Raw genomic sequence first — 66,569 nt, forward strand, 5'->3', positions numbered from 1 at the left:
GGATATAGGGAGCTGGGGCTGGGCTGGAAGGGGAGGGAGCAGTTGTGGGATGGGATGGGGCAGCAGAAGAGCCCTGAGGAGGATGGCAGCCCCAGACCCCCATCCCCATGCCTTTTTGAGGCTCCTGAGGTGGCTCTGAATGGCGCAGCATTGTCCCAAGCAAAGCGTGCTTCTTACCTTCCTTGGGCTTTTGGAGGTGATTTGGGGATATCAGCACCTGCAGTGGGATGGGTGGTTTCCAGTGGTTTCCATCTTTGCTCCCGTGGCCATCTTTGTGCCCTACTATATGAGTCAGACACCATTCCCGCTATGTCTCCATCCTTTGTCACGCTCGTGGCCAAGCACAAAACCAACTCTGTGCCCACACCTTCATCCTCTAAGCTGTGGGAAAAAGGGATCTGGATAACGGGGAACCCCTGGGGGTGGGAATTCCCAGGGCAGAGAGCTCTGCTCAACCCCATCACGACCCCAAGGGCAGCGCTTCCTCCTGATGGCCGCAAGGAACCGGTTAATGGAGCACATGGAGCTCACTGGACGTCATCGCTGGAGCTCGCCTCGCTTCCCTGGAGTATATAAAGGGATGAAGGGAGTCCACATGTTTACCGAGAGAGACCATGGGAGAAACGAAAGACATTGTTTTTCCAAAGGATTTCTTGGCTGTAAAAGGCCTCCACCACCCTGCGGCTTCCCTGATGAAGGCCCAGCGTTAATTTGTTAAATCCACATCAAGTGCCCGGAGAACCAGTTGTTTATTTTTGCTAATTCAGCCGGCCGAGATCAAATTGGGGTTTTATTTGTTAAGGATAAACCTTAATTAATAAAAGCTATTTATTTGGTTAGAGCCGGCTGCAGCCTGAGGGTCAGATATGCCATGATCATTATTTCAAGTAAAACAAACCCAAAACGTCTCTCAACAGTTTGAAAAACGTAGAAACTTAGAGGGCTGAATTTATTTGTCTTAGGAAGAATTTACAGCTAATTCCCTCCAGGCTATTTCAACCCTTAAATTATACCCGAGAAGAAGAAAGAAGGAAGGGGGGGGGGGGGAACCAACACAAAAATGCCATTCCAGGAGGAGCAGGAAAGTAAATGGTACAGCAGATTGGATCATCTGGGTGGGGGGGTCGGAATTTCAGGCTTAAAGGTCTTTGGCAAACAAATGGAACGTGCAAAATAATGCAACAGCAAAAAGCTGTGGCTGGTGTGGAGCTCCACACCATTGGGAATGGAAGATGTGAGCATCTCAGTGAGCTGGGGGTGGCACGGCATCACTGGGTGCTTGCTGGAGGAGGCTGGAAGTCAAAGCAGAGCTGGGGTGGAAATCCTGTGTGAGTCACTGTGCTGCAGTGCACATCACCCGCTTACAGCCCTCACTGGTGGCTGGTTTGGGGCTCTTGACACATCATTCCTATGGAAAACACAGGGAAAGAGGGCAAGAGCTGGAAAAGTGAGCTTGCTCCATGCTCAGCTAAATCAACACGCCCTGACCCAGCAGCACTGGGGCCATTGGTTTTGCAAATGGTGCATGACCACGCGCTCCCTGCTCCCCTGTGCGGGGCTGTTCTCTGTGGTCCTGGTGTCCTGAGGGCTGGAACCATGGGACAAGTCCCACCATGATCCATGGGGCTGCTGAGCCCCCCTCATCCTTCCATCCCTGATGTCGTCCTTCATTATTCAGTAACGTTATCCCTCCCATTTCCCCCCTTCTCCTGCTTTCTTTTTTCCCCTTTGGCGGAAATTGTAATCAGTGGAAAGTAAATACACCGAAGGGAAAGCAGGGGTTGCTGAGACGTCCCCTCTGACCTCTGCTTGGACAATCAAGCCAATGCCTCCACCACACTGCCATCAACCCCCCCAAAATTAGAGCTGACAAATGCAAGGGTTTGGATTTCACCAATATCACCCCCCCCAGCCACCCCAAGTATTGCTTTTTGGGGTCGAAAATGACACATTGTTGAGCTCTTATTGACTTTGGGCAATTACAGCTCTCGGAAGCCCATCGGGACACAGATATGTTACTCCCCCATGAAGGTTATGGTGAAGCTGGTTGTGGTGAATTTTGCTCCCCTGGTGAGTACTGCAGGGCAGTTTGTGATGCTCATCTCTGTAAAGCTGCCCTGCTTTATCCTTTATAGAAGTGATGACTGCCCCCAGTGAGGGCAGCATTTATCTGGTCCTGCAGTTCTGTGGCTGAGAAAGGCTCCATGGTGGGGTTAATGGGGACAAGATGTGCGCTCATCACTGAGTCTCATCTCCAAGCTCAGCAGAGGACACGGGCATTTAAGGAGAGGAAACTTAAGAAATCCTATTTTCTTTTGGACAATTTAGGGCGGGCAAGAGAAGCCATCACTTATGGAAAAGTCACATAATCACAGAGTCATTCAGGTTGGAAAAGCCCAAAATCCCCATCCCCAACCTCCCCCCCATCCCCACACACACTGATGTGTCACTCAGTGCCACATCTCCACTGGAACACCTCCATGGACAGTGACCCCCCACCCCTGTGCAGTCTGTGCCACTACATCATCACTTTTCCTAGGCACAATTTTTTCCCTGCTATCCAATCTGAGCTTCAGGTCCAACAGCCAGAATTTAAACCAGGATGAAAATCAAATGGGGTTAATAAATTTCATTTATGCATTTCATCAGATTCTGTTGAGGACCATTGGCTTCTGACCCCAGGTTTTGACCCAAGCCTTGGTTCCAGAGATGGCACCAGCTCAGTCCCAGCCCCAGGAAACTCCGGGTCGACCACGGCTGGACTCTGTGTATTTTAATCCAGCAGCTCGTTAGCTCTCTGAGGAAAAACAGGACCAAAAAAGGAGTTTAACTAAAAGGGGCAACTGGAAAGCGGAGACTGGCAGAGCATTTGGAGCAGCAGAAACGAGAGCTGGAGGGAATCTGGGGAATTTTAGTAGTGAGCCTTTATGTGGACTGCAGCAAAGAGCAGCCTGCATTCTCCTGGCTGGGAAAGAGGCCCCAAACCCGTGTGTATCTCAGGCACCAGCCCTGGTACCCTCACCCTACCAAGAAGTTCATGTCCTATCTATGGCCGCATGGGCCATTCCCAGTGCAAAGATAATGGAGGATCTCTTGGAAACCTAACGGCAGAGGTTTAGTGGTTATTCAGAATTACAGGCCAAGACAATCTTGAAACTTCTACTTTCTTCCTGCTTCATATTGCCTCAAAGCAGGGGAGCTAATATCCCTTCCAGCAGATTTTGTTCCTCACTCAAGAATCACCCCCAAATGCTGCACATCTATTTAATAAGTACCAAGATAGTTTATTAGCAAGTATTTATTTCCTCTGCACGCTCAGGGAGCAGTAATTCCTGCCATCGCGGCCTCTGCACTGATACAGAACAGAAAACCCCAATATAACCCTGCTATGAATCAGAGCGATGCCATAAAGCTATTAACATCTCAAATAATTCCAAAATACTTTCCCACCAGTAGGTACAGATTGGATCCAGATGCTTTATTAATGGGAAAAAAATAATTACCCAGTACCTCCACCAGGAATACCGACAGCAAGATGTCTTTCCCATGAAGGCAGGGATTGGGTATCCATTATTTTTTCCCCACAAATTTGCTTAAACTTGATCTTAGTGGCAAAAAACAGGTTTATCTCAGCCTGGAAGGAAGCCCAAGGTTGATGTGGTGAAACCAATCAAACCACTTGGTGATTCTGAGGGCAAGGAAAGGCAGAAATTAGCATGGAGGAAGCTGAACTCCAAGGGCTGTGGTTGTGTTTGCTCATGGTGTGTGGATGAGGTCCGGTGGTACCATGAGTATGGGCTGTGGCTCCACTCGTTGTTGGGGATGGGGGTTCTCTGAGGTGTTTTGGGGTTTAATTTGTTGCTTTCTATGAAGACTGAAGCTTTAGGAAGGTGGCTGCTGTGGAGTCTCATGGGGCTTTTGCTGTGATTTCCCCCAGGTGAGAGCCTGAGCCCGAGCCGTGGGGTGGCCAAGAGGAAGAAGAAGCAGAGGAGGAACCGCACCACATTCAACAGCAGCCAACTGCAGGCTCTGGAGAGGGTCTTTGAGAGGACTCATTACCCTGATGCCTTCGTGCGGGAGGAGCTGGCCAGGAGGGTGAACCTCAGCGAGGCGAGAGTCCAGGTGGGACAGACCCCTCCATCTCCATCCTCACACTACACCAGGGTCTGGGTGGTGGGATGGACACAGGGACATCCCCGCTCAACCCAGGTCTCATTAACATCTCCCCTTCCCCACTCAGGTTTGGTTTCAGAACCGGAGGGCCAAGTTTCGCCGTAATGAGAGGGCAATGTTGGCCAACAGATCAGCGTCACTCCTCAAGTCCTACAGCCAGGAGGCAGCCATTGAGCAGCCCATGGCACCACGGCCCACCGCGCTCAGCCCCGAGTACCTCTCATGGAGCAGCTCCTCCCCATACAGGTGGGTGCAGGATGTGGGACCAAACCCACCTCCCTGGGAGCCCTGTGCTGCTGGTGGGGATGCAAGGAGATTTGCGGGGTTAAAGGAGTGAGAGGTGGGATGTAACTGGGGGTCACCTTGGGAGCTCCTGCCAGTCCCCACCATGTGTTTTGTGGGTGGGAGGAGGCCTGGTTCTCATGAGGGACCCTCCTGGCCTGCACTGACCCTTCCCACATGCCAGTGTAGGAGGAGAAGCGAGACCCTTCAGCTCCCAGCTCTCCTAATGTGAAGGGCATGGCTTCCTGGCACATACTTTGTGGGGTTCCCACATGCATCTAGCCACATAAAAGTGCTAAAGATGGGAGATGTCCAAGAGGGAGCCACCAATGCAGCCTGGGAAGCCAGAGGGATGTGGGGGCTCCCCATGGGCTGTGCCTTACCCCTCTCCGCTCCCCCTGCAGCACTGTGCCATCCTACAGCTCCAGCGGGACCGCGACGCCCACCCAAGGGGTGAACATGGCCAACAGCATCGCCAGCCTGCGCCTCAAAGCCAAAGAGTTCAGCCTGCATCAGAACCAGGTGCCAACTGTGAACTGACCGGGGAAGATCCCCATGGCCTCATCCAGGACTCGACGTGGGGATCCTGTACTGATTGGCACCAACCCGCTGCCCGCCCCACGCAGTGCTCATCTGATGTCCCAGCACCTCTCCTCTCCTCTTCCCTCTTGAAGGTAGAGTCAAGTCCCAGCCAGAAGTGGCACATCGCTATAGCCACATATGGAGCAAACTTGGTTAGAAACTCGCTTTTCTGCACACCCTTATAATAAAGGCTATATATACACACACATACCCCCCACGCGCTCTTCAAGGACAAACAGACTTACCAAGCGATCAAGAATTTGCTTCCAAACATGGAAGGATCTTGGACTTTTGGATTTGACCAATTTGGGTATCTTGCCTGGAGAGCCAAAGTGTTATTGGGTCTTCTCCTCCCACAGGGACGGCACGCAGCGCTGGGACGATCGCGATGCTGCACGATGCCAATTTTTAGAGCCCCCCTTTATGCTGGGCCTTCACCTCCTCATGCACTGCCAGCTGTGGGGCTCAGTGGGACCATTGCAAGCCTACAGCTGGGTCCCCAATGCCTGTAAACTGTAGAAGGGGGGTGGGGAGGGAAACACATCACTGCACCCCATCCAGGCACAACCGCCCCACATCTGCGGGTTTGCCAGCAGTTCTGCAAAGCCCCGGGTCATTGAACCAGCCCAGGGAAAGAGAAAATTGGAAAAAGCTGTTGGTTTCAGCTGAGTAGGCGGCTCCCTGTGCTTCGTGCCAAGGGCAGAGCAGGCTTCATCTTCCGGAGGCACAGCATCCCCAGCGGCCGCTCTGCAGATGGGCCACAGAGCGCAGGCCTGGAGGCTCCATGGGGTGTTTTCTGTGTCTCTGAATAAAGGAAGCAGTACTCCCAACCACAACACACAGCCCAGCAAGGGGGCTCTTGGTTGCGAGGTGGGAAGAAAACTTCCAATGGTGGCACTGCAGCAATGTGGGATGAGCCGGCGTTGGGGTAATGGGGGACTGACTCCATGGACAAACCCAATGGAGCACTATTCCATCACCCACTGCAAGGAGCAGCATCCGAGCAGCTAACCAACCCTGTTCTTCTAGGAGTGCTTTGTCTATCCAGCACAGTGGGGCTGATAACAAGTGAATGTAGCATTGGACCCAAGGATGACCACAACAGCCATCGAGATCAACACCCATCAGTATGAGATGCCGAGGCCAAAAGCTCCCAAACCACTTTGTATACCCACCCAAGAGCCCCCCACATCCTGCCCACAGGAGCTTCCTCTCCCTTTCCCACCAGGGAAAGCCACATCTGGTCCTCGGTGACCACGGTGTCCCCTGTGTGTGCCAGGTGGGGAGGGCAGATCTCCCCAGAGTGAGGCTTCATGGGGATCCCACAATGCTGAGCACTGCCATGCAGAGCAAACCCCCACCCCAAGGAACAGCGCTGGGCCGGGGGGTCCCATTCCCATGGAAAGCACAGGGCTCCTTTTTTTTTCCCCCCCCTTCAGTTATACAAGATGAAACCACAGGGATATAAATGTCGCTGCCTCTTTGAGAGCATTAATGAAAATAAACCCATGTAATAGTTTGCAGATGCTGTTTCTGTAAACCTAAAAGAAATTAAAAAAAAAAAATAGCAGGGAATAAATATTTCTTCACTAAATATCTATATGTATATATATATATATTGGAAAACATGCCTTTCTCATCTTTGGGTCCCTCCCTTGCCACGCTCTTGGCTTAAGGTGGAGCATCCCTCAGCATCACAGCCTCAACAAGAGGGACATCAGGATGGAGGGATGGTGGTCTGTCATCCCAGCTCCCTCCCTTTGCCATTTGTACATTTCAATTGCTTCTAACAAGATGGATTTTTGATTTTTTTTTAAATAATAATAATAATTATTAATAATTTTTTTTGCATGTTTGTGTTTTTTGGAGATTTTTGTAAGGTTTTGGTTTTGGTTTTGGTTTTTGTAAAAACAACTCTTGTGAAATAACGGAGGAATAAATATTTTACTGAGTAAGGACGTGTCTGTGTGTGTGCAGAGCAGTGCTCACACCACTGGGGGGGGTGGAGGTAAAACATTGGGGTCCCATGAGGGCAGGGAACCTTGATCCCACATCCCAGTCCTACTGCTGGGCAGAGGGGCTGGAAGTGCTGACCCCCCCCCACAGCCAGGAGATCCCCCCCCAAAGCAGTACTGGGCATCCACGCTGTCAGAGCAACATCTCCCCCAGCAGTGCAGCAATGGGCTGAGGAGGGATGGGGATGGGGATGGGGATGGGGATGGGGATGGGGATGGGGATGGGGATGGGGATGGGGGCAGAGCTCCTCCTTGCTGAGCTGTCAGGTCCCATCCCACAGCACAAATATGGGTGAAAGCCTTTAAGAGCTCAGTAGTGCTCCACAGACGTCATGGGCAAGGAGTCCTGCTGGGATGTGCAATCATCTGCAGTCACAGCAGAGAGCAGCATGTGGCCCAGCCTTGAGAACCAGACAAGAAATACATAAAGGAGATGTAGACCTGCTTTGGGACAGGAGGAGGTGGTCTCTCACAGCACACGCTTCTCTCAGTGCTTAGTGATGGCTGAGCATCAGCAGTGCCAGGAGCCCACATCAGCACCAAGTGCAGCTCTTCCAGGCTCCATCCTGTGCACCGAGGTGGGCAGCACCACAGTGAATCAGGTCCTACAGCCTGCAAGCTAACATGGATCAGAAGGGCAGGAACATAGGAGTGAGCCTCATAGGAATGAGTTGTAGGACCTGAGCTATATTGTGGCAGGCAAAATGCAAGAGGTGCACGTGGAAACTGTGCAGATTCTCCATTGATTCATGACTATTTGCTGCTGGAAATACGTCATTAATTACTTGCCTGTGCTGCCCCAGCTTCACTTCAGCTCCTGGTAGAACAGGAGGTCCCAAGCCATGGTCTGAGGGCTCCAGGGAGACAGGAGCAGGGAGAGCCACAACCCACCTGGCTGGGGCTGCACACGGGATTGTTTGAGTTGGAGGGAACCCTCAAAGATCATCTATTGCAGCTCCCTGCAGTGAGACACCCAACGTCAAAGCTGGACGGGGCTCTGAGCACCTGATGGAGCTGTGGGTGTCCCTGTTCACTGCAGGGAGCTGAACCAGGTGGCCTTAAAGTGTCCCTTCTGACTCAGTACATCACAGAGGTGGATTTGCCACAGCACAGAGGGACTTTCCTCCACCGTCTGCTTTCTGGTCCCTGTCCACAGACCACTGCTTTGGTAGGAAGGCTTCAAGAACGTTGGTTGCAGATTACATTTCCTCCCTTGCATCAGCTGCTTTGCAGCCAGCTGACTCCCAGATGAGCTCTCAGCTGATGGAAGGACCTCTCTCCCTTTGTCCCCTATCCCGCAGCCCGTTACTGTGGTTTCCCTACTGATAAAAAAGCCGGGTATTCCGGTTACCCACAGCTTCTTTCCGAACCCCAACCAAAGCCACCTTAGGGGCTCCCCATCCCCAGGTCGGAGCCGTCCAGACCCCAAATCCCCGGCACAGCGCTGTCCCCCGGCTGTGCGTCCCACGGCCACATGGGGGCGATGCGGCTCCGCGTTGCGCAGCGCTGTCCCCACGCGGGACATGGGGTTGGGGACTCGGGTGCTGCATCCGTGGGGCGTTCAACTCTCGGTCTGCCTGCAAGACTCAAATGGGGTTTCGCCATGTAAAACCCCACCGTGAGAGATGTGAAGCTCCACGCCTGCCGGGAGTATAATGTAATGTAAGCCGGTATGAGAAACAAACATCAAGCACTGGTGGGTACAGTCAGCATCGCTGCAGGGGACACCGGTGACACCGTCCTGCTTTGTGAGCCAGCAGCTTGACGTGCCCTTGGGAATAAAGCAGGGCATGAGGCTGCTCCTCGTGTCGATGCACCGCAGTGGTGCAGCCCCAGCCCCAGTCCTGGCTGTGCAGGGACAAGTTGGGCTCCATCCATTCTCCCACTGGCTCCCAGCGTTTCCAAACCAGCTTCGATGGCTGAGCTGCTTTGAAATTTGCCTCGTGGGCCTTTTCTGTTTGTTTTTTTGGAGGCAGGAGAGTTCACATTCCCAAGCTTTTCCCCCTGCAGCCAGTACAGCAGGGTTTATTTTTTTTTAATAAAGAAAGAAACAAGCAGAGCTCTGCACATAACCTCGGCTTCCCTGAGCAGGGCATCACCCCCAGGCACTGGACAGAGGTTAGAGGGTGCTCTCAGTGCTTCCTTCCCACCCCAAAGCCCCAATCTCAGCTATGCCCACAGCAGCATGTACGGGGTGGAGTCCATCTCATAAAGCCACAGCCTTTCTTATTTGAAAACAAGAAGTGGTGGGGGAAAGTAAAATCTGTCATGTGGGACCATTTTGTCCAGCTCAGCCATTAATGTGGCTGCAGACACAGAAGGGCAGCACCTCCCAAACACCAACAGCTGAAGAAAATAGGAGGAAACCAAAGAAGCGAGGTGTTGGCTTCCTAGAGAAGGAAGGGACTGCTGAGCATGGAAAACAATGGCAGCTCCTTTGGAAGTTGTTAAGCACAGAAAGGAGCAACCACGGCTTTGTTGAACACCTCCAGGATTTAAGCATCTCCATTGGGAAGAAATGCAAGTGAAATACAGAGAGAGTTTGCTTGGAAAAAGCATCTTATAGCAAAAACCTGCTTGGAGGAGAGCTGGGCGCACACCAAACGTTGGGCTGCTTGGGGCAGGAAAGCCAAGCATGGCTGCACTACAAGCCCCAGCTCCTCTGGTTTTAAAGGACTGGCCCCGATAATGCCAAGAGCTGCAGGCAGGTGAAGGGTGCTCAGCTCCCAAGGAGCCCCAGGACACTCCTGGCCCCATGGGGCTCAGGGCTCCCTGCAGCTGGACCCAGCCCCAGCTGCATCGGCAGCTCCCGAAGGAAGGATGTAGCAGAGCACAATGATTTGTTTTTATTGGGAATACTTGCTTCCTGCCACCAGGATGCATAAGCAGCAGCAGAGAAACGTGCAGGGGTTTGGAGACCTTGTGCACCGTGTGAGGCAGCATGGGCTCACTGAAAGGAGTATTATGAAGATATCTGCTGAGCTGGGACAGTGAGCAAACTGTGGGACCTGCAGCCCTCCTTCTGCACCCAGGAGAGCAGAGTGCTGTGCTCCAAACCTCCCAAAGAACTCAGCCCAAGGCCAAGGCCACAGCTGGGCTGGGAGCCCTCATTGAGCTGGATGAGGCTCTGAGCAGCTGCCCAAGCTGCTCTTCTTCCCACTGATACTCAGTGGGGTCTTGGTGAGAGGATCCCAGAGGAGAGCACAGCAAAGGGATAGAGCTTTAGTGCTTAGGACAGGTGGAAAGGGAGCTCATCTTCTGCTCATCCTCCTTTCTCACTGCAATCTTAGCAAAGCTCTGCATTGTCCTCAGAGCCTTCCTCCTGCCCTGTCCTCCATGGGGCTGCCCCAGAGCCATCCCTAAGGTTGGCCATCCTCATGCAGCACAGCAGAACCCCCCTGTCAGGGCACATTGAAAGCATCCGAGCACTTCCAGGCAGCAGCAGCACATGGCTGCAGGCACACAGCTCTGCAGGGCAGAGATTTCTGCAGGCTGCTCTGGCCATTCCCTGCTGCATCCCATGCTGAAGCTGGGACCAGATCAAAAGCTTTTCTCCCTCACTGCAAGCACCCACATCCACCAACCAAGAGTTCTTGCAGAGCTGTGGGACCACGGTGGCTTCTCCCTCCTGATTTGGTGCTGCTGACCAAGGGCAACATTCCCCATCCCACGTTGGGTCACTGATGCAGAAAACCTCTTTTCCTCCATTGACTCCCCTTCCTCAAGGACAGGAATGAGGGAAAGCTGCTCAGCATCCCCTGCCTGTTCCCTCTATCCTAATTTCAACAGCAGACCCAGAGACCTCACCAAGGCCATCCCACGCATCCCTGCAGCACCCACACACCCCCCCACCAGAAACATCTCAGTGCTGGCACAGCCGCAGAGAGCAGGACAGGGTGGGTTGGCTGCTTTGTTCAGTTGGGTGCTACCAATAAGGGGCAGCTGCCAGGAGGATCTGCAGGGCCATGGAGAAGCAGGGCAGCTGTGCCACACTGTATGCCACGGAGCGTGTGGGAGCCCTCAGCTTCAGCAGGTAGGCTATGGTGTGCACGATGCGTCCCACGCAGAAGATGAAGAAGTGGATCCTGGCCACTGCAGGACTGGGATCCAGCAGAGAATACACAGCTCCGAGGAAGAGGAAGGGGAAGATGTTCTCCATGTCGTTGCGATGAGCCCTGTGAAGAGAGGCAGGTTGCTCCTTCCCACCTGGCTCCCAACCTGCTGATGGGGTGAGTGCAGCCCCCAAAGGGCTCAGAGTCCCCCTGCATGCAAGTGGGGCCAGACTTGGAGAGTGGAAGAGGAGCTGTGCTTTGAGACCCCTCTCCTCCTTCTGTGCAAGGCCCCATAGCTCTCAGCCCCCTGATACACCCCATTCAGGCCAGACCCTGGGGGTAATTTGCCCTCTCCAGGGCTGCAAACACATTGGCAAGGTCTGACCTGGCATGTTCTCATTGCACAAACCCCAGAGTTCTGCACACCACCGCTGCTGCGGCTCCGGTTATTTATTTTTATGGAAGCTTGTCCTTTCTGACTAATCAAAAGAGGATCATCATTATTGCCACTACTATTTTCCTTCTTGTAGCAAAGAACAGCTCATCTATCTCCTCCTCCTCCCCCGGCAGCCTGGGGCTTGGTGCTATGGGATGTTTGGTGGAGCAGAGCTGGCAGCAGGGCTCGGCATGGCTCCAGCCTCCCTTCCTGTTCAGAACCAGCCCACACAGTGCCTGGGCCAGTGCCCGGCCACCTCCTCCAGGGGACTAAATGCAAGCACAGAGCGGGGTCACCCCAAATTCACCACTGAGAACTGAGTCTCATTACGCCCATTGACCCCCAAACCCTGATTCTCCAACACACAGCACTCTCCCATTAATGATTGAGCTGCCCTGGTTCACAGGGTCTTGCCTCGGACCTCAGGGCATTCCACCTAGCTATGCAATTAGCTAATTAATGAGCCTTCCAGCTTCCTGCTGCTCTGCTGGGGCGGGATGCTGGCTCCATACTCGCCTGCGGCAGCGCTCCACATCAGGGTCCTCCCGGTAGTACTGCAGCCCCCCATTGCGCAGTGCATCCTCTGGGTTAGCAAACGCCTGCAAGAGAGTGTCCCCATGCAGAGCTGTCAGGGGATGCAGCTCCTGATCCCTCTGGGAGGCTTTGGGTGTTATTTTCATGCAGTTTTCATAAGGGGAGGTTAAAAGAAATGAATGGAGCAGGAAAAAAGTGAATGGAGAACACCAGGTATCCCCCGGGTGCCTTTGGCGTGGGCATTTCTCTCCATGAAATCCAATGGGAGACTTTGCCAACAGAGCTTGCAGACACCGAAGGCAGCAGCCAAAAGATAACAGTGAATGATGGATGGCTTTGCCCTACTGAGGCAGAAAATCCCCTGGCTGCCTCTTTGACACTACTGTTTTTACTGGGATCCACCGTCAGCATCCTCCCGGAGAATGATGGACACACACGCTGCTCTGCAGGGATCTCAGGAGACAGCTTCACCTTGCAGCCATGTTACAACACGGGCAGTGCCAGGGCTGCAGCATCACTCAGAAACACAAAGCAAAAAGCACGTCCCCAGCTCCAGCGATGCCACAGCACAGGAGAACCCGCTTCTGCCTTTGAACCATCTCCCTCCCTTTCTGCTGGTGCAGTCGGAAACGCCTCGAATACTTTAGAGCTGTGCCTCAATCCCCGCCAATGTCCCCACGTCCAAGAGCCATTTCCTCCAGCTATTGTTTCTGCAGTGCTCAGCACAGAAGCCTGCTGCCACATTGCAAGCTTTATTTTTTTACTGGCATTTCAACCACTTGTCCTTCAACTTTTCTCTCTCTTTCCTCCCTGACAAGGCAAATGAATGTAAACAGAGCAGCAGCTCACCTGCATGGTATTTTACATCTGAAATCGCTATTTAGATTAGGATTCAGAAATGATAAACATCAAGCTGCAGATGGTGGAAGCAAACAAAAAGAGCCAAAGAGAAGCGAGATGGCTATCTGCCGCAGCTAGGAAACCTGTTTCGCTTTCAACTGGAGTCAAAGAAAACTCAGCTTGCTTCTGCAAAACCCAGTTGGTTTTGCAGGATGAAAAGAAGAAAAGGTTTGTACTAAATCCAAACAGAAACCCCAGCAAAAGGCAAGAGGGGTGAGGGAGGGAAAGGAAACTGGGACGTACCTTCTTCCTGAGCCTCACTTGTCCCGTGATGATGGCAACGACGTACATCTTTAGAATCAGGATCGTGCTGTAGAAGGCGAATGACAGGAACACGGTGTTCCCCATCATGGTGGGGGTTGCGGAGCTCCTGCCTTGGCCCTACAGACAGGGACAGGAAGGCAGCACTTCAGCTGTCAGCCCCGAGCCCCAGTGTCCCCATGGGGTCAGCCACAAGCAAAACAGTGCAGCTGAATGGCTGGAAGTGGTACCCGGACCCCACCGTGAGCTTCTGCTCCTTGGATGCTCCGAGCTGGGACCCAACTCCCTCAGCACAGCACCAGCTCGCCCTACAACACCCCACAGACCTCCCCTCCCGAGCTGCACAGAGCATCCCTTGCCCATTGGCAGCCCTGGGGAGGAGGAGGGAGGAGAAAGAAGGTACCTACTTCTGCTGCACCCAGTCCAGCTCTGCCCCGATCCCACATCCCACAGCCCTGCGTGGCAGCGTCCCAGTGCTCCCAGTCCCGCCCCACAAGGACTGAGCACTTTGCACAGGCAGCCGGCCCTCCCCTGGGCACCACCTGCCAAGGGAACAGGGACAGAGCTGTTCCAGCCACACACATTGCCCACCAGACAGGATTGCCTCTGGGAGGGTCCCAAAGCCAAGAAGGATCCCAAAACCCAACAGAAGGACCCCAAAGCCCCCAAGCCTGCAGAGGGAAATACAAACCAACCCGTCCCTGGGGCAGCTCCGCTTGCTTTTCTCCCAGAAGATGAATCAGAAGAGCCCAATGCAGGCTGATCCTAGCCTAGAAAGGGACATCTGATTATGGAGCCAGCTTTCCCAGCCATCAGGAGGGAAGAGTGAGAGGATCTAAGCCTGCAAGCAGGGTCAGATCTTGGCTGCTCCTACACTGCAAACCTTTAACTCCTCCTTCCCTTGCGCGGCCCCAGTGCTGGCAGGGAGCTCTCTGAGCTTACAAGGGCTGGACTGGGGACTCAATTCCTTTACGCACACAAAAAAGGTCTATTTCAAGCAAATGGATATTTTCAGAGATTGTCTGGAAAATGAACGTTCTGGGTATGTGAGTAGTTCCTTCTGGTTTGGACTAAAATTGTTGTTTCCAGCCATAAAATAAGCCCATGAGCTGAGTAGGATGGTTTGCTCTTTGCAAAAGAATCCATCAAAGCATTGCAACCTGTAGGACTGACTCTGTCCTGCAGTGCTTTTTAACTACCAAATGAGCACGATTTGATCCGAAAGGAACCAGAGCAATGAGCAGAAATGCTACAGCCCAGGAGCAGGCTCAGGTCCTGCTGCACAAGGATGCAATGGTACAGAGCAGACAGCAGCAGCCTTCTCTCTGTATCTGCCTCTGCACCTCCCCAGGGATGAGCACACCTTGCTGAGCAGCAGGACTACACACGAGCTCAGTACCACCTGCCAACAAGCCAGGACTCCTCTTGTTCACTCCAGCAGCAAACGTGGAGATGGAGAACTATTTGAAGTCCAGATGTGAGCCCAGCAGCAGCCCCAGATCTACATGCATAGGATGTGCTGGGTGTACAGCCCTGCAGAGGGGTGGGCACAGAGCCCACATGGGATGAGGATGAGGGGCAGAGCAGCTCAGAGGGCAGACGTGGTGCTGCTGGGGTGCCTCACATTGAGGGACCTCGTGCTGTTGGACACGTCCATGGCAGGGAGGCACCTCCTGGCCTGCGGCAATGCAGCTGCCAGGACCTTGTTCAGCCGCCCCGTTAATTGGGGTGGAAGGCAGCTGATCCTCCTACACGGAGCACATCCTGCTAGGATGGAGCTATTGCCTGAACAAGAGCAGGTCCTGAGGGCAACACAACGCAGCTGTGCCACAGAGCCTTGAGCACACGAGGTCGCAGCCCAAGAAGCTGCCCAGTGCCAATGCTGCTGGTGAAAAGCACTGTGTTGTGCAGGTGAATGGTTAACGGGAGTCAGGGTTGGGATATGAAAGGGGTGAAGATGCACCAGTCAGGTTAGAATGACCCCCAGGAGCTGTGGGAAGAGGGTGGAGGGTTTTGATGGAGGAGGAACAAGGAGCAGGAAGAAGGAAAGAAAAATTCATGGGAAGTGCCTGAGAGAAGTGCTTAAAAATAGAAGGTTCTAATAACAACCCTTCTTTAGAAGGGATAAAAGCTGCTCTCATTTCCCACACAGGGAACTGTTTATTTGAGCAGCTGAGTTACACCACAGCATTATAACTGTGTTTTTCCAGCGCTGCTGTGCTGGGTCATTTCCTGGTGGCACCTAAAAGTGAGAGGGCTGCTTGTGTCAGGAATCCTTCCCAATGGGACACAGATGTGTGCGTCCCGATGGCACGGTCAGTGTTACAGAGGGCATTTCCCATTGCCCAAATGGGCAATTCCCCATTTTCCCTAAGGCTGCAGCTCAGCCCATGGCTGCAGGAGCTCCCCAGCTGCATTCCCAGCCCATTTGGTGCCCTCCTTCCCCACCACCTCCTGTATCTTTCAGCACGCAGCCTGCAGACGTGCCCTGCCCCAGCCATCACTCGCCCTTTGCTGTGCCCAGCCCTGGGAAATGCAGCAGCCCATGGCAGATTGCTCCTGCTCCAATGCAACCACAGCTTCAAATAAAGGCATGACTCAGCTTAGATACTCCTTAATTAAAGAGAAAGGTGCTCCACCTGCCTTTTTCCCTCTGCCTGCACAAAAGGTTGCACCTAAAACAAACAGGCAAGCTCCAAACTCTTCAAACTGCAGGAGGTTTTTGTCTGTGTTGTGCTGCAAAGCATCTTCCCTGCAGCTGTACTGGCAGGAGCTACACACATTCCTTGTGTCTGAGGCCTCTCAACGGGACTCTCCCAAAGACCAGATGCTGGCGCAGCAGCAGAGAGGCCTGGGGAAGGGGTGCAGCATCTCCTGGTCTGGGACACAGCAGGAGCAAAAGATGCTGCTGTTCCTTGGCCAGCCCCAGCTCCATCCATCAGCCCTTGTCAGGCTGCTGCCCTTCTCCCAGCCACCCCAACTGTGTGGCTGTCACTGTCCCTTGCTGGTGGGACAGGAGTGGAAAAGCAGCAGTGAGGCTGTGAGCACGTGGGAGGCAGGTCATATTTTCTTGTTCTGAGCTTCACATGGATTCATGCCTGAGCTGCCTCTTAGGGCAAAGAATTCCTTGGCAAGGCTGCAGGGATACAGCTCAGCTGGGAGGGATGCTCTGCTCCACTCCATTCCACCCAACACTCCAAACAGGCTCCAGGCAGACCTGCACCTGCAGCTGCCATGAGGCCGTGGTGGGAGCTGGGGACAGGGCGTGTGGGAAACCAACATCTCTCACTTCATCCCACTGCAGCAACTTGCATTGGATTCTCTTCCCTTGAATCAGATGCCAATAAACAACATGCAAACACCACTTCTATCATTGGCCAAAAGGAGGGGGTTTCCCAGACGGGCCTGGGGGGGAGGAAGAGAAATAAGTCCTGCTGCCAAACATTCCAAACTTGGGAAAGCATTTCCTAAACTTGCATCGAGCATTTGCAAACATACAAAGTAACTACAGCTGCCCTGCTGGGATCCTCTTGAACAAGAGCAAAGGTGATCAGTTCTGCACAGTCCTGCCTCCACACGCTGCATTACAAAGGAAGGGGAATTGGGGCACGCTTCCTCTCCCCACAGTGCTCTCCAAAAATGCAAACCTCATTTTCAAAGCCCTGAGTTCTTTGCCCCCTCCATCACTCCTAGACTAAACAGCACTAGTCCCTCCCACCTCTCCCCTGTAGGTCATGTTTTCTAAATCTCTTTATCACCGATGCTGATCTCAATTCTCAGAGTAAAGCACTGGGCAGCCCTTTTGCAGCAACCCTGAGCAAAGCACCCAACATTTGAGCTCCTAGCTTCTCAACTCTGACCTCCATCAGTCTTTCAGTTTGCTTGCTATGAACCCAGGGTGCCTGACTCAGACCAGTAAGAACTTCTTGGTGGTTTGAGGTTTTCTTTCCGCAGTTTGGATGAAGTCAGCCTGTGAGCAATGTTCCCGATACATTTTGAAACTTTCCCTTTCTTTTCCTGTGCTGGTGGCGCAACGTGTCATTCAGTCTCATGTTGGCAGCACTGTTTGCATTTCAGCAGCCAGGAAAAAAGGTGATCCAGGTCCCAAATGCTGACATTTATTAATAAACACCTCCCACGTGTAACGCAAGGAGCATCCTCCCTGCAGTCAGCCTGGAAAGCAGGGAGTCCTTTAGCTGTGTTGTTTACAGCCCTCACTGGCTGGGAGCTCTTCTTATGTACTCACAGCTCACTACCAGGGCTGGAGTCACATCATAAGTGCTGGAGCAGGAGATAAGGAGAAAGGAATGCAGCTCTCAGGGTGATTTCTGGACACTGCAGTAGGGATTGCACGCCCTATGCAGCACAGCACGTGGATTTTATGAAGCAATTAAAAGTCACAGTGAGGAAAGAGAAAGGGATGTGGGACCACACAACAGTCCAGACCAATATTCCATCTTTAGCAAGAGCAGAATGTGGTGTGAATGGTGCAATGAAGCAGAGAAACCCCTGCAAGTGACTCCTTGATCATGGAGTCCAGCACTTGGACTTACTGTCCTAGCATTCCCTTCCCATGTGAACCACCAGCAGCACCAGCAACCTGCCCAAGTCCTGTGCTTTAACAGCTCTCCTGACCTACAGGCTCTGCCCCCATGGCCATGACGTGTGCTCAGAGATCTGCTCCATGCTGTGTTTATGGAACCATGACTGCTTTACGCAGCCCTCCATGAGGAGTTATGCTCTCCATACAAATATTTACAAAGCAGCAGGAGGCATCTTTCTAGCACAGCACATTTCTACTGACGGTGCCATCAACATGGCTAATGATGAACAAGAAGCGCACATCTATTCAATGGGAACTGGTTGGGAAGAAGTCACTGGAAGGGAGAAGGGATGGGAGCTGTGGGATGGAGGCCAGAGCTGTCCCATAAGGAGAATAAGGCAACAAAAGGGACAGGAGCTGAGTTGGTTTGTGCTGGGAGGGACCTGCTGCTCTGCAACAAGAGCCCAGAGGTACCCAGCCATGGTGTCAACAAGGTCCCACAGCTTCTATAGGGAGCAGGAAGCAGCAAACTGGCCTCATACACACCCTGGTTCATTGACCTTTCAGAACCTGAGGATTAATTTAAGCTCTGAATCACTAGGTTTAATTCTCTTTCCCGAGTTGTTGTCACAGATGACGGTAGCGCTCGATAATTATACACGTCGATTCACTTTCCGAAATGTGGAAATTAAATGACTTCCCATACGATGAGTCCCACAATAAAACATGGTTTAAGTTCAGATGATGACGATAATCTTTTCATAGGATCTGCCTCCCCTCTTGTTCATGCCATGGGGAGACATGCTGGGGGTTAGGAAGAGCAGCGATTATTGCTCAGCTTTGTCTAGCATACTCCTCCTTTGATACACGTCTGTGAAATTACCTCTTACTCAGCTTTATCACACCCCATTCACTTTCATCTCTCTTCAAAGGAGATTCCTCCATGCTTCTGATTATCCCAACCATACTTCTTATTTCCCCCCCAACGCTGAGGCAAGCAGATGACCAGCACATGACTCCCAACTCACTGCACTCCCACACTCCAGCAGCCCTTGAGCTCTTTTGTCTTTTAAATGCCACAGTTCCACTATTTGGGCTCTAGGTTGACTCCACACCAAGCTGCTTAGTGCTCTGGAGGGTCTATTCCTAAAATGAAGGCATTCCAACTATGTTCTTGCAGAGGACAGGCTGGGGACTTTGCTCAGCTCTGTTCCTTTGGGTCTTCCTTCACCCCAGCATGGTCTCCTTCTTGTCATGCTGTTAGCACAGAGCGAGCCCTGCTCTTTGTGAAGCATGTCCATCCTCCTGTCCTTGACTGTTCTCCAGCTTACTGTTAGCCATAGGGTTCCCTGCTCTCAAATACACCTTAATAGCTGGAAACCAAAGCCCTGCATGCAATCTCCTATTCACAAAACTCCATCCCCCACCCCAATAGACAACATACCTCCTAGAAAGAGAACCTACACTTTTCAGACTCTCTGAGGTCAACACTGATAAATGTCTCCATGTCTGACACATGAGAGTAGTCCAAAACCAAAGGCCTTACTCTAATGCTGGAGATGAGATGGCAAAGGAGCACAACACCACAGTGAGGAGCAGTAAAAGGGAACGTCTCATTACCTTTGAGTAGCTCTATCCTTCCCTCTAAACAGCAAATGGAAACAGAACAGTGAAGTCTTCTGGGAACCAGGTAAATATTGACAACGCACCAAAATGGAGCAATAACTCTTTAACTCCAAAGTTTGCATGGAATGGCATTTGCATGCACGCTCAGGAGAGCCCAGCACAGCAGGCTGCAGGGACACAGCCATCCCCAGAGCTCCCAAAGGCCACACCAATGGGATGACCTCAGGCCCTACAAATCAGTTTTCTCGCATAGCTGGAGCAGCTGCACAATAGCTCATCACCTCAGGAATTTGCTCTTGTTGGAGCCCTTGTTTGCAATAGCTGCTTTGTAGGGTTTATTTTAGTGACCTGTGTTTAAGGCTCTTCCATAGGAGATGGATGAAAGAGCACGGTGTTTTGTTCTGTGAGCTGCAAGCCAAGCACAGCCCAATTCCAGTCCAAACCCAGATCTAGTTGGCACTTTCATACCTTCTTTCATCTAAAGGTCCTGAAGCTCTGGATGGGGATATCTGGTTAATAACCCCACTGGTGTAAGCATGTTGGATGAGATACAAGCCACTGGCCACATCAGAGGGCCCACGGCTGGGGAACAGTGTGTCTCATGGCCTGTAATCCTATTCCTGTAGCAACCCTTCCTGGAGCAGAATGTTTTTGTCCCTTTCACACAGCCTTTGTCTCTAAGTTATTATTATCTGCAACAGAAATCAAGTTTTAAGAGAGAAGTAAACACAGGGGTAGAGTTTCCCTGTTATTTCTTGCTCTGTGCAGCCACGTGGGCTGGCTCACACGAGAGCTGCTCCGCTTCAGCTGCTTCCAAGCCTGGATGGAAAGCAAAGCCAGAGAGCAGATCCCAGCCCCAGATTGGAACCCAGTGAAAGCCAAACAGATTCTGGTTTAAATAAATAGATTTTTATAAACTAATAATTAAAAATAGTAATAAAAAAGGTAGAAAATAAGAAAAAAAAACCGAGCCAAAGATGGGTGAAATGCAGGTCTCACAGCATCCCCATCCCACCTAAGAGGAGGCTGCAGCACAGCTAACATACATCACCCACCCTGTGCTGCTCCATGCAGGGTGACACCACCTCGCTCAGATCCCTGCAGTCCCAGCACAGTCCCCAGATCTAATCACTAAACCACAGATGTCTGCACGAGCTGTGTTTAGTTTACAAGCCAAAACAGAGTCTCAACTGCAAGTGCAAGCTGATAGCCAGCCACTGGCTCTATCACTTCCAATCCATCCATTATTCACCACAATCTTGCACAACACCAGCCCTGAAACCAGAGCCTGGAGGCAATTAGTTGGGAGCAGAGGCAGCTCAGGGCAGCTGTATCTCAACCTTATCATTCCTGGCCCCAAACTAGAAGAGCTGAGTGTGCCTCAGTTTCTCCAAAGCCAATGAACTGATCATGTTGCCCAGCCCCCCTTCTCCCTCCAGAGCACATTATGATCCAAGAAGAAACAGAGCCAGGCACTTAAGAACCTCCCTGTGTTTGTTCTGAGAGAGCTGCTCTCCATCCATCTCCTTCATTAGCACTGAATAGATGAAGCTAATACCACCGAAAGATCAAACACACACATCAGCAGCAGCTCTTGCCCTATAAAGGGCAGGAGGTGCCCTGCCAGCTTGCCATCTTACACTTATCTACACAGCATTACCTTTCAAGGAAGTGCCCACAGGAGGGGAGAAGCATGAGACAGCAGCTTCACTCACCCACACCAACACTGCAGACCCAGCATGGCATTAAGCAACGCCTCTCCCACTCCTTTCACTCTTATCCCTACCTGGTAACACCACCTGGCTGGTCCCGCCTGCTGAAAACCACCTGGTTCAGCATTAAAACCCCATTTGTCTCCCTCTGCACGTCGCAGTGAGTCTCTACGTTGCAGCCAGAGCAAAAGGCTTCGAGGCATCCAGATGGGAAATCCTTCTCCCCCATAGGGCTGAACTCAGCTGTGTTTCCTAGAGGGAGCATCCAGAACAAAAGCCCTGCGAGTCCATTGCAATTTCACAGGGATTCAGCTGTGATCAAAGGAGCTGTTTCCCAATGGACAGATGTGCCTGGCCACACGCACCATGTTTCCCTCCACCCTTACCCCATGTCCATCCCTACCTTTCCCTGTCAGGCTGTACCTCCTCACACAGCACAGCCGCACACACCAGCACCTTGAGCTCTGGGCTGTTGTATCCCAGACAAGGACTTTTAAATCTGCTTTTAAATCAAGATTCCAAAGAGAGAGAGAAGAGCTGCCAATCCCTTTGCCATAAAATGTCACAAGTTAAGAACGTTCATCATCTTTAAGGCTTGTTTTCCCTTAGCTGCAAAAGGAGGATGACGGTCTCTTGACTCCTTGGGTGTTGCCAGGATTAGACAATGTTTGCTCAACATTCACGTAGATTTTGGTGTTTGGTGTTATTGCTACCATCACATTATAGAAAGGTCAATGAAATGACCATGTTCCATGAGTCAGAGCCTTCCCACAGCGTTAATGCTGTCCTCAGAGCTTAGCCAGGCTCTGAACAGATCCCAAAGTACGTCAGAGCAACAGCCTTTTCCTGTTGCTGCCTCGTCTTGGTGTTTAGGATAAAGATGACTTGGAACGTGATGCTGAAATTGAAGCAGGGAAAGAAAACAAACCCAAACCATGCAAAGGGGAGGGAGAAAATAAGAACACTCCCATTGGAAAGACTCTGAGCTCTAAGAGTGTCCAGTCAGGGTTGGAAGGAAGGAGATACGCTTGGGTAGGAGTAAAAATGAACACTGAGAAAGAGATTTCTCCACTTCTCTGGCAAGAAATCTTCACAAGATCCTCTTTCCAGCCCAGCACATCATGTCAATGGGCCGTCATGTCCCAAACCTGTTTGTTGTAGTACTTGGGAATATGGAGAAACCCATATGGCACCCAAAGACCCTAAAACTCATACCTGCAAATCTCTTGTGCTCCATGTCAGGCCTGAAGCTCCCATTCACATCACCCTGCTGGAGACATGCATCCTTCCTCAGCTCTCCAGCTCCCAGCTATACGTGCTGACCAGTGCTGCACCAATCCAGGCTCTGTGCCACGCTGCTGCAAGCTCTGACTGCCAGGAGCATTGACTTTAAACCAACAACACACAAATCAGACCATGGGTGGGTGACAGAAAACTTCAACACACGGACTGCAGAGAAAGGGCAGGCAGAGCTCTCAGCTGGGACTTGGTTCTCTTCACACCCTTTGCCTTTAGCAGCCCATCTCTGCACTCTGGATTTCCCTTTTGCAACTGCCACCCCCTGCCCACTGATCCCCATGTGCTAATGGAGACCAGTGCCAATGTGTGATGGAGAGCAGGACCGTGCTGGGGCTCTATGGGGAGGTGGGAAGGGAAGAGCACTATGCACGAGCTCTGCAGGCTGTACATTGCAGGTCTGTGCTCCACTTGGAGCTCCCAGACAGCTGTTCAAGGAAATTGCCATCAGTGTCAGCCTCACCACAGCTATTAGACATCTCAGCCATGTCCAGGCCCAGCTTGAACCCATTTAACTTGTAAGGGATAATGAGATAACAGCATGACATGTTGCAGCTGAAGGTTATTTAAACACCCATCTGGTACCTGTTAGGCAGCATACATCCTATTGTTGTATAGGAAATATATGCCACCTCCCTCCCATATGGGAAGGGAAAAAAAAAATCTATAGATGTGTCCCATGCTGCTCCTTCTTTACGCATAAATGAGGTCATTCTCCTCCTCCTCTCTGCTGTTTCTGGCACATTACTTTGCATTTCACACATGCAGGTTGGTGGGACTTTGTGGAAGGACACAAAATCACAGTGAAGAATTTACTATAGACACCTCACTGTCCCCAGTAGAAAAGAGAAAGTAGAATATAAGGTCTGAAGCCACTCATCCTTTCCAAGACACAACTTGGCACTGCGCTTTATCCCAGAGAGATTCCGAGCTGCCTTTCCATTCCAGCATTTTCAGGACCACATCCTGTTCCTTCACCTGTTGAGATCCAACCAGGTGAGCAACCACCAGCCTCATTTCTTTATTCAAACTCTCCCTTGCCGAGATAACATTGTTCTCAGACTGAAACTGCCCGTGAGTCTCTCACCCTCTGCGGAGCCAGAGCTGCGAGCACTGCGCTGTTTGCTGTCCCCAGAATCACATTTAATAACACAAGCTCTGCACGAGATGTGTGCTCCCCTCCTGATTTTCTCAGGCATCGCTTCCAACTCTTGCAAAGTTCCGCCCGGTAAATCCCAGATGAAACTCTTTGTCTGACACCCCATCTAGCGTCCATCACAGACCAGTGCAGAGGACCGTGCATCACTGAAGCACAGACTAGAAAACTCCCATCACTTCTTTAGCAACGTGCTGCGGCTCCTGGGGCTCTGAGGACTCACTGCAGCCCAGAATAAGGAGCTTGGAGCAGGAGCAGTGCCCAGCATGGGACTCAAACAGAGCGGACACCAAACGCAGAGCCCTATGGCTTCCTCTGTGCTTGATGTGCTTGGCTCTGAGTGCAAGGCAATCCTTGTTTTAAGGGCAGGGATCACAAAGTGGGTAGGACAAAACACCTGCTCTGATGCTTTCATTTCGTGGTGTGATAACCATAAACATCCAAAATAGTGGTTTCTATTTGCACAAACAGCCTCGTGCTCCAGGAAGTTTGGCTTGTTGGGTTTTTTTTCCCTGCAGTTTCAGTTTTGCTTCCCTTTCTTTTCACGTCTCACCATGAAGCTTCTCCATGCTGCTGCGCTCTCCATCCTTGCCCCTGCACTGATGCCCACCGTGGACCCGCTCAGCACTTACCTCATTGTGGGGGGTGCAGCCATCGGCTGGCAGCTCTTCTCCCCCAATTCCTGGCTCAGGTGCAGCCTCCTGGAGTGCTGCAATGCAAAGGACACGCTGAATTTCACAGGTAAGGAGGTGGGAAGGGCAGTGATGGTCCTTATGGGGTGGGGGGGGATTCCCAGAGCATCCTTTGTGCACTCAGGGAAGGAGAAGCTCTAAAATGCAAAGGTTTCTAACACAGTTTATCCCACACCTCAGCCACTGTAATCTGTGTTGAACGAGAAGTCATCAGTGCGAGCAGTCTGGCACTTATTTCATCCTGAAACTACAGGGCTGAAAAAACCCCTTGAGCTACTTTCTAACCACACCTTCCAGTGTTCTCTGCTTAGAAATCCCCCATTCCTGTGCTGTAAAAATGCAAGTATTGTTTGCTTTCAGAGCTGGGATGCAAATTGCAGGGGAAACCCTGAAGGGACCCAAAGGTTCTTTTGCCTCCTGATGCTTCAGCTGCAGCTTCCTGCTGCTCTGCATTGGATGGTGACAAACAGGCTGTTTTCTGGCACTTCAGCCATTGAAACACCGGTTGGGTTTCTCTTTTGAAAGGACATTATATAGCAACAGAAGCACTTTGTGTAACAGGAGTGTGCTGGAGGACACAAACATAGTTAATAAGAACTGAGTACATGTATCTCTGCAGATAAGACCCCATCCCAAGGCTTTACAGGAGGCAGAGGTGCACAGCCATATAAACTCATGGCAAACCGCTTGGTTCCCATCAATGCCGCTGGGCTCTGCTCCATGAGTTTGGCTCTTTGCTGACCCACATCTCATCACAGTGTATGTCTGCTCCCTCTGGCGGCCCTACAGCTGCAGCCAAAGGGTTGGAACAAATGGCACCTGCTGACTGTGCCCTCATCCTTCCAGTCGTGAAGATGGATTTGGAGCGAAAAGTCTTTGGGCAGCATCTGGCTGTTCAAATAGTGCTGAGAGCTCTGAGCACCAACCTTCAATCCAAGCGGCCCAAGAAGCCCCTGGTGATGTCCTTCCACGGCTGGACTGGCACAGGCAAATCCTTTGTCAGCAGCATCATTGCAGAGAACCTCTACCGACTCAATACATGGAGGAGGAGGTTTGTGCACCACTTCAGCACGGTGCTGCATTTCTCACACAGTTCTCACGTCCGTCTTTATAAGGTACCTACAGCTCGTTTCCTCCCTTTATCTGCAGCTGGGGCTGCAAACAGCGGCTTGTTTTATTTCTTCTTGCAGGAGCAGCTGCAGAGTTGGATTCGGGGCAATGTCAGCGCCTGCCCAAGGTCCCTTTTTATCTTCTCCGAGATGGATCAAATGCCGCATGGTTTGATAGATGCCATCCTGCCATTCCTCGGCTACCACCATGAGATTGATGGGGTTCATTACGGCAGGGCCATCTTCATCTTCCTCAAGTAAGGAAAGCCAAGGGCCACGAGGGAGTTACAGCCCCACTGACACAGCAGGGAGTGCCCATTGCTGACAGGTCTGTGGCTGAATCAATGCAGCTGAGCAGCTCAGGATCCCTCCCTTGCTGTGGTCTTTATCACTTCCCATCTCTGTGCGATGAACATCACCTCCACTCCAGTGCAGAGTCACTCAAATCACTGCCAAGACACGAGCATTAAAGACAGCAAAGATACGATCTAACCAGCCCCTGAATCTCCTTCCCAACAGCAATGCAGGCGGAGATAAGATAACGGAGGTTGCTCTTGATTACTGGAGGAGGATGAAGAGGAGAGAAGACATCCCTGCAGAGGAGCTCCAGGATCTGCTCTCTGAGGACATCGTCAGGAACCCAAGCAGTGAGTGCAGCCCCTCTGCTCTGCAAAGCACCCAGCAGTGCTGCCCCCTGAGCACTCAGATGACCAAGCTCTTTCCATGCTCTTCCTTCCAGGCGGTTTCTTTCAAAGCCAATTGATCCAGAAGAACCTGATTGATTATTTCATCCCTTTCCTCCCTCTTGAATACAAACACGTCAAGCAGTGTGTCCGGGAGGAGCTGCGTGCTCAAGGGCATCCTGAGGAGGAAGATCTCATCACAGGGATTGCCTCAGCGATGGCAGATTATCCCAGTGAGGAAAGGCTTTACTCCAGCAAAGGCTGCAAGACTGTGGCCTCCAGGGTGGCTCTGAGCACATAGAGCTGCATGGCCATGGCCAACCTTGTGCTCCTGCTGCAGGACCCAGCCAGGCAGCACCATCAGTGCACATCTCCTTCCTTGACAGGGATAGGATTTATCCTGTTCCAGAGGGGCCTTTTGTGAAGCTCTTTAATAAATCATAGAATATCCTAAAGTTGGAAAGGACCCATAGGGATTATTGAGTCCAACTCCTGGCTCCTCACAGAAGCACCCAGTGAATCAGACCATACGGCTGAGAGCCTTGTGCGGGTGTTGGCTGCAGGGCTGGATTCCCACAGGGTCTGATGGGGCAGCACTAATGTACCTTGTGCTGTCACCTGCCATGTCCCCATTGCCTCCCATGTCCCCATTGCCTTCCATGTCCCCACACTCTTCCATGTCTCCATCACCTTCCATGTCCCTATCACCTGCCATGTCCCCATCACTTCCATGTCCCCATTGACTTCCATGTCCCCATCTCTCCCATGTCCCCATCACCTGCCACGTCCCCATCACTGCCATGTCCCCATCTCTTCCATGTCCCCATTGCCTTCCATGTCCCCATCACCCATCACACCCCCGGGCTGACACACTGCCCTGTTCCCTGGGCTCTAATAAGGAAGGCGAGCAGTCTGCAGGCAGTATCATGGGGTGGGAAACACCATTAGGGTGACTGGGAGGACACGGAGGGACACAGCGGGGTACGGACCTGCCATACCCGGCACGGCGGTCCCATCACCGCCCTCCTTAGGGCAGCACCGCCCCGTTCCTTCACAAAGATGGCGGCGGCGGTTACCGGGGGGGTGCAGCACTTCCTTCCCGGTGCCGTCGGTCCGGAAGCGGTTCGGTTCCTTGTCGCCATGCGTCCGGCCGTGCTGCTGTGGCTGCTGCTGCCGGGGCTGGCGGCGCTGGAGCCGCTGAGCGTTGGGTTGGCTATTGGAGTGGCCTCTGCTCTCACCGGTTATCTGTCCCATCCCAGCTTTTATTGCAGCTACGTGGAGTGCTGCCCCAGCGCCGGACACCGCCTGAATGCCACCGGTACCGGGGGGAGGAGGGAGGGGAGGGTGGTGGGTCTGTGGGTCTATGGGTCTATGGGTCTATGGGGCTGTGGGTCTACGGGTCTATGGGGCTGTGGGTCTACGGGTCTATCGGTCTGTGGGTCCGTGGGTCCGTGGTTCTGTGGGTCCGTGGTTCTGTGGGTCCGTGGTTCTGTGGGTCCGTGGTTCTGTGGGTCCGTGGTTCTGTGGGTCCGTGGTTCTGTGGGTCCGTGGGTCCGTGGATCTGTGGTTCTGTGGATCTGTGGGTCTATGGGTCTGTGGGTCTATGGGTCGATCTATGGGTCTATGGGTCTATATGTCTGTGAGTCTATGGGTCTGTCTATGGATCTGTGGGTCTATGGGTCAGTGCTGACGGCGTTTCCCCTTAGCGCTGCGGGAGCAGCTGGACGGCAGGTTGTTCGGGCAGCACTTGGCCAAGGAGGTGGTGCTGCGGGCGGTGACGGGCTTCAGCAACAACCCCAGCCCCAAGAAACCACTGACACTGTCACTACATGGTTGGGCCGGAACCGGGAAGAACTTCTTGAGCCAGTTGTTGGCCCGGCACGTTCATCCCGCGGGGCTGAGAAGTAAATTCGTGCATCTGTTCCTGGCTACGCTGCACTTCCCGCACCCGCAGCGTGTGCCCATGTACCAGGTGAGAGCGGTCGGGGCTGCAGTCGTAGTTGTGGTTTCGATATGGAAGAGGAAGTATCGACTGAAAGCAAACAGATGAAGTGTTGTAGGCAGAGCTCAACTCCTTTGCATTAAGGAGAAAGAATGAGGAAGTTTGATTTGTGAGCAGGGAAGGAATTCACTTATCAATTCAATGTCGTATCCAAGGGATGGATCGCAGTGTTAATGGGATGGGGGCAGCTTTGGGGGTCTTTGGACTCCATAGAAGCACCTCCTGGTACACCCTGACCCTCCAGCATTTCTTACCTTGTTTCAGGAGCAATTGCAGAGCTGGATTCGGGGCAATGTCAGCGCCTGTGCACACTCAGTCTTCATATTCGATGAGATGGACAAGATGCACCAGGGCCTCATCGATGCCATCAAGCCCTTCCTGGACTATTACGAGCAGGTCGATGGGGTGTCGTACAGGAACGCCATCTTCATCTTCCTCAGGTCGCTGGCATCTCTTTGAAAACTTAACCTGTATTTATGGTGCTAATGATGTTCATGTGGCACTTCATTCACAGTTCAACACAAGAGATATATGAGATCTCATGAGACCAGCCCAGAGCACAGCTTGCATTAGAACTCAGACATTGGGGGAGTCCTTTGGTGCTGTGTATGGCTGGGATGGAGTTCAAATCCTCCAGGGCAGCCTGTTTGGTGCCTGTGTTTTGCATTTGTGGCTGAAGCAGCACTGATAACACCCCCATGTTTGGCTGCTGTTTGCACAGCCTCAAGGATTTCTTTTTATTCCCTGGCTGGGGGGGTGGGCAAAAGGCAACAGTAGGAATGGGCACAGCCAGGAGAACGGAACTGGATTGGCATGGGGAGCGTCACAACCACAGTGTCATGGTCAGCAATAAAAACTGGGGTAGAGAAAGAAGCGGGGGCAGCAGCTTCAAGGTGAGGAGCTGTTTGAGGCTGGCTGGGCGCTGCTCTGCCTGGGAGGGCAGTGATTTGGGCTTATAGGTTCTGTTTTAGTGACTTGATTCCACTTGACCAGCTGAAAAGAGATTCTGCCTCAGTTGTGTCTGCTCACTGCTGTGATTTTCTCTCTTATAACAGCAATGCTGGGGGTGACTTAATTAATAAAGCAGCGCTTGACTTCTGGACCAGCGGAAAGCGCAGGGAAGATATTCAGCTGAAAGACCTTGAGCCCATGCTGTCTGTAGGAGTCTTCAATAACAAAAACAGTGAGTCACTTTCCCTTAGGGAATGGGGAATGGCTTTACTTCACAGGGTGTGATCTGCACCTCATCCACCCAACTCTGCTTCTTTATCCCCACCTGCCTCAGTGCCCCATCACCAGCCCCTTTGGTTCTTTCATTCCAATGTCATCCCCCTCCCAGGGATGTTTTCATTACAGAAGCTGCTCAGGGGTGGATAAACCTCTCTGTGAATGGAGTCTGGTCTGCAGAGCCCAAGTGTAGAGAATGTCCTTCCTATGTCTCCTGTATCTTTTTCCTTCCAGTATCTCCTGTATCTTTTTCCTTCCTTCACAGGTGGATTGTGGCACAGCAGCCTCATCGACAGGAACCTCATTGACTACTTTGTTCCCTTGCTGCCCCTGGAGCACAAGCACGTGAAGATGTGTGTGAGGGCTGAGATGTTGGCACGTGGGCATGAAGTGGACGAGCAGATTGTTCAGGCAGTGGCTGATGAAATGACTTACTTCCCAAAAGAAGCGAGAATCTACTCCGATAAAGGCTGCAAGACTGTACAGGCCAAGCTGGACATCCACGAAGACATTGCAGGAGCCATGGACTGATTCACCCTTCAGCTCCAAAGCACTTTCAGAGCCTTTGGAAACTCGTCTATTTGCACTTGAGCTTTTTGGGTTTGTTATTTTTTTTACTATTGCAGGGAACGTGCTGAAAATCCCAGAGTGAGTGAGTGGTGTGGGAGCTTTTAAGCTTTTGTTTTTAACATAAAATCCCACTATTCATCTCTAAATTGGCTGCTATCCGAATATCACCCCTATTTTTTTAACCTATTAGAAGACTTATGAATGTGTGGTACTGGATACGACTCTCCTGATTTACTCCTTTAAGGGTCAGGGTTATGAAACCCTTTATTGCCCTTTCCAAAGACCTGCAGCAGAGCTCTTGCAGGCAGTTGTATAGAGATGCTCTGGCTTATGAGACAGTGAATTGATTTACAGTGTGATCACAGCAAGGGCACAGAGCTCGATGCATTGCAGCCAGGAGGTGGTTGCTGGGAGGCTCCACCTTCACATCACACTGATGCTGCTGGGGCTTCTACACGTGAGACTTCAGCTGTTTAGGGGCTGAATGGCTGCGTTATAATTCATGTCTGACTTGTGTCACATCATGTTTCCCCCTGTAGTAATATGGGAAGTTGAGATGAGCTCAGGGAGATGTTACTAAACGGTGGAGAAAGGGGAGGATGGAATTATTGCTCCGCTTCCTTATGGGGAAAAAGAAATGGTGACTTTTATTTTCTGTATTTTTCTTCCTTCTAATATTTTTCTAAGGGGGCAAAGTGAATTTGCACAGTGATTCCAGGGTGTCTGCCTTCCTCAGCACAGGGATGGATGGAAAGGGCTGACTTACAGCACAGCAGTTCAGTTCCATTTCTTAGGCAGAGAGAAGTTGCTCTCAAGGACCAGCACATTGTGGGCTTCTGAGCCTGAAGGCTGTGACATCTCCATCGGTCCCTGCAGCTGAGGAGTGGCTGTTCCTCCCCTTGACCTGCTTACGAGACACTTTTGTGGCTGAAGTTATTTTTAATGGTGTGTTTTTATACTGAACTTTTAAGCAACAAAAATGCAACGTTGGAGAACCACAGAGAAAGGGAGTGTGGGAAAGGGCTTCAGCCACCACCAACCCCGTACACCACTGGGTGATGAGTGTGATTTTAGAATAGCTTTTACCACTGAATGATGAGGAAGGTGGGGAACACTGAACCTTCTACCTGGTCAGGCTGGTGTAGCTTTAACTCCACCATCCACCCATCACCAGTGGATCAATCAGTGCTGCAAGACAGAAGTGCCTCAACATTTCACTGCTTAGTTTTGTTGTATAGGTGTGGGCTGTTTGAAGCACAGCATCGACTCCATCACAGAGGTGATGCCAAACTACAGCTCTCACCGTTCCCGTGCTCATGGAAACGACAGCAGGGGGGTCTTAGCATTAATGCTCAGCTCTCATTTCGAAGCGTCAATTGCCTTTTACAGCTCCACGTGGAGTTTGTCAAATGTTGGCAATCTGGTGGTGCTGATGCAATCTGGAGCCAAATGCTGGCCAGCCATTAACCTTGGGACATTGGACTGCAGCTTTTCCATATGCAATGTTTTGTTTATTAACCCACTTAGTTGTAAGCGTAAACGTTCTCACCACTTTCTGTTACTTCAACACTAACTGTTACCGCCGTTGCTGCAGCTGGAATAAACACCTTCAGTTGTTTCTCTCTCTTGCCTGAATCATTTTGAGCTATAGAAAAGCCGTATTGCGTGCAGCATTCAACCAGCTGCCCCTGCAGAGCTTTCTGCTGCGCTTCCTTTCGCCTTTATTTCATTGTTGGGTGAGCCTACTAAACAGCTTGTTGATATTAAAGCAGGTTGAGCGGTCCAAGAACAATGTAAGAAATTCAGTGCTGTGGCTCATTAGGTTTGGGTCTAAGAGTCCAGAAAAGCTTTAATTAAAGGCTCTGCTCTACAGTTCAGAGCATCTCCTGCCACGTGTGCAGCCCAGGGTCAAGCAGATGCATCCCCAGGGCCAGGCTGCCTTGTAGTAAGGGATAAAGATAATCTAAGAAAGACAGATAGTAAGAGAAGGATCACTGCGTTTTAACCATAAAGTCTCGCTTTACAAGCACAGCATGAGATCTGGGAACTTTCCCTGTAGGAGGTTTAACTGAAGTAGCAGCTGCTTGTGCTGGACTTTGGTAAGAGCAAACACAATTCAGTCTTGGGGACAGCTCAGCTGCTCCCACCGGGTCAAGGCACCGTTTGTGTCAGGCTCGGACCTTTCCCCTAGTTTGACATTTCTCCTGTCTGCTCCCATTTCAGGTGGCACATTAATAAAGAACAGCCCAAAGCTTCTCTCACAGCAAGACAGGGGCAGAAGCTCTGTTTGAAACCACATTGAGTGGGCAAGGAGTTGCTGCAGGATCAGAAGGATCCTGCAGAGATCCTCAGAGCTTTGGTTCTGCTCTGAGCATCACTCCTGCATCCTCTGCAGGAAGCTCCCATCCACCCTAAGCCACCCAGGGCTATGATACAATAAACTACTGCTACAGCATCTGCCAAATGCTTCCAATGATGCTGCAGTAGCACACGAAGCAGAATTAAGAGCACATTTAAGGCTGGAAGAGCCTCGGTGCTGCTGGGCTGAGCTGCTTCTGTTGATGAGAAGGCACCAGACAGTAGTAAAAGTTTATCATTTCCATGTCTGCTTTTTTTTCCGTTAACTCGTCATTTTCTGTGATCATAAAGCCAAGGAAAGATAAGAAGCTGAGTTCAGAGCATGCGTTTGCTGACCAGTTCTAGGACCGATAAGCTAATGGGCGCATTACACAACCCCATAGCAGAGCTGCGGTGTTGAAATCTTAGCAGCTATTCCTCTTTTAATTTCTTCATAGGGAAAACTTGGTGATGCTGCATCTCACCTGGCTTCAGCCAGACACGCTGCATGCTCTTTATGAGGAGTCAGGGTAAGAAATGGACATCGGAATGCAATGCAAAGGAGAGCAGAAGGCAGCTTAGGAACACGTTTCTGGTGGGAAGAATTTATTGTGAATAGAAACTGGAATGCAAAAGGCTGCAGTGCTCACGTTCAGAAAGAAGTCTGACAGGCTGCAGTCACTTCAGGGGATGCATTTCACAGCTTTTCCATATGCATTTGGATCCATCTTCATCCCAAACCTCAAAGGCATAACAGCAATGTGAGAACAGGGAACACCCTGCAAGCTGCCTTCTGAACTCTCCACGCAGGGGAGGAGAAACCTCTTCTCCAGTTCCTGGGTGTAAGATCAGCCTGCACATGTTTCCCATTAAGTCACAGTGTTTCCAGCTCACCAGGCACAGCACACACTGCTCTCCTAGGAAGATCACACCTTGCAGAGCACGTGGCAACAACTCCATCCAGCAAAGAAACAACCCAGAACTGGGACCAGCTGCAGTGATGAGACAGCCAGGGATCTCTCAACTCATTTCCTCTCCCTACTAAATATGAAGTCCTCCTACTGAACACCATCGACACCAGTTTCATATCCTTAACCGTGACTCAAAGAAAGCCAATTTATATGGCTGTTTTGAGAAAGACATTCTTTCCAACGCTATGCAATACCAATATATACATAGATATTAATTACAGAATCTGCCCTTTCTGCTGGAGCCCAGTTAGCTGAGAAAATCCACATCTCCTGCTTGTAATGCCATCAGAGGAATGTCCCCACACGGGCCCATTGAAGGCTTTCACAAACAGGGATTTCAATCGTGATTCTCTGTATTGCCAAGACAACTCCCACAGGAACCCAAACAACCACAATGTGGTCACATCCCCATCCCACCGTCCATACCAACAGCCCTGGGGTTCTGCTGATCCATGTGGGAGAAGCCTTCAGCCCCATCCGAGCCCTCAGTTCACAGTGCAGCTCTTCCTGGCCTTGCTGGCACAAGGAGGACATGCCTGGGAGCCGTGATTAGTGACAGAATTAAGATGCAGAGATGCTTCTGCTTCTTTACATACCGGTTACAGCAACGTTCCTTCCATTAAAAAGTGTTTACTAATGAAATGTCTTGGGTTCTCCACTTCATGATCAAGTTAAATTTGCTTCTTTGCAGGTTGCAGCAATAAAGCCTTATAAGTCATAGTAATAATCCAGCTTTGCGTCCACAGTTTTGCATCCTTTATCTGAATAAATCCTTTCCTCTCGGGGGAAGTAGGTCATCTCATCTGCTACTCTGTTTAAAATGTCTTCATCCACAGCATAACCACGGGATTCCACCTCAACCCTGACACACATTTTCACATGTTTGTATTCCAGAGGCAGGAAGGGAACAAAGTAGTCGATGAGATTCCTATCAATCAAGGTGCTGTGCCAAAATCCACCTACGAAAGGAAAGAGAAAGGCTTTGTTACTGCTCCTCAAGTTGAACACAGGGGGGTGAATGTCACAGCTCCTGCAACACACCTGGAGGGATCCACCTGTGTTTCTTAGGGCCCTACAGAGCACAAGTCAATCTAAAATTAAGCCTATTCTCACACTTCTGCATTGTCTCAGACACACAAACATGGTCTGCTGGATCCCTTCTGAATGACTGCATTTAAGCCCTGCTCCCCACATGCTGCTCTCACAGCCTCACCTCTCTCACTTAGAGAAGTTCCAATATTTTTCTGTTATCAGCTCTCACACACCAGCTTGTCCAGCTCCTTTTTCCCCCAGATCTTGCACCCAGCCTCATTTCTTTTATTTGCTTTCTCTTTACCATATTAGTACATCAGTAAACACACAGCACAGAACTCCCCTAATCCAAACGTAACCCACAGCCATCAAACAAGCTGCACACAGGTGTCCTCAGCTCTAAGGCATCACAAGAACTCTCCCATTGGCCACACATTGCACGGTGGCTCCAGAGCCCAAAAACTGGAGACCACATAAAGCAGAAACCTCTTCCATGAAATACACTGTGTGCACTGATGGCTGACTATCATTTATATGGGACTCTGACTGTGTCAAAGCTCAATTTCAGCTCTACTCACTATTTCTGTTATTGAAGACAGACACAGACAGCGCGTTCTGCATGTCCGTGAGCTGAATATCTTCCCTCGCCTTCCCATTCCTCCAGAAATCAAGTGCCACCTCTGTTATCTTTTCAGCTCCCGCGTTGCTAAGAAAAGAGGAAAACAAGGGTTGTAACTGAAGGTAGTTTTAAAAGGCGCTGTGTGCACAGGACAGCAAACCCAATGAGGTGCTCCTTACCTGAGGAATATGAAGATGGCTTGTCTGTACGACACCCCATCCAGAAGCTCATAATAGTCCAGAAATGGTTTGATGGCATCAATGAGTCCTGCGTGCATTTTGTCCATTTCATCAAATATGAAAATTGACCTGGGACAGATGCTCACGTTTCCTCGAATCCATGATTGCAATTGGTCCTGGGTGGCATAAAAACAGGTGCAGCTGAAAGGGTTTGCATTGAAAAGGCAGAAAACAGGACACCCAGAGACAGGATGAGATGGGCCTGAACTCCCAAGAGAAAGATATTCCTGAAACCACATTGAAAAGGAAAGGACACATCAGGACAAAGGATGAGCACCAGGAGGAACAGCAACACAGAGCAGAGCCTTGTGGAGCACTGAGTGCTTTAGGCAGCACTTTGGTCCAAGCACCCCCCAGCATCACAACTGCTCTGTTGGACTCACTGAGATCCCACCTGTAGCCATTGGAACAGGCAGAAGCAGAATTCAGTCCTCAGCCATTAGTTTGAGCCATCCAGAAATTATATGAAGACAACGCTTAAAACAAGGCACGCAAAGCAATGCTGTGCTGTATCATGAGATCCTCTCACTTAAGATCTTTGAGGTCATCTCTGCCCCTTTGCAGCCCACCCAGCAGCACCGCTGCCCTCCTGCCACCTTTACCTTGTAGAGGTTGATGCTGTGAGCGTGAGGGAAATGCAGCGTAGCCACAAACTGATGCACATAGTTACTCTTCAGCCCCCTCTTATAGATGCTCTCAGCGATGATCTTGCTGACAAAGTTCTTCCCTGTGCCCGTCCAGCCGTGCAGGGACAGAGCCAGCGGCTTCTTGGCCTGGCTGTTGCTGAGGAAGCCCCGCACGGCCCTGACCACCACCTTGCTGACCAGGTGCTGCCCGAACAGCCTTCTGTCCAGGCTCTCCTGTAGGGCTGTAGAGCACATGGGACCGTTAACAGCGAGCAGAACATCAGCGCCATCTCAACCCCATCTCATCCCCCATCCCAGCCCCCATCTCAGCTCCATCTCATCCCCCATCTCAACCCCCATCTCAGCCCCCATCCCAGCCCCATCTCAGCCCCATCCCAGCCCCCATCCCATCCCAGCCCGCACCGTTGGCGACGCGCAGCTCATGGCGCTGGAGGCAGCACTCCCTGAAGTAGCAGTAGAGCCTGGGGTAGGAGATGATGCCGGTAAGGGCCGATGCGGCGGCCCCGGCGATGGCCAGCCCCAGGCTGATGGGCTCCACGGCCCGTGATGGCGGCGCGAGGAGCAGCAGCAGCACAAGCCCCGGCACAGCCCGCCGCCATCCCTGCTGCACCTTCATGGCCGGCACGGCCGCTTCCGGTCCGCCGCTTCCGGCCTGATGTATAACTTCCGCCGCCGCCATCTTGAAGCTGGGCAGAGGCGGGGCTGGGCGCGGCCATGTTGGGCGGAGCCATAGGGTGATAGACATCCAGTCGAAAAAGGGATCAAACGAGTGATGTGGGCTGTCCACAACTCCATTAAGAACACATCCATTACAGTGCCTTAAAAGACTTTTATTAAGCCCCATCTCTTGCTTTCAGGCTCCTTCACATCACCCCCCTCCAACCTCCTCCCTGCTAACACTGATCTCTGCCCCTTCCCACTCCTGAAGGGCTCCTCCTGCTTTTAAAGGAGATTTGACTTGTTTTTCCTCCATACAGAGGATCTGTAAAGTCAATTTCATCTTCCCACTACAAAAAGTCTCGCCGTGAAAGCTGACGTTATGATAAAATAAGCTTTATGATGGAAAATAAAAGTTATATACAAGATTTTACCAGCCAGAGTTCACAAACAGATCGACAAGAGCACAAGGAAAGCTCCTCCATTCCTGGGCACTGACACAAGATCCACCATGAGAGATGGGGAGAACAAGCAGCTCTGCAGAGCCCTCAGCCCACGTTTATCAGTAGCGCCGGTTCATCTTCTTGAACTTCTCATAGTGATAATCATCAGTTGCTTTTTCATTGGGTGGACGTTTGCGATTTGGAGGAGAACCTTGAGAAGGAACAGAGGATCAGCACATTTCCAGTCCTTTCCCTGATGACATTACCTAAACTTGAACCTTATGAACTCCTGTAAAGCCACACAACTGCCGTCCCTTGCTCTATGAAAGGCTGTCCTTCAGTGCTCCCTAACCTCGCTTCCCTTGCCATCCCAGCTTTCAGCACACCCCTATCAATCAGCTTGGTTAATGCATTCTGGTGGTGACCTTTGCTGCTCCATCTAGAGGTATCACTAAACAATCCTGCATCCAGCTGGTTTCCTATGGGACCTTGCACAACAAAAGAGCTACATCTCTGTATGAGACCCCAACACATTCCAGTACCTTCCCTTAAGACACTTCAGATCAGGAACTTACGCTCAGGTTCTGGCCTTTCTGTATCCCCCACTCTCAGTGGACGGGGCTTTGGCTCTTCTTTATTCCTTCTCACCGGCGCGTTGAGCTCCTCGTGATAAACTGAAGGAAGGAAAACATCAGGTAGAGTATTTCAGAGTTGCATTCTTCACACAGATGTTCTTCTATGGCACTTACTATGACTGATCTTCAGGAGAAACCACAGAACCTCACGACAAGTGTTCCAGTAATTGCTTTCTATGGATAGGATACACCATGTTTCAGAGGCACTATTTCATCAGAAGTCACCCAAAAATGCTTAATTTCCTTCAGAACACACAAACCTGACACCAGATCACCCCTGTAGGTGCGGTCAGACATGGTAACAGGCTGCCTTTCCTCCAGATGGTTGTGGTATGGGAGGCTCTCCCGGAAATTAATTCCTATCTCCTGTCTACTAAGATCTATGTTTGCTTGACCACCTGTCTGCTTTGGCAGCCTGCAAAATGGATTCTCTCAATTATAACCCATCATTTATAACCACAGACGAGGCAGATACTTCCAACACACGTTCAAGGCATAACTTAAAGAAAAAGAAAGCTTGAAATTTATGAGGAACTGTCAACTGGGAGTTCAAGAGCAGAAAGTTGGGTCAAAAGTAATAAGTCCTTTTCTATGCTGATGGATTGGGGGAAAAAAACCAAAAGAACAGGCAAACCAGATGGGGCCTAAATGCACATCCCAGAGAAAGAAACCAGACAGCTGCTTGTGTTGATACATGGACTAATTTCTCCTGCACAAACTCCATCTCAACTGACTGCTTTTCTCTAGCAGAGGGGTGGGTCATACTGGGGTCAGGACAACCACATGAGACTTACATCTGTTGTGCTGGACATAGTTAACAGCCATGTTTGTGGGAACAAAGGAAGTTTCGCTGTCTTTCTTCTTGTTCTGTTGCTCTGCCAGCAGTTTGGCCTTGGCCTCTTCAGTTGAGATTATGTTCTTTATTTTTGCACTGGAAGAAAAACAAAGAACAGTAGCAGGTAAGTAACAAGTCGTTCAAAACAAATGGATTTGCATGCATTAACAGTGCTCGTATTGTATTTGGTCTAATTTTGGTTAAGAGGCTGCAGTGCTATAGAAATCCGATGCTTAGATGGTTTGTTTACAAGGTAAAAGTGAAGCACACATCCTATTTCAGTGCACAACATACACTGATAAACTCCAGAGAGCTGCTGACTGCAGTAACAAAAATGGAAGTGCCTCTTCCCAGAGGTCACGTTATCATACTGCGCTGGAAACCTACTGCTGTGTTTAATTTAACATGCAGTGCTAAACACCCCACTAATCCAGACGAAGACTTAATCCCATCACAGAGCCAGAAGGGGGGTTGTAGAATGCAGCCACACCAGTGCTCTGCTGATCAGCAGCTTCCAATCACGATGCTCATCCCTGTAATTCAGGCCTTAACTAACAGATCTGTGAACAACGTACTCAATTCCCAGGTCCACTTCAGGGATGCCACTCAGCATCTGGTTGGACAGCATCTCCTCAGTCTTCTTGGCAGAGGAGACACGGATGTTCTCCGGCAGCTCATACAGAGAGTCCTCAGCGTTCTTCAGCTTCACCTTCTGTTCTTCATTCTCCACAATTCCTTTTCTCTTCTTCAGCTCTGTCTCAATGTATTTCATCCTAAAGAACGATCCACGAGGGAGATGTGGTATTTAGTTCTGTTTTCTGTACCTAATTGCTGAACACAGCTGCACTGCTCTCCCAAAGGCTGAGAGAGAGAAATGAATCCAAAAGCAGTCAGCTAACATCAAGAACATAAAACAAGATATCTGCAGCTCTGATCAAGGTCTCCCAAGCTCTTCCATAACCCATCAAGGAAGGCTGCTGCTGGAATTTAATACCATTGTACTGGCTGGTTGACTGGCATCTCCCAACTCTGTGCATGAAAATGCCTTCTCAAGTCTAGCAGCCAGAAGGTGAAAAAGCAGGTGAGAATCAAGAAGTTGTTCTGAGACATTCAGTATCCAAAATAATACAGATAAACTGAGAGGACACCCAGCCCAGAGTTCAGCATCACAGACAACACGCAGCTCAACTCACATGTCAGCATCCTCATCCCGTCTGTTGGTTTCAGCTGAGAAGGAAGTTCCCAAGTTCAGATCTTCCTCTTCATTAATCCTAAATGAAAACCACACCGTTGCAGTTGTTTTTTGTTGAACTAATTTGACAAGCTAAGGTAGCAGCAGCCAGTGGAAGTGCAATATATTACATTCTTCAAAGCAGTACAATTTTTGGTTAATTTATTGCTAGCTGGGACTTCTAGTCCAGGGAAAGACCTTCAGAGCTCATAAGCACCCACCTGTCCTTGCCTCGTTCTTTCAGTTTCTTCATGTCCACCATCCCCCCAGATTTTATCTTAAATGGGTCATCCTGTAATGCAAGATAAAATACAAAACCCTGAAGCTTCCCTTTAGTTTAAGGCTAGTCTTCCAAATCTGGATAAAAACGGACAAAAAGCATTAGGCTGCGAGAAGCAGAATCCTACAGCCATCAATTGGATCACACCAACGTTTACACATCATTACATCTTAGCAATAAAGTGACAAAAGTATCAAGCACTTACCACAAGTGTCGCTTCTTCTTGCAACTTCTCTCCCACAAGCAGAGCTACAGCACTGGTTAGCCATAAAGAAAGAGACAAAAGGAAGGAAATAGAAGGAAACGTGTTACCAACAATGCTGTCTTTCTTTATCCTTCCCTAGATCAAGCAGCAGGTCTCAAACACTTGTATTAATACTAAGCTGCCATTTTTCCTTGTCCTTCCCTATGGGTAGACGAACTATCAACGTCTTGGGAAGATGAGAAGTTCAGGCAGAGAGATTTTAGTGCTTTACAGTGAATCAGCAAAGGAACAAAGCTGGTTGTTGGCGCCCATTTCAACTACTGCATCAGCTGATCAGTGATGCTATATGAAAGAGAAGGAAATCAGAGAGAAGATATAAAAGGGCCCCCGATAAACCTACTGCTCTGCTACGTGAACCGAACAGAAGCAATCTAACTAAATACATCCCATGACCAATTCCAATCTTAGTCTATTTTTCCATAGTTAGGATACAGCACAGACTCTGCAGGCTGGCAGTGCTTTCCTGCACCTGACTCACCATTCACACCAATGTTTTCCTGCACTCACAGAATCACAGAATGACCCGGGTTGGAAGGGACCTCAAGGATCATGTAGTTCCAACCCCCCTGCCTGGCAGGGCCACCAAACATACACCTTTACTAGATCAGGTTGCCCAGGGCCCCGTCCAACCTGGTCTTGAACACCTCCAAGGACGGGGCATCCACAACCTCCCTGGGCAGCCTGTTCCAGGGCCGAACCACTCTCCTAGTAAAGAACTTCCCCCTAACATCCAACCTAAATCTTCCCTCTTTTAACTTAAAACCATTTCCCCTTGTCCTGCTATTGTCAGCCCTTTCCAAGAGTTTACTCCCCTCCTGGGAGTAAGTTCCCTTCAGGTACTGAAAGGCTGCAATGAGGTCACCCCGCAACCTTCTCTTCTCCAGGCTGAACAAACCCAACTCCCTCAGCCTGTCCTCATAGGGGAGGTGCTCCAGCCCCCTGATCATCTTCCTGTCCCTCCTCTGGACCCTTTCCAAAATCTCCATGTCTTTCTTGTACTGAGGGCTCCACACCTGGACAAACTCACCATTCACACCATCTTCAGGCTTAGACACAAACTCCTCTACTCCCTTTGGCACAGGGAGAACATGGAGCTACTTCTCCATAAAGCAGATGGGTGCTATTACATGACAATACCAGATAGAACCTTCACAGCCCTTACCTCACCCCATTGGGTCTCTTCCTCAGGCTCTGCACTTCTTTGGCTTCCTCGAGCTTTAACCTGCAGAAAGAAACCCAAACCGCTGCCCTCAGTACTCAGTGCCTCTATTTGCTTTAATTCACTTTAATTCCTGCAGTTAAACACCAAATCTACGCTGGTTTTGCACATCAATACCTGAACCACATGGCTCCTGCGTTTCCCTCAGCTGAGGGAGGCACACAGCCCCCATCCCCTGCGCTCACCTGACCTCCTCAGCCAGCTGCTCATCCTCCTCATCCTCCTCGCTCTCCTCCCTCCGCCGTCTGAACGCCCTGGCAGCCATTTTTCACCCCCCTCCCTCCTCTCTCTCTTCTTACGACGCCATATGATGACGTCTATTCTCCGTTCCGACGCCGTACCGCAGCCTGGCAGGCCGCACCGGGCGCTGTGGGCCGCCCCGCCCCGCCCCGGTTCTACCCGGTGCCTGCGGCTCCGTTGGGCCCCAGCACCGCCTCCCATCCAGCCCTACACACCGCAGGGTCGGGCCCAGCAGGTGAGAATGGGACGGGGGGGAACGTTCAGCCTGGGGTGGGTTATCCCCGGTAAAAACGCTGGTCACGGCTTGTCCGGCTCCGTGCTGCCCGTAGGCCCCACCGAGTAACGGGGGATTCGTTGTGTAACGCCGGGTTTGATGAGCGATGCTTGGGAGCCCCGCGGGCTGCAGGCGGTGAGGAATGAGCTGAACGATTCTTGAATGAGCCCCGTTGTTGCTGGGAGCTGAAAGTGACGTTTTTCGGTTTATTTCGCAAAGGAAAAGGCCGGGAGGGACCGGCAGCATCGCGGTGTTGGGCTGGGAACGGGGCTGTGTGATCTAATGCCGTGGGATCTAATACAGGCTCAGGTGGGGGGAGCTGAAGAGGTCCCCGATTTCGTTTAAAAACAAGGGTTTATTTGATTTTTCTGGGTGAGGAAATGGAGAGAGATGGAAGAGCAGACGTGGCACTGATAGGTGGGATTTAGAGCTGGTTGTGCTGATGTGTTTGGAGAAAAAGACTCTATTCTGATGCACTCACAGAGCCTGAAAGTGTCCCACTTTTATGCGTCAGTCACTGTGCTCTTATTGCTTGTCTTCTAAATCCCTGTTACGTGGCAGCCTTTCCCTTCTCTGTGCAGCTCCTGAGCTTTCTCAGTGCTGTTAAGCAGCTCATCCCAGGTGCTGCCTGCAGTCACTGCTGTGTTTGCAGTGCAGGGATGTGATCCCTTCTTCCAGGTCTGCTTTGTTCCTTCAGTCCAGGATGGCTGCACAGACCCTGTTATAAGACTATCTGTGGGGTTTGTAAGCACACAGCTGTGAAATCCTCTGTGCTTTCAGTGCTGGGCTGTGTGAGCGGCGCAGAACAGCTCCATGCATTCATTGAGAGTTGTTCAAAATCCACCTATTGAATGAGCAGTTCCTGAAACACTGAAGGTGGGTTATCAGTTAAAGGTCTTCTAAGCCCAGTTCCCTCTTGTGGAGCTTCATTTAAACAGCAGTCATGGTTTTAATGCCCATAGACACCAGTATGGTGGGCTGCTGACTGTAACCAAACAGAACTGCCTTTTCTTGTCCTAGGAAATCACCTTCCTGCAGTGACAATGGGGGATACGAGAGACATCTGCCCTCACCTGGATTCCATAGGAGAGGTGACCAGAGATGATCTGCTGCTCAAATCCAAGGTACGGGGTGTTCTGGTTACCAACCCCTTCTCTATTTGCTGTACAGAAGAGGCAGAAACTCTTTTTTCCACCCTTGTTGTACCTTGCACGTGGCCCATCAATAAGCCTTTGTCAGTCCCATCTGGTGCATTTCGCACTGACGTTTTATCCTGCTCAAACACGCCACTTATCTAACACACACTGCAAAGCGTGGCATTGGAAGCATGGATTTAAGCAGTGCATTGAGCTGCAGGCGGGGGAGGCCTGTCGCATTGAGAAGTTTCTCACTGCTGAAGGATGGGGTTACTTAAAAGACAGACATGCAAACAAAGCTTATTTTTTTATCATTGTGAATACACAGGGAACTTGCCAGTCATGTGGAGCTGTGGGACCAAACCTCTGGGCTTGTCTTCAGGTAAGAACAGCTTGATGTTCGTGTGCATGACACGGTGGGATTTCTGTTCAGTGTATACAAAGAACTGTATTGGACCAAACAAGAAGGGATGGATGCAAATATGGGTGAACACAATAGAAATATCCGCTGCAAGGGGAAGCTGCAAGAGTGAGAGCTCTGAAGATGGTGTTTGGGGCAGAATGGAGTGACAGAGGGTGTGTGGGTGGGCAGGGGCAGTTTGATTTGACATTGGAGTGCCTGGACATTTAGTCTGGTCAGATGAACCTGTTGGAGCAGTTGTCTTGGAATGAGGACTTACGTGGGTGCAAACTGATTTCAGGTTTTCTCTGTTAAATTAACCAATTCCAGTCATCTGCCTTATTCTAAGCCCTGCAAAGAAAAACAGTTGAGTGGCAAGATCAGTTCTGAAGCTGCAGCTGTAGGTGGGGTTGGGGCTGCAGACTGTTTTGTGAAGGGTTTCATTTGGTGTGCCATTGTAGTTTTGCTTTCTCTCACTAGATCGGGTGTCCTTATGTTGGCTGCGGGGAGTCCTTTTCTGACCATAGCACCCTTCATGCACAGGTAAGCTTTTCATTATGGTCCATCTAAAGACAGAGAGAGCTGAGTTATTCCTGTTACCTAATCCTCTTATGCCTGAATTTAGTCGTTCTGCACTTCAAGTTGTCCCACCATTCAAATCATTACTTCACCTTTTTATTTCTAGGCCAAAAAGCACAACCTGACAGTGAATCTGACCACGTTTCGGGTCTGGTGTTATGCCTGTGAGAAGGAGGTGTTCCTGGACCAGCGGCTGGCGGCGCACACGCAGTCACCCTCGGTAAAGTTGAGTGAAGCAGTGGGTGTGTGTCAGCCTGGCAGGGCTCAATGCTTGGCAGGCTTTTTATTTCCTTGTTGCAAAATTAGCTAAGAAGTTGCTCAGGCTGCTATTGTGGTAGGAACTCTTCCAACTGAAGGTGGCTGCCTGTGGTCAGAGGACCAATAGCTTTGCTTTATAGACTCTCCATGCAGGAAGGCTTCCAACGACTCGAATATCCATTTTGATGTTTTTCTTTAACCTCTCCTGGCTTCTTATATGGGCCATCTGGTTCTGGTAGGAGCCACAACAGCTGTGATATCTTCATTTCAAATAAAAAATCAGCTGTCAGACTTCAAACGTGTCTACTTGTGACACTGCATGTTCCCAGTGCCTCTTCCATTATTAACACTGGAAGCAGTAGTGGTGCCATTTCCATTCTCTATATGCATTACTGAGAAGGGTAGGCAGTACAACTGGTTCTTCTGAGTGTGCCATTTTAAAGGCTGGCTGAGTTTACACCTAAGATACTTCTCGCAGCTCGTCTTTTGAAGGAGGACTCTTGCTGATGGTTATTTTCTGTCTTTAATCTAGGATTCTCCATTGCCTGCTCACCCTCTGAAAGCTGTTCCAATTGCAGTGGCTGATGAAGGTGAATCCGAATCAGAGGACGATGACTTGAAACCAAGAGGTAACTGCATGTAGTTGATGGAAGAGCTGTGAGGGTGACTCTGCAATCTGTAGGACCTGCACTGAGAGGGTCCTAGCAGCAGAGTGCAGAGCCCAGAAAGGGTCACATTATCTTCCCATTGGGAACGAATGTAGAAAGCAGCACTTCTGGAAAGTGTTTCATGCTTCTCTTGTTTGTGCTTTAGGCCTTACTGGAATGAAAAATCTTGGGAACTCCTGCTACATGAATGCAGCACTTCAGGCTCTCTCTAACTGGTAGGCATTAGGGCCTTTAGTAGAGTCTTTTACTACGTATCAGCAGTAGCACCTCTGATCTGACACCTTCCTTAGTCGTGCAAGGATAAACCAGCCAGGCTAGCTGCAGAAAAAGGAATATGAACAATGTAGTATTTAGGAAAACAGAAGTTCTGCAGTAGGAAAATGGGTGAATAGCCAACTCTGTGGCTGTGTGTGAGACTTGTCTCTAGATGAATGCTGGAAGTAAAACTCCACCATGACAGAAGCATGTTTGCCATGTGAGAAAACATGCAATCTTTCTGTTTTCCACAGTGGTATCGTTCTAACAACTCACACTGTAAGATCTTCATTAGCCATTCTGCTGACAGCTGGTTTCAGGATCTCTGTGCTGGGAATTGATTCAGATCAGCCTTCTTTGTTCATTTCTAGGCAGAAATCAAGTCTGCATCTAGAATCGCTTCTCCCCTTGACTTAAAAACAAGCATGCTTTCAAAAAGGGATGCATTTAAGCTTTGATCAGTCTTTCAATAGAGGCAGAGGAGCAATTTCTGTGCTCTGAATCCTTGTTGTTGTCTTGCAGCCCACCTCTCACACAGTTTTTCCTGGAATGTGGTGGCCTGGTCCGTACGGATAAAAAACCAGCACTATGCAAAAGTTACCAGAAGTTGGTGTCTGAGGTTTGGCATAAGAAACGGTGAGTTGTCACACTATTCTCACGTGTATAGATTTTGTATTTACATTAGTTCTGAAATATGTTATCAGCAAAAAGAAATGGTGCCTTCAGGGATAGATGCATTCCCTTATCTGTGATAGAGATCTGACACTGAGCTTATACCAGAAGATGAAAAACACAAGTGACTTGTTGAGAAATGTTTTCTATTGGTTCAAACTATAGACTGGTGTAACACAATGTAAAATAGCTCAGCTCTATTGAAATTTAAAGATATTAGTTGCAGAGAACAGATAAATTGGGGAAAAAATCAAGCCAGGAATCTGAGTGGCAACGTGTGTTTGCTTTGTGTTAGTCACTAATAAGGGATAAGCAAGATGCAGAGCAGCTCTGTGTGTTTATGCAGCAGGCTGAAGCACTATTACATCAATTTCATATTGGTTTTGACTTGCTTCAGTACTGGTTGGTCCCTCACCAGCCCACCTGTCAAACATGCTGCTGCAAAATCAAACCACGTAACCCACTGCCAAACCCTGCTCTGGGGAGAATCACTTGAGACAGTTCCAGGTGTGGACAGAGCTTCAAGTTAAAGCATGCTCTAGGGAAGGTTCTCTCTGGAAGGAGAGAGTGAAATGACTGTGAGAAGTTTTCTCTCTCTTGGTTTCTCTATCAGCTCGGTGATGTATAAATTAAGTTCAGGCTTTGCAGGTGCATAATTATCTTGGGTCCTCCTTAACCAGTTACCACACCCTGTTCTGTTCCTTATTACACAGGCTCCAGGCCTGATAAGCAAATTAACTTTTGTTGTTTTTTCCTCCATACCTAAACAGGCCGAGTTATGTCGTTCCAAGCAGCCTGTCTCATGGAATTAAACTCGTCAACCCCATGTTCCGAGGCTATGCACAGCAGGTGGGGCCTCAGTGAAAATTCAACATCATTCCAAAGATGGTGGTTTTCCCTTCCTGCAGCAGTTCTGCTTTGTGATCAGGGAGAGGAGTTAGAACTGGGCTGTCACACTTGTTCTACGTTGGCCTTAGTGATCTGACAGAGCCCTCAGGTGGGATTCAGACCTTGCTGTTACTGCATCAGGGCCCTTCCTGTGTCAGCTTTCTCACCTCTAAATTGTGATAGTGAGCTCCTTTGTGAAGGGCTTTGAGACCTATTGGGACATGCCACGTAAGTCAGGTGTTATTCATGTTAGAGCTGGGAAATCTGGATCCATTTGTATGAAGAAGTTCAAGATGCCCACGTTCTGTATTCTTTCTCAGAGGAATTGCAGCTAAGTAAATCATGCTGAAAGATAATCTGCTTTTCTTTGAGGTTTTTATCATGGCTTCCAGTGTTTATTCGTAAGAATAAAATGTAAACATCAAACTGTGTTTGATTAGAAAGTTTACAAAAGAAGTGACAGCAGACAGCCTGTCTAAACTGCGGTGCTGACAGCAAGTCAAAACAGAAGATAAAAATAATGATTAATGAAAGGCTCTCTGTATTTATCTTTGATGTCAAGTATGTTGGATTGGAAAAGTCAGCTCTGAAGTTGAAAGCAAGGCAGAGCAGGCTGGAAGTCAAGCTTTGTTAGAGAAACAGAAACATCATAATTATCTCTCTGAAGTTGTCAAAATAGCAGATTGCTCCCCAGCGGGTGCTTTGAAGCCAACATATCAGTTCTTTTACCGTGCATTTAAATTTAGGAGCTTGCTCCTTGACTGTGCAGTCTTTGGCTTCTGGTCCCACTGTTTGTTCATTAAAGATTTTAATCTGCCCTCTGTAAAAGAGGGATTCCCATAGGCAGAAGTGAGCGATCCTGAAAACTGTTGTGTGGTTCAGAGTGGGTTCTCTGTTGGCTGCTGCCTCTTATCAGTGGTAGTGCCCTGATAAATAAGGTCATAGTTTGGGTTTTGGAACTAGATTATCTTTAAGGTCCCTTCCAACCGAAGTCATTCTATGGTTTGCTTGTTGCAGTGGCTGTCTGGCTTTCCTCAGCATCTTTCAGATGAATACATTTGGATAAAAACTGGTTCTTTTATCATTTGGAATTAAAGACACTTGCTGAGCAGACATGCCTGTTGATAAATCTCTGTGGCACCCTCTGCTTTACAAGAGTCTCCTCATGTCGCAGAGGCTGATAACTTTTGTTGGCAGAACTGAGGCTGTGAATGGAGCCACCTCTTTTTATTTTTTTTGGCCTTCTTATTTGCCTGAATTCTGGGTGGATGGGTACTAACACGGAATGAATCCTGTCTTCAAGGACACTCAGGAGTTCCTGCGCTGCCTGATGGACCAGCTTCATGAAGAACTGAAGGAACCAATTGTTACAGAGACACGAGATTTGGATATGGGTGACCAGGACGACAAGCGTGAGGGTGACCGAAGTCCTTCGGAGGATGAGTTCCTCTCCTGTGACTCAAACAGTGACAGGGGTGAAGGAGATGGTCAAAGCCGGACCACGGGGAGCATGGCAGAGACAGAGTTGTTGATCCAGGATGAAGGAGGGAGAGGGATCTCTGAAAAAGAGAGGATGAAGGACAGAAAGTTCTGTGGCCATCGGCGCAGCAACTCGGAGCAGGTGGATGAGGATGCAGATGTTGATACCACTATGATGCCAGTGGATGGCAGAGCCTCCCCTGAGGTGCTCCCAGCTCCCCGTCCTGCCAGCCCATGCAGGACACCAGGTATGAAACTCTTCCAGTGATGTTATTTGTGAGAAGACGTGCTGTATTCCTGCACTGAGTGCAACAGCAGCATGTAATGCATGTGTTCCCTCAGTGGGTCTCAGAAGATTCTGCATCCAGGGCTTTCTGCAGTGTCCCTGCCAGCAGTTCTGCCTTTGTGCACAAATGGCTTCTGTAAGAAGAAAGAGCAAACTGGGGAGCTCAGCCAGGCTGGAGTGCTCAGAGAGCTGAGTGCTGCCTGCATCCTAAAGGCAGCGGTAGCTGTCTCTGCCAAACCTGAAGAAGTGATATTTCTGTATTTTCCTAGCTGAGAAAAAGGTTTTATGAATGTATTTGGGTTTGTCTAAAAGGCTGGCCTGGGGAAATGTAGGCTGTGAGAATAGATGTGGAAGTGGCTGTTGGGTAATTTGGATTATGGACTTTGTGGGGAGAAAAGGGTGATGCACAGTTTGTGGGTTTCTGTATCTCAGGGAAAAGAAAAGAGCAGCTGTTAAGACGTAGGTGTGGAGGCACCTCAAACTGAACATATCCCATCTTTCAACACTTATCGTTATATAAGAGCCTAACTCTGCCAGCTGGCACTGAAGGCAGCAGTGCTGTTTATGTGGATAAGGGATACAGGAGCAAGCTGTAAAACCTAATTAGTCACAAGTGTGAAAAAATGGTGGATTGGTTGGTGCTTTATTTTATAGCTATTAGTTCTTTATGCACTCTTATCCATGCACTGAGGGTGCTCTATGTACTGTGTGAGAAGGACAGTAAAGACTGAACTGTGAGTGCTGTGAAAGGTTCTGTGCTGGAACGCAGAGCTGGGCTGACACTGACTGTAACAGCTGGCTTTCAGAATGGATTTTCACCTGTGCTCCTCTGCTTTCCTTTTTTCCCAACAGAACCTGACAACGACGCCTACGTGCGCTGCTCCTCTCGCCCCTGCAGTCCGGTCCATCACGAAATGCACTCCAAGCTCTCCAGCAGTCCTCCTCGCTCCAGTCCTGCCAGGCTTGGACCTTCCTATGTACTCAAGAAAGGTAGTGCAGGGCAGTCAGACCATGCTGGGAGGAGGAGGGGTTTGTTTGTAGAAGAGAGAAAGAACAATCGATGCTCCTTGATTAGCAGTTCTAAGCAGTGCTGGAACATCAGTGCTTTTTAAAGTCATAGCAGGCAAAGTCTACAGGAAACTTAGAGGTAAAGTCAGGGTTTGGATACAACAGCTGTTCCAGTATGCTTTTCTACTGGAGCATGAAATGATTTCCAAGTATGTAGTTGCATGCTGTGTTATTGATGGAAGAGCTATGAAGTCTCAAACACAGCTCTGTCTCTTCAGGGGAGTGTGGAGACGTGTGAACATTTGTCTGCCATGCTTACACTTACTGTGTGTGACTCAAGGAGCCATAAAATGATGTTACTGAGGGAGAGCTTCTGGGCTCTTTGACATCATGAGCTCACAGCAATAGAATTAAACTGCAAATATTAGCCTGGTGCTGGAAGCATTGTTAGGCCTGAGGGCGGAGCCTGGCTTCTGTTCTTGTCAAACTGGCCTCTTCATCACAAGCAAATTGCAGAACAAAATCTCTCAGCATTGCAGAGCCACCAAACACAATGGCATGTACTTACACCATTGTCTCTACAGCTGTTCAGTAATAACATTCTTTCCAGAACTGTGCCCTGGCCTCTTGGCTGAGGTCAACACAGCCACAGATGTTCTTGCCTGATGAAAAGCACTCTCTCTCTGCACGTGTGCACAGGGAAGGGGGTTTGTTAAGCAAAACTGTGTGCTTGGCCACTTGCTGCTGTGGAGTCTTTTCCAGCACAAGACAGCATAGAAATATGGTAAATGCTAGAGGGGATTAATAAAAAGACAAAGTACACAGACAGGCTGAGGAGAAAGGAAGTTAAGTGTAAAGCTTAGGGCAAAACATGGTCCTGAACATGCAGGATCAGTGCTTGTCTTGTGTTTTCATTGTGTGTCTGTGTGACTCTGCTTTAGCCAGGAGACAGAAAGTGTTGCTACGTGATGTCTCTGTGTCTCTTCCAGCCCAGGTTCAGGCTTCTGGGAAAAAGAAGAAAGAACTTCGTTATCGCAGTGTGATCTCTGATATCTTCGATGGCTCCATTCTCAGCCTGGTGCAGTGCCTCACCTGTGACAGAGTGAGTCTCCTGGTAGCTGTTGGTCAGAGAGCAGACTTCTATAGACCTTATAGACCACTTTTTATTTATTTACGTATTTATTTTTGGCAATGAAGCTTTCTGTTTCCATACTGTGGGATGCAGCACTGCTGAAATGTTGGCAGGTGGGATGTGTTTGAGACCTGCCGTTCCAAGAAATTCTCAGCCTCCATAGTGATGTTTGCTTATCTGTGCTACTGATTTGGTCTAGCACTGTCACATTCACATCAGAAAACAGATTCCAACTGAAAGCCCTCCTACTTACAGTAGGTAAGAAGAACTACCCTGAGCAAGTTGCTGTTACTGCCAGGTCAGGTTTCTGCAGTGATAAAACTTGATGGAAGTCAGGTCCTGGATTTGTTACATGCACAGGAAACCCAGGCCTTTTTCTCTTGGATATTTCCAGGTTTCTACAACAGTGGAGACATTCCAAGACCTGTCACTCCCAATCCCAGGGAAGGAGGACCTGGCCAAGCTGCACTCTGCCATTTACCAAAGTGTGCCAGCTAAGACAGGGACGTGTGGGGACAACTACGCCTCACAAGGCTGGATTGCTTTCATCATGGAGTATATCCGGAGGTGTGTTCCCTGTGCGAGGGCTCTTTCTTCTGAGGTTTGCTCTGCAGTTTCTGCTGTTTCTCTGCTTCTCTCATTGCCCTTGACATCTCTTGTGCAAATGATGATCCCTCACTTCTGCTTTTAGCTCCATCATGCCCTCTGGAGCATGGAGTAACTGTGCAAATTACTTCCAGATTGAGCAGTTACAGTAGGAACATCAGCTTTCCTGTACCTCTGGGTGATGAGCTTAGAACCAGCAGCTAAAAGAAAGCCCATCTGTTGGGGGTTTTGTAAGCCAAAATGTCCCAACTGTTTCCATGTAACTCTTTCTCCTGATCCCCTCTCTGTAGATTTGTGGTGTCCTGTATCCCTAGCTGGTTTTGGGGTCCTGTTGTGACACTGGAGGATTGTCTTGCTGCCTTTTTTGCAGCAGATGAGCTGAAAGGTGAGTTGTATGCATGTAGGAATATTTCACAAGCATTTTGGGGGCACATTAAATCTCCTAGAAAGCCTGCTGTAGTATTTATTTCGCTTAGTAATGAAACTTGACAGTTTCAGTCAATGGCTTTTTAGCCTTCCTAGCTTCTTCACTTTCTCTGCCCATTCCATAAGCCTTAGAGGACTTAAACACTTAGGTGTAACCACTTACAGTGGTGGGCAGTACAGATTTTTCTGCTAGTTGATTGCATTCTCCTTCCCACCATTATTGAGGGAAATGCTCGTTTTGATCTCTTCTCACCCTGGCTTCCCTAAGAATCCACTCAGTGTAATTTTCCTGCACGGGATGGAAATGTATCAATTCAAGTTGTGTGCTCTGAGTAAGTGCATAACAGCTTTCTTCTCTTCATCCATAGGGGACAACATGTACAGTTGTGAAAGGTGTAAAAAGTAAGTCTGCATTATCTGTATGGTATTTCTGGGACTTCGTTACTTCATGCTACTGTTAAACATTGTGCTGCATCCTCTCCCTGGACATCTCTTCTGCTGGGTGTTGTGTAAAATCTGCCTTTCCTTGCAGCAGAGTTCCAGTCTTGAGAGTTCACTGATGTGGGCAGGTAGAAAAAGCGCTGGTTTCAAGGTGGGAAAAGAGACAAGAAGGGTGTGAATAGGGATGTGGGTTGGCAGCTATTGCACTAGAATGAAGAGGTGTAACAAACTGCTCTTGCCATGCCTCATTTGATAAGGGTGTTGCAAGGAACCTGAATGTTTTGCTGCTGAAATCAGGATCTGTCTTGAATTTCAAAGTGAGCAAGATGCAGCCAGCCAATTGCTCTGCCTTTTGGTGGCCTTTGCTTGAGCATGTTCTCACAGCTGGTTTCTCTTTCTCCCTCAGACTGAGGAATGGAGTAAAGTACTGCAAAGTCCTTCGGCTACCAGAGGTGAGTGACCTTCACTCTTACTTTTCATTCAGCAGACACAGTTTGAGGAGGTAAAGAGTGTAGAGGTAGAACTGAAACAGCAGTTTGTTTTGGTGGCAAAGCTCTGTGTCTAGACCAGAGGGGATTTTTGATATGCCAGCAGGATTCATATCAGGCAAAAAACCCTTGCAAAGATAAAGTGTACACAGAGAGTCTTTTGGATCAGGACACCCACAGCTAAACTGCTTTTGTATTCTGTCTTTGGTCTTATAGATTCTCTGCATCCACTTGAAACGGTTCCGGCACGAGGTGATGTATTCCTTCAAGATCAACAGTCACGTCTCCTTCCCCTTGGAAGGGCTGGATCTGAGGCCTTTCCTGGCCAAGGAGTGTGTCTCCCAGATCACCACCTATGATCTACTGTCAGTCATCTGCCATCATGGCACAGCAGGCAGTAAGTCTCTCTTGTGAATACATGGCAGAAGTGAGCCAGAACAAGAAGAGTATGAGCAAAGCACAAGTGTGTTCCAGGGCTGGGCAGCAGCTCTTCTGGAAGAGCCTGAGTTTCATCTGCACCCTGAATTTCAGCCACGCTGTGTTTGCTGTTACAGGTGGGCATTACATTGCCTACTGTCAGAACGTGATCAATGGCCAGTGGTACGAGTTTGACGACCAGTATGTCACTGAGGTCCATGAGACTGTGGTACAGAATGCAGAAGCCTATGTCTTGTTCTACAGGTGAGCAGTGCTCTGCATGCAGCAGTTCTGTCCTGATTGCAGAATGCTTAGAAATGTGTATAGAAAACTAAGAGTTGAAGAATTGCTTTGTTTTCCTTTCCCTACTGAAGGAAAAGCAGTGAAGAGGCTGTGCGAGAGCGTCAGAAAGTTGTGTCCCTTGCCAGCATGAAGGAGCACAGTTTACTGCAGTTCTACATCTCTCGAGAGTGGCTCAACAAATTCAACACCTTTGCTGAGCCTGGTCCCATCACCAATCACACCTTCCTGTGCTCTCATGGAGGTAAGAAGGTGCTGCTGAACCCAGAAAAGCAACTTTCAGCTCTGCCTTCTTGTTTTCTGGTGCATGAGCAAACACTGTATTCCTGTCACAGCTCATGCTGTTGTAGGATCTGCTTTGTTGGCAAAAGCTTCAGCCCACTCAGGGAGAGATGAGACAGTTGCCCCATTGTCCTGCTGATCAAATGCCTTGTGCTGGGAAACAACAGTATTCAGTTCTCTGCTTGTTTTTAACAACGAACCTGTAGAAAGCAGAAAAAGCAACGTTTATCTGCGTTACCCCTATCAGCAAGGTTGGCCTTCAGTGTTTGTCTGGAGAATGGAGCACACGCTCCTGAAGGGACCTGATCCCACATTTTTACTGCTCTCTTCCATCTCTCATGCCTCAGAACCCTCGTGTTCCTATATTCACAATTAGGAAGGAAGCACTTGATTAGAAATTGTCACCTTGAACTGAGAAGCTTCCACAGTCAGTGAACTCTTGGGTGACTTCCATTAGTAGAGGAAGCAAATGCTGGAATCGGGGAGTTTTCAGTAAGGAAGATTCGTCTTTTTGCTGTTTCTGCGTTTAACCAGAATTCTGTTCACTCTCCTTCTTGCTTTTCCTGCAGGGATCCCTCCTAATAAATACCATTACATTGATGACCTGGTTGTGATTCTGCCCCAGAACGTGTGGGAGTATCTCTACAACAGGTGACTGGCCATTTCATTCTATGTCCCGTTCTGTTTTCCTAGGCAGTCTTGTCATTCTGGGGTCTCTCCACCTTAGGCACCATCCAAGTTATAACACCTTACCATGGGGCACCTCGAGGGCACGCAGCACTTGGTGTGGTCTGACAAGACCCATGTTAGGTAGAGCCCACTAATCTAAACCAAAACGAGCTGTATCAGTGCATTGTCTTATGACAATACTGTGACAAAAAACACAACAGTGTGTTGCAGAAAATCAATACTGTCCATTCAGAAAAGAGCTGCAGGTGCACCTCCGTCCTCACTGTCTGGAGTAATGTAAAAATCCATCTGTGTAGGATTCAGGGCTGGGAAGCACTTCCATTTTCCTACAGTTCTTTATTCCCCTCCCTCTCTTCTTGTGCTCAGGTTTGGGGGCGGCCCTGCAGTGAACCATCTGTATGTGTGCTCCATTTGCCAAGTGGAAATTGAAGCACTTGCCAAACGCAGGAGAATTGAAATTGACACCTTCATCAAGGTTTGTATGGGAGGGATTCAGAGGCAACGGAAAAGGTTGGGGGTGGGAAATAGAGGCCTGTTGTGGATGGGTAGTGGTGGAAAACTCTTGTCATTGTTTTCCAGAATATGATTTACAGGAGATAGATTGAGGGGTTCCCCAGAGCTGTCAGTGTGGGGAGGGGCAGCTGGAACACAATAATGCTGCCTGTGGATGCGTGGACAAACAGCGTTGAAAACCATCCCAGTCTCTTGCCTGTGCTAGTTAGTGGAAACACATGGTGGTGGGATTCTTCAGGATAAGGGGCTGTTCTGAAGTGTGGCCAAGCTGCTTTATAGCTAATGGAAGGGGCTCCTTCAGCAGTGACTGAATCTTTTCTGCACTTCTGTTCCCTGCTCTCCCAGCTGAACAAGGCTTTCCAGGCAGAGGAGTCTCCAAGTGTCATCTATTCTATCAGCATGCAGTGGTTCCGTGAGTGGGAAGCCTTTGTCAGAGGGAAGGATAATGGTAAGAAGCCAGAGATTGCTGGAGACTGTCAATGCTGGGAGGTAGAATGAAAATAAATTCATTTTTAGGTGTCCTCCTCAGTAAGAACTGCACCTGCTGGGTACAACTTGAGGCTGCACAGGGTCTGGACAGCAACCAGTCCCCTGGATGGGGCAGAAATAATGAGGACTAGCATGGGAAATGATCTGAATTGGGTGGCAGCGTGGAAAGCGCAGTGGTTCTACATGTGTTTGTTCTTCCTCTCACAGAGCCGCCTGGACCAATTGACAACAGCAAGATTGCACTCGCAAAAGCGGGTGGCCACATGCATGTTAAACAAGGTAAGGCATGTGCTGCTGTCTTGTGTTGCTAAGAGTTGAGGGAGAATATTCCACTCAGTTCTCCATTGGCAGGTCCCACACGACCCAACTTGCTGACATGATTTAGTGCAGTAAACCCTGCAGTCCCCCATCTCCTGTTGTTGTTATTTCCACATCTTTCCATCATTTCCCTTTGCTCACTATCGTAGTCTTGCACTTATCTTTACTCAACATCTGCTGTGGTCCAACTGCCTGGGCTGTCCTCACTGCACCGCTGGGCAGATGATGATTGCATCTGTATCTTGGTTATCTCTCAAAGCAAATATTTCTGCTCTCCTCCTCTTCTATAACCTTCACAGCAAAGATCTTTGCTTTCCCTGTGTTTTACTGTGGCCACTTTAAATTGTTCCTCCTGGGACAGTTTGAAGGAGCGTTTTCTGTAGAACCCCATCTGCCTGGGGGTGGCGTGTAGCTCTGTTCTGTCAGTGCTCATGTTGTGCTGTGTGTGACCTCAGTGGTGGGGCTCAGTTTGAGGATGGGAAGAAGTGACTGCAGCAGAATCCCACAGCTGTGGGATGAAGTGCTATGGAGCCTCAGTGGCTCCAGCAGCAGGTGGCACTGCAGAGGGCTGGTGGGAGCACTGCTGCTATGGCTGCATGGCACCGAGCTGTGCTTCATTTGGACACTGCAGATCTGGGCACCAGGCATGCTCTGCTCTTCTGGTGCAGGGGGAGGTGATAGGGGATGATGTCCTCCGTGATTCAATGCAGCAGCCCCTCCAGCTGATGGCTACGTGTCCGCTTATTGCTGTTGTCCTTTTCAGGTGCTGATTATGGGCAGATTTCTGAGGAGACGTGGATTTATTTAAGCACACTGTACGGAGGGGGCCCAGAGATTGCTACCAGACAGAACGTGGCCCAGGTCCAAGAAACAGATAACCTGCACGGGGAGCAGAAGATTGAAGCAGAAACCCGGGCTGTGTGATGTGTGCAGGACGGGGCAGGGAAGGTACGGCACAACTGTGTGTGCGGATGGATGGGGAATCCTGAGGAGTCCAACCTATTCCTCTGTGTGGTACTCGAAGGCGTGTGCAGCTCCCACCAACACCCTGGGGAAGGCAGGTGTCCTTGGCCATCGTTTCATGCAGGTGATATAAGGTGGTACTATGAAAGACCGGGAGAAATCAGTTTCTCTTTAATTCATATTTGTAGCCTCAGTGGGAAAAGAAACTGGTGGTGAGATTGCAGGTGGACTTCACTAGCCTGTGTTTTGACCTGAGCCTCTCCCTTTGCTTTCAAGAAATCAGCACTCTCAGCTTGTCCTCAGTAAACTGATTCTCTGCTCCTCTGCAGGTTTTGCTTTCGGCACTTTCCTTTTTTAACCCTGTATAAAGGTAATGAGATGTTATTTATGTTTCCACTAAGCAGCGTCACAACTAGAGAAACCTGTTTATTTGAAGCTAACTAAAGCCACGAGGTCTCCTGGTAGTTTTGTGCTGCTGGTGCACGGTTGTCACAACTTCCCAATTTTGCTCCTTATCTCATTGTTCCAACTTCAGCTGCAACTGAATAACTTTGAAGTAGTCTGTTTCTTTCTCCCCTGAATTTACACCTTCACCATCCTGGCAGGATTTTCTATTCCTCGTATCTGATTTCATGCATTCAGCATGTTTTCAGAGAACAAAGCTGGAGGACGAGTTCTCCTTCCCTCAGTACTGTTTCCCCTTAAGCTCCTGGCAGCTTGCTAGATATGGGATGCAGCCTTACAGGTTAGACTCAAAGCTGTTCAATGGGCAGACTTCTTTGGAGCAAGACACGGGACTTTGTAAGCCCAGGACCCCTCCTCAGAATGACCCTGCTGTCAGCACAGATCTGTCACAAGAAAGAAAGGATGAGTGAGGTCAACAGAGCCCTGCTCAGGGGGCAGGGCTGGGGAAGGTGCCTGGCTGAGCAGATCCAGGCTGCTGGGGTGGCTTCAGGAATGAGCTGCTTTCTGCAAACAAGCCTCCACCTGTGTGCTGAGGTCGTTTAGCTTCTCAGTACAGATGTCCTTTGTGTAGGCAGTGGCTTGTTTAATGGATAGAAATAACATGCTCCCTCATCAACTGCTGCTGCTGTAGCTGCGGACTATAATAACAGCCAGCAGTGAGAGGCTGGAAGACAAAGGAGTCTGAATGCTAGTTAGTTATCCCAGCAGGGCCATTCTTAAAACATTCTTCTTTCACCTAAGACAAGGCCATGGCAAAAGGGAGCATCTCTGCGTTTCAGTGAGCTTCAATGGCATCTCAGCAGGGCAAAGCTGGCGAGGCAGAAGTGACCTCTCTTGGGCTGAGGACCAAAACTGTGCATTCATCAGAGCTGGAACCTGCCTGGTTCCACAGCATCACATCTGGGCTTGGAGGCCCATGGAAAAGAGAAAGGAAGGGAGGGCTGTGCTTTCACTCACAGGTAGAGTGCGGAGAAGAACGCAGAAGAGTTTGAAAAGGAAAAAAAAACGTGGCCTTCAGATTTTTTTAGACCAAAAGATTGCTGCAGACAGCAAATCCTTCTTTAAATAAATCCTGTAAATGGTTCGGCATGTTAATTTCACTATCTTGTTTATTGGATGCCTGTATGTGCCCAAGGGGAGGTCAAAGAATGAGCCGCTGTTGGGATTTCTCATTGTTCTCAGCTTTGTTCACCACTGCAGCCTTCCTGGAAGCTGCTGCAGAGCCTGTAGGGCTGCATGTCTGTGTTGTCTGTGCCGTTCAGAGGATGCTGTACAGATCGTAGTTAATACAACTGTGCTTAAGTGTTACACTTTGTGCTGAAAACGTGTTACAATAAATATATGTGCATCCAACACGCTGCACGACTGCTGTCTGCCTGCAGGGCCTGAGCATCTGCCAGCTAACTCCGGGTAATGAAAAAACCCAAAAGAACACCAAAGCTTCCTGCTGCCACAAGGCTGTGCAGTAAATCCTTCCCAGCACTCCACCAACTGATCCTGCACTGTGTCAGATGAGGGCGCCTGCTCCCCAGGCAGCCTCTGTGCACACAAAGCCTTCCTGCTCACCATGGTTCAGCCAAGTTCATCCCAGAAAGCTGCACTGGCTGGGAAGTACGTGTGCTATTTGTGAGCAGTGCTGAAAGATGGGGGTGAGAGAAATACAGCCCGGGGTGAGGGGCTGCAGGGGATGCGTGGTTGCTGCCAGCTGGGTGAATAACATGGCATTGGTTGGAGCCTGGGCTGCCCAAAGAGCTGGGCTCAGTAAGGACGCGCAGTTGGTTCTCTAGCAACTTGAAATCAACCATCAAAACTTGCATCTAGCAAACAAACGCCGTAACCTCAGCAACTGCAGAACAGTTTGTAACATTCCAGGAGACATTAACAAACTCCCTTCCCCAGGGATGGGATTATACAGCGTCTAGACAAACGCTGCACTGGCCAAACCCAACTTTTTGTTATCCTGTGTCCATTAAAATACTCAAAGCTCAGCTCTGCATCTATATTTCATTTGAAATGTGACTCGATTGGTGCTTTTCTCAGACCCCCACAGTAGGTGTCTCTGGTATTTCTGAGCACATCTCAGCACAGCTAGCTTTGTGACTCACTGTTGATGTAAGCCAGATATTAGGGCTGAGCTGCATCGGTTCTTTTTGCATATCACTTCCCCCATAGTTTGCTGACTGCAAAAAAAAGGTGAGAGAACTGTTCATGCATTGGACTGATGGAGCTAGCCCCATGATTTTAGGTTCTCTACTCCCTCTCTCAGTCCTATGGAAGCAGTGTGTGTGTGTGGGGGGGGTTTACATGCTGTTCTGCTCGCTATTCCCAGGCTTAGACTATGGCCTCATAGACAGACAGTTGTGATGCAGCTAAAACTATGATACACAGATGACAAATACTCTGCACTAACCTCACCCCTATAGAGGGGAATAGCTCTTCCTTCCATGGTGCACAGCCAGCGTACTGGAACTTCACCCCACAGCTTCCCTTGGCCATCCTTTGCCCACGCAGCCTCAGCCTGATCCTGGAGCTCATCGTTGCCAGTGGTGCATCTCCACCCTCCTGAATGGCCAAAGTAAATAGCAGCCTGTACTCACACGTTCAGTAACACATCTGGTGGAGGTAAAGCTCATTTCGTTTTCCTCCTTGCTGCTGCTCACCTTGGCTTCAGGTTCCTGCCTTCTGTCATTTAGTTGTGCAGTTTCTATGTGAAGTCAGCAATGCTACTTCTGGTTAAGATAAATCAGAGCTGGAGCCAGACTGACGCTCCCCCAGCTCATTGGTATCCAAAAAGCAGCAAGATGTGCAGCACATCTCTCTCAGCTCACTTTTCTCTCTATTTCTGAGCATTCTTTCTAGCAGACTGGTTGATAAACAGCACTGATTTGTCCTTAATTGACGGAGGTGTTAATTAGTGCTGGCAAAGAACAAATGAAATTGTTAAAACATCAATCTGACCTTAGATCTCTACAGAGCTGCTTCAAGTGAAAGCATCACTGACTGTGAGCTGCACCATCCTCGTGGCTCCTGGCTGATGCTGCTTCCAGTGAGCTGAGCTAACAGGTCAAGTCAGAAAGTTTAATACAGCAATAGGAGAAAAAAAAACCCAACCTCAAAACCAACCCATAAAACCAACCCATAAAACCACGCCACCTTTTTGCCAGCTGGGAAGGTTGATAAAACAGCATCACAGTTGCGTCTCAGAGCCCCGTTACTACTCCAAACACCTGCAGATCCCAGCATGAAAAACAAACCCAAGAAAGAAGTACCATGAGAACACCATTGCTCTGAATACAGCAGGCTCTAACACCAGTACCTGGTTTAAGCAGGTCACAGATAAAGGCCTTTCTCAGCTGGAAATGGCTGTGGGAAGGCAGAAAGGTCTCTGGGGAGCCCAGCATCAGGCCTTGCTCTATCAGAGAACCCCCAGCAGAGAAACCACCTTTTTAATTGGGAAAGAAAAGGAACAAAACCATTTTTCTTCGTCACTGGAAGATCAAAGGGGGGCAGTGAAACCATGCTTCAGGAATTAAAGGTTTATTTAAATAGGTGGATGACTTTCCTTTCACCGTTACAAGGTCAATATTCGCTTTCAAATGGAAGCACTTTATTTGGTTGAATTCTGTCTCCAGAAACGAATGGGCAACACCAGAACTTTTTACATTGGCAATGAAATCACAACACTGAGATGCCACCACAATCTAGAGATCGGTGCTCAAACACACATACACACACATACAAATAAAAAAGTGCTCGACATCCTCATGTTAAAATAGAATTTGGCTTCTTTTTAGGTTCTTTTTTGACACTTCAGGCAGGAAAAAAAATAACCAACGATATGCATCAAACTAAATGAACTTCTGAAAAATACTCAGCATTAAACACGACTTTCGGTATCAGTAAATATGTTTCTTCTCTATTTACAGATGTTAAGAAAGGGCGTTAAGAGACTTGCTGGGGACAGCAGGGTTTTGCAGGCTGTGCAGTCCCCACTTCTGGGCAGGAGAAGTTCAAGCAGAGTTTTTATAAACCAGTGCACGTATTCAGTCCTGCTTTTGTATATAAGGTAAACTCGACCAAAGTTACCCATCCTTTACCCTGAACGAAGGCAGCAGAATAGAGATTGTAGGCTACAACACACGTGGACTGTCCATCCTTTTTCTTGTGGTCAGTTTGCAGATCCAGGCTTATAAAAACTCCATCTGTGGCCTTTTCATAGGACTCTTTCTTGAAAGACAACCAGGCAGCTAAAGCTAATGCTCCTCCTACTGCGCTACTGAGCGACACAGACGTTGCAACTGCTCCAATGCTCCACGAAGGCTGACAATAATATACTGTCCACCCAGCTTAAAGGTATAAAAGCAAACTATCTGTTTGACATAGATGGCACAATAACAGGTGAAAATGAACTCCTCTTGCTGCTGATTGAACAGCACTGGACATGAGAATAAAACACAGTGGCTAAAACATTCTATGGCCATTCTTGCAAACCTGTTGGCTGCACTACCACTCGGACCCCCAGAGATTGAAACATAACCTGTTGCTGGTGGATGCTTGCAGGCTGTAAGCACTGCAATACAGCAGCTGCAGCACCAACTGAAGGACTGAGGGGTTTCTGCTATGGAAATTAAAAGTGGGTATCTCAAATGGAAAGGGACAAAGTCCTGAAGATAATGTTAATTCAAGAACGACTTCATTCTGAGAGGAGGAGACTGAGGCAAACCCCAGTATGGAGAGCACATGATTCTGGGACACGCTTCTCCATGCTGACCCCGCATAGAAGCACAGCAGGCAGCAGAACAGCATGGACAACGTCTGCAAAATACACCTGTGAGGTTTCATCTCAGGGTCATCAGCCACATCAGCTCCCATACAAATTTTCCTCAAGTTCTGGGGATTTTTCAAGAGATGCTGAAGTTCCCCAAGAGCAAGCAGACTTTTCCAAGCAATGGGTTGGTTTAAGGATAAGTAAGGTCCCTCAGGAGCTATGAGGAGCAACCGACTCTTACAGGGCTTAACCACATACAGGATTACTGTGACAACTTAGCAACAGTAAAGATTCAGGGAAACCAATGCATTTGTAGTGCAGAGATCTAGAGAGCAATTGACCCCTGTGTTAGGCAGCTTAAGTCATGCAGCATATCTGGAGATAGATGCATGACGTGACACAGTGCAGCATCGCTTCTGCTTCAGATAAAACCACATGAGAACAGGATGGCTGAGGGCTGGCTTCAGGGCCAAGGTCCAGTCCATGACAGTGTGGGAGAACGAAATAGAGTGCAGTTTTTCTTCTTTTCTTTTCTCTTTTATTATTTTCTAAAAAAATTCTGTTATTCAAACAGTAACTGATGGGGACGCACAGGAGGTCATGCAAAAAGAAGAAGGTAGGTCTGAAATGCTGAAAAACAAACCAACAAAAGAAAAACTGCAAAGAGATTAACAACGAGCCACAAAATAATGTGGCCCTCGGGAAGGTGGGCGCAGGCAAGGCAACAGGGCGAGCATGCAGACTGAAACAAGAGCAAAATGGAGGTCTTTGTGACGAGCAGAACGGGGCTTTAAACCAAAACACCAGTGTTTGTGTGTGTCTGTGTGTGTGTGAGGGTGAGGAGGAAGAAAGGAGGGGGCAATAAAGAGGAAGGGGAAAGAGAACAAGCAGGAAAGAAAGTGTACATACGTGAGCTTGAAGGCTTTCAGGCAACAGCAAGGTCATAGGGATTTAATACTTGGCATGAGCATCAGCCTAGATTTAAAAAAAATAAAGGCTGAAAAGTATTAGTGACTTATTTTTGTGGAAAGAAGAATACTGAATGATGCACTTGGATCAAGTTGAATATCTGCCAATTCAGAGTCCAGTCCAGCTGCTGTAACACTGTCCCCAGGAGCAGCTTACCATGTGTATGCACCTCCTTTCCAAGCTGGTGAAACTACCTGCAGGATTAGTGCTAAAGGCACCACGTGAAATGCTGATGGACCAGTGCATACATTCGGATGGACAGAGGGACAAGGGAGGACACAAGACAGACCTGCACATGCTTGGGTGCCCTTTGCATCAATGGGCAGCCAGTGATTCTCTGACCAGCACTGGGAGGAGCTGGGAGGGGAAGTGCCGGTTATTTTTTTTTACAGAAGGGATGTGCCAAGCTGTAGAAGAGCAGGGAAGGCTGATAAGTTAATCTGAGCCACAAGTAAGCATGCCATGGAAAAGAACAAGCATCTGAATGATACTGGGATGGAATTTAGGTCTGAATTTTTCAAGTGGGAACTCCAGACAAGAGTGGGAGTCTGGCTTTCCATGGGTATGTTTTAACTGCCTGCAGGGTAAACAGACCATTTTGTTTCTCCTTCTGTGACAAGCTCGCCCCGAGGTTCTTGCACCAGCACAAACACCTTTAGGAATCTAAAACATAAGAAAGACAAAAAGAAAGAGACTGGATTAGAAAGAGACTGGAGAAAAGGGGTTCCCTTAAGAGTAGCGCTACCTGCAGGAGGTTAAGGGAAACCGAGCACCTACAGGGTTACAGAGGGTTAAGCAAAAGCTCCTGAACTCAGGCATACATCCCAGCACTCAGTCACCATTCACCCTCAGCCCTTCCTTCCAGGAAGCATCGCTGGATCGCTGCTTTCCCCTGGGAGAAGGATGTCAAACCCAGCAGCAGAACCGTGCCAGCACTTTCTCAGCACAACAGCAGAGAAAACAAACAGCCTTTTTCCGTTTCAATCTGCTAAGAGGTTCTATATCTGGTCAAGTGAACGATACTGAAGAATAACAGGAAGCCAAAACACAAAGAATTTTGCAGATGAACCCAGACCAGCCATCCCTTACACAGCAGGCCATGAAGACCCTTACACTCCAAGGGGAAGTGAAGAAATAAACAGGTAAGTGAAAGTCATCTTAGCCTCTGAACTCATGCTTCATCACATTCCTGCAGCCACAGGCTTCTGGCTGAGGGTGAACTTGCTCTGTGGTCAAAGCTACGATCCAGAAGTTTGCTTTGGCTGAAGAGACTGCTTTATGGGGAGGAATAAAGGAAGAGTCCAAACTTCCCTCACACTTGTGATGGGAGGACGGCATTCAGGCATCCTTTCTGCCCACTTCCACGGCAATAAGAAAAAACCTCCAGACGATAGCACAAAAAACAGTTTCCACAGAGCCACAGCAAAATATTCTTCCTGAAAAACAACTGCATTTCTGCTTAAGGTACCTCTGTGTGGGAAGCAGGTGAAAAGCAGCTTCGGGGCACCTCCTTTTCCATGAACAAAGTCAATCTCAAATGAATAGCCATCAAAAATAAAAGGCTCACAGGAATGAGAAAATATAATGTTTATTAGAAGAAGACACCGTGGTACACGAAGCTATAAAGGGATTTCTGACAGATGATGATCCTTTAAAAAATGAGAATAGAAATGGAACAACCGCACTGGCCAGATTTAACAGACTTTAACACCAAAAGTTCCTATGCAGCTCCAACCAGATGCAGACAGCTGAGGAACCAAGAAGGCTTATCAGCATAAGGACCGAATAGTTATCAAAACAACAGCTAAGTTAAGCAGAACAACAACCTATAAAACCATTTATATTTATATATATATAAAATGATAAAAACAATTTAAATTCAAGTAACTTTAGTTTTTAAGTTATGTTATATACAGATTTGTAATACCAGGAGAACTAAGGACAAGTATTTAACACAAAGATCTATTTTTTTTAAAGTCCAGTTGCTAATTAATGACCAGTTCCTAAAGGATTTGGCAAGCATTAAATAATCAGATACATCCTAGATCAAAAGTGCATCAGCATGGTTAACTTTCACCTATTGCTTTGTACAAGCCAAGGCTCGCTGCAGTGGTCCCAGCAAACAGCAGAGCACTGAGCTGCCCACCAACCAGGGCTGCTTGTGGAGCTGGGGGATGCAGAGGGAAACAGGAGCAGACATGGGCAGAGGAGCTGCCATGCTCATGTGGCTCCAAACTCATTCTTTGTTCTTCCCCAGAAGTATAACATCACACAACAGTCCCTACCACTCAGGTCCCCCAGCAACCAGCCCCTCTGCGGGCAGCAAGCATGGCTTTTCTGCTGGGTGCCACTAAAGTTTATCTAACAACTATTGCATCAAAGTTCTTCTGTGTATCACATTTGAAAGAGGGCTTTGCTCCCAAGCAGGTTATGAGGTACCACATTTAATAACACAGGATGGTCAGTCTTGAGCACAAAGGTCCAACTGGTTCCAGTATCGACAGCCAGCAACACCAGCACCCGCCAGAGCAGGGAAGCCCAGCACTAAGCTACACCAGCACAGCCCTGAGCAATGCTCCTCCTCATCCCCTAGCAAGGAGAGGTTGGCACAAGCCCCAAAGCACAAGCAAGTATCTGACATCACTTCTCAGCCTGAACCTTTTTAGCATTTCTAACAGTTTCCTGAACGCATCGTAAAGGGAATGAACTGTGTAAGCTCCCACTGGTATCAGGAAGGACAATACTGCTGTTTACAACTAAATCCACGCTTCCATCAGCAGTGATGCACATTTAAATTGCAAGGAGAACTTATAAGTGCATCAGCTGAGCCAGCGGCACCTGGCAGAGCCCTTCATTGATGGACACGTGCCACATGCATTCATCTCTTCTAAAGAAAACCTCCTGAAAGAGATCTCTTAAAACAACCATAGCAGCAAACCCATAGAACAAAAGGTGAACAGGTCTAGGCAAACCTACTCAGAGATTTTCTGAAGGGTTTTGTACACATCTGGAAAGAAAAGGCAGAACGAGATAGATGTTACTGTTCTTTTTGTGACAGGGTTTGCTAACACCCTCTGGCTGGAGTTCACCGTGGTAAACTTGACCAGTCCTCACACAGCCCCGAGCTGGTGCACTGGGGTGGCTGCAGCACACAACTTACCTGTCCTGCCATCCCACAGGCACAATGGCTGCCCAGGGCTTTGCTTGGGTACCTCACCTAGGTGCTCTTTGCACAGCTACACTGAGGGCTGCCAGCTGCTCCAGGGTCCTCAACAGGAATTGAAGTGTGTAAACACTTCAGCACTGTCATTTTCAGTTGTAGTTTCTAGCTTAAATAGTCAAGGATTGAATAAAGTCACTTCTACAACACATAAATATCAAGTGAGAAATCTGCAACTTGCCACAACGTTTGCCTTTTAAACGTGGCAGCATTTCCCATAAATCTTTACACTGCTTCTCTGATGTTTTATGGCATTATTTCCATTATAATGGAAATATCATAGTTCATTCCCATTAGCTAGTCACACACACTTTGTTCCTATAGTCCAGCAAAATTAATGGGGAAAATCAAGTATATCTGAACTCCTCCCTGCTGTATCAGTACTCACTCCCAGCACAGGCTGCCCTTCAGCATCACTCAGAGAGCCATGCCTGGTACTTCTGACAGATGGAGATGCCACAGCAGCTCAGCTGTTTCAGGCAGCCTGCACTGCTGAACAACACATCTTCCAGCAGAACAATAACGTTGCTTTCAACCACTGCCACACACAAAGGACACGATCTCCAAAGGAGAGAACACTGAGATATGAGATGGGGTGTCTCATTCTGTGCTCTCCATCTTGTCCTGAACGTGAAGCAGAGAAAACATACAATACACACCTGACTTCTAAAGGTTAAC

The 66,569-nt window shown here is 49.2% G+C and overlaps 8 protein-coding genes across 19 annotated transcripts in view; 4 read left to right on the forward strand and 4 right to left on the reverse strand.

Annotated features, from left to right (window-relative positions):
• The window catches only part of PRRX2 (paired related homeobox 2), a 16,673-nt gene extending 9,681 nt beyond the window's left edge, over positions 1-6,992 (forward strand). Inside the window, exons 2-4 of one of the 2 annotated variants that reach the window (XM_015879380.2) lie at positions 3,938-4,122; positions 4,241-4,419; positions 4,878-6,992. In XM_015879380.2, the coding sequence (XP_015734866.1) occupies positions 3,938-4,122; positions 4,241-4,419; positions 4,878-4,995 (482 nt within the window). In that variant the 3' untranslated portion in view covers positions 4,996-6,992. Of the gene's footprint in view, positions 1-3,937; positions 4,123-4,240; positions 4,420-4,859 lie in introns of both variants that reach the window. The other variant, XM_015879378.2, reaches the window with a different exon arrangement.
• Positions 6,993-9,530: 2,538 nt separating this feature from the next.
• On the reverse strand, positions 9,531-24,303 carry PTGES (prostaglandin E synthase). 7 transcript variants are annotated; one of them, XM_015879201.2, is made up of 4 exons: positions 24,201-24,303; positions 13,218-13,355; positions 12,057-12,139; positions 9,531-11,227 (listed from the first exon to the last, which is right to left on the reverse strand). In XM_015879201.2, the coding sequence occupies exons 2-4, from the start codon at positions 13,323-13,325 to the stop codon at positions 10,978-10,980; spliced, it is 441 nt and encodes a 146-aa protein (XP_015734687.1). In that variant the 5' UTR covers positions 13,326-13,355; positions 24,201-24,303; the 3' UTR covers positions 9,531-10,977. The 7 variants fall into 7 exon arrangements, with proteins under 7 accessions (XP_015734687.1, XP_015734688.1, XP_015734690.1 ...); XM_015879202.2 differs by lacking the exon at positions 24,201-24,303 and adding an exon at positions 21,520-22,221; XM_015879204.2 differs by lacking the exon at positions 24,201-24,303 and adding an exon at positions 21,065-21,138.
• LOC107321830 (torsin-1A-like) lies at positions 23,759-27,016 on the forward strand. 2 transcript variants are annotated; one of them, XM_015879193.2, is made up of 5 exons: positions 23,759-24,309; positions 25,107-25,375; positions 25,451-25,626; positions 25,889-26,016; positions 26,109-27,015. In XM_015879193.2, exons 1-5 carry the CDS (start codon positions 24,123-24,125, stop codon positions 26,351-26,353), a joined length of 1,005 nt encoding a protein of 334 aa, XP_015734679.1. In that variant the 5' UTR covers positions 23,759-24,122; the 3' UTR covers positions 26,354-27,015. The 2 variants fall into 2 exon arrangements, with proteins under 2 accessions (XP_015734679.1, XP_015734680.1); XM_015879194.2 differs by lacking the exon at positions 23,759-24,309 and adding an exon at positions 24,462-24,915 and having other exon boundaries at positions 25,050-25,375; positions 26,109-27,016.
• Positions 27,017-27,096: 80 nt separating this feature from the next.
• On the forward strand, positions 27,097-31,473 carry LOC107321829 (torsin-1B). The gene is made up of 5 exons (XM_015879192.2): positions 27,097-27,370; positions 27,759-28,024; positions 28,319-28,494; positions 29,110-29,237; positions 29,547-31,473. The coding sequence occupies exons 1-5, from the start codon at positions 27,112-27,114 to the stop codon at positions 29,810-29,812; spliced, it is 1,095 nt and encodes a 364-aa protein (XP_015734678.1). The 5' UTR covers positions 27,097-27,111; the 3' UTR covers positions 29,813-31,473.
• Positions 31,474-32,766: 1,293 nt separating this feature from the next.
• On the reverse strand, positions 32,767-36,390 carry LOC107321828 (torsin-1A-like). The gene is made up of 5 exons (XM_015879191.2): positions 36,099-36,390; positions 35,652-35,917; positions 34,990-35,165; positions 34,770-34,897; positions 32,767-34,118 (listed from the first exon to the last, which is right to left on the reverse strand). The coding sequence occupies exons 1-5, from the start codon at positions 36,373-36,375 to the stop codon at positions 33,868-33,870; spliced, it is 1,098 nt and encodes a 365-aa protein (XP_015734677.1). The 5' UTR covers positions 36,376-36,390; the 3' UTR covers positions 32,767-33,867.
• A 115-nt stretch (positions 36,391-36,505) lies between these two features.
• On the reverse strand, positions 36,506-41,583 carry C17H9orf78 (chromosome 17 C9orf78 homolog). Its single transcript, XM_015879195.2, has 9 exons — positions 41,447-41,583; positions 41,205-41,264; positions 39,983-40,034; positions 39,719-39,789; positions 39,460-39,537; positions 38,842-39,039; positions 38,226-38,362; positions 37,372-37,470; positions 36,506-37,007 (listed from the first exon to the last, which is right to left on the reverse strand). The coding sequence occupies exons 1-9, from the start codon at positions 41,524-41,526 to the stop codon at positions 36,916-36,918; spliced, it is 867 nt and encodes a 288-aa protein (XP_015734681.1). The 5' UTR covers positions 41,527-41,583; the 3' UTR covers positions 36,506-36,915.
• Positions 41,584-41,608: 25 nt separating this feature from the next.
• USP20 (ubiquitin specific peptidase 20) lies at positions 41,609-58,289 on the forward strand. 2 transcript variants are annotated; one of them, XM_015879190.2, is made up of 25 exons: positions 41,609-41,736; positions 42,556-42,651; positions 42,796-42,899; positions 43,240-43,293; positions 43,792-43,854; positions 43,997-44,110; positions 44,681-44,777; positions 44,962-45,031; positions 45,594-45,707; positions 46,514-46,592; positions 47,935-48,358; positions 49,249-49,386; positions 50,394-50,506; positions 50,931-51,103; positions 51,433-51,527; positions 51,937-51,970; positions 52,416-52,461; positions 52,714-52,894; positions 53,052-53,178; positions 53,289-53,458; positions 54,066-54,147; positions 54,553-54,661; positions 55,045-55,147; positions 55,396-55,467; positions 56,270-58,289. In XM_015879190.2, the coding sequence occupies exons 3-25, from the start codon at positions 42,819-42,821 to the stop codon at positions 56,428-56,430; spliced, it is 2,700 nt and encodes an 899-aa protein (XP_015734676.1). In that variant the 5' UTR covers positions 41,609-41,736; positions 42,556-42,651; positions 42,796-42,818; the 3' UTR covers positions 56,431-58,289. The 2 variants fall into 2 exon arrangements, with proteins under 2 accessions (XP_015734676.1, XP_015734675.1); XM_015879189.2 differs by lacking the exon at positions 42,556-42,651 and having other exon boundaries at positions 41,610-41,736.
• Positions 58,290-60,455: 2,166 nt separating this feature from the next.
• The window catches only part of FNBP1 (formin binding protein 1), an 82,154-nt gene continuing 76,040 nt past the window's right edge, over positions 60,456-66,569 (reverse strand). For 2 of the 3 annotated variants that reach the window (XM_032448179.1, XM_032448177.1), the window contains exon 19: positions 60,456-63,334. In XM_032448179.1, coding sequence (XP_032304070.1) covers positions 63,327-63,334 — 8 coding nt within the window. In that variant the 3' untranslated portion in view covers positions 60,456-63,326. Of the gene's footprint in view, positions 63,335-64,243 lie in introns of those variants that run through there. The other variant, XM_032448178.1, reaches the window with a different exon arrangement.

This window comes from Coturnix japonica, chromosome 17, assembly GCF_001577835.2.
Source record: "Coturnix japonica isolate 7356 chromosome 17, Coturnix japonica 2.1, whole genome shotgun sequence".
In the NCBI taxonomy this organism is placed as follows: Eukaryota; Metazoa; Chordata; class Aves; order Galliformes; family Phasianidae; genus Coturnix; species Coturnix japonica.

What these genes read in the sequence shown, in the direction of transcription:
- LOC107321830 (XM_015879193.2), top strand. Translation starts at nt 24,123, where the DNA reads ATGAAGCTTCTCCATGCTGCTGCGCTCTCCATCCTTGCCCCTGCACTG. An exon ending in GGACACGCTGAATTTCACAG is followed by an intron (nt 24,310 to 25,106) that starts GTAAGGAGGTGG and finishes TCATCCTTCCAG; the next exon opens with TCGTGAAGATGGATTTGGAG. An exon ending in CATCGTCAGGAACCCAAGCA is followed by an intron (nt 26,017 to 26,108) that starts GTGAGTGCAGCC and finishes TCTTCCTTCCAG; the next exon opens with GCGGTTTCTTTCAAAGCCAA.
- USP20 (XM_015879190.2), top strand. Translation starts at nt 42,819, where the DNA reads ATGGGGGATACGAGAGACATCTGCCCTCACCTGGATTCCATAGGAGAG. An exon ending in AAGTCCTTCGGCTACCAGAG is followed by an intron (nt 52,462 to 52,713) that starts GTGAGTGACCTT and finishes TTGGTCTTATAG; the next exon opens with ATTCTCTGCATCCACTTGAA. An exon ending in GCCTATGTCTTGTTCTACAG is followed by an intron (nt 53,179 to 53,288) that starts GTGAGCAGTGCT and finishes TCCCTACTGAAG; the next exon opens with GAAAAGCAGTGAAGAGGCTG.
- PTGES (XM_015879196.2), bottom strand. Translation starts at nt 13,819, where the DNA reads ATGTGTGTGGCTGGAACAGCTCTGTCCCTGTTCCCTTGGCAGGTGGTG. An exon ending in AAGTGAGGCTCAGGAAGAAG is followed by an intron (nt 12,140 to 13,217) that starts GTACGTCCCAGT and finishes ACTCTCTTGCAG; the next exon opens with GCGTTTGCTAACCCAGAGGA. An exon ending in GATGTGGAGCGCTGCCGCAG is followed by an intron (nt 11,228 to 12,056) that starts GCGAGTATGGAG and finishes CTCTCTTCACAG; the next exon opens with GGCTCATCGCAACGACATGG.
- C17H9orf78 (XM_015879195.2), bottom strand. Translation starts at nt 41,526, where the DNA reads ATGGCTGCCAGGGCGTTCAGACGGCGGAGGGAGGAGAGCGAGGAGGAT. An exon ending in AAAGAACGAGGCAAGGACAG is followed by an intron (nt 39,538 to 39,718) that starts GTGGGTGCTTAT and finishes GTTTTCATTTAG; the next exon opens with GATTAATGAAGAGGAAGATC. An exon ending in CTATGTCCAGCACAACAGAT is followed by an intron (nt 37,471 to 38,225) that starts GTAAGTCTCATG and finishes TCCTTCCTTCAG; the next exon opens with TTTATCACGAGGAGCTCAAC.
- LOC107321829 (XM_015879192.2), top strand. Translation starts at nt 27,112, where the DNA reads ATGGCGGCGGCGGTTACCGGGGGGGTGCAGCACTTCCTTCCCGGTGCC. An exon ending in AGCGTGTGCCCATGTACCAG is followed by an intron (nt 28,025 to 28,318) that starts GTGAGAGCGGTC and finishes ACCTTGTTTCAG; the next exon opens with GAGCAATTGCAGAGCTGGAT. An exon ending in AGTCTTCAATAACAAAAACA is followed by an intron (nt 29,238 to 29,546) that starts GTGAGTCACTTT and finishes CTTCCTTCACAG; the next exon opens with GTGGATTGTGGCACAGCAGC.
- LOC107321828 (XM_015879191.2), bottom strand. Translation starts at nt 36,375, where the DNA reads ATGGCGGCGGCGGAAGTTATACATCAGGCCGGAAGCGGCGGACCGGAA. An exon ending in TGAGCTGCGCGTCGCCAACG is followed by an intron (nt 35,918 to 36,098) that starts GTGCGGGCTGGG and finishes TGTGCTCTACAG; the next exon opens with CCCTACAGGAGAGCCTGGAC. An exon ending in TGTCTTCAATAACAGAAATA is followed by an intron (nt 34,119 to 34,769) that starts GTGAGTAGAGCT and finishes TTCCTTTCGTAG; the next exon opens with GTGGATTTTGGCACAGCACC.